This window comes from Corythoichthys intestinalis, chromosome 5 (genome assembly GCF_030265065.1).
Source record: "Corythoichthys intestinalis isolate RoL2023-P3 chromosome 5, ASM3026506v1, whole genome shotgun sequence".
Taxonomy (NCBI): domain Eukaryota; kingdom Metazoa; phylum Chordata; class Actinopteri; order Syngnathiformes; family Syngnathidae; genus Corythoichthys; species Corythoichthys intestinalis.
The window spans coordinates 62,788,802-62,860,890 of NC_080399.1; positions in this window are offsets into that span (position 1 = coordinate 62,788,802).

A 72,089-nucleotide genomic window follows, 5' to 3' on the forward strand; every position below is an offset into this window, starting at 1 on the left:
ATTTTCAAATGTAACTACTAGATTGTGATACAATACACTATTGGGTGAAGTTTGGTTGACTTCTGCGCAGCGGTTTGGGAGTTAACATCAAAATTACATTTCTCGGCCATATCGCATAGATCTCACTGTGAAAAGGCTTAAATGACTTTTTTAATTAAGTTTGATGATTGCGTTCAAACCAAATGTCCTAGAACAAAATTTTCAAATGTAACTACTAGATTGTGATACAATACACTATTGGGTGAAGTTTGGTTGACTTCTGCGCAGCGGTTTGGGAGTTAACATCAAAATTACATTTCTCGGCCATATCGCATAGATCTCACTGTGAAAAGGCTTAAATGGCTTTTTTGACCTAAGTTTGAGGATTGCGCTCAAACAAAATGTCCTAGAACAAAATTTTCAAATGTAACTACTAGATTGTGATACAATACACTATTGGGTGAAGTTTGGTTGACTTCTGCGCAGCGGTTTGGGAGTTAACATCAAAATTACATTTCTCGGCCATATCGCATAGATCTCACTGTGAAAAGGCTTAAATGACTTTTTTAATTAAGTTTGATGATTGCGTTCAAACAAAATGTCCTAGAACAAAATTTTCAAATGTAACTACTAGATTGTGATACAATACACTATTGGGTGAAGTTTGGTTGACTTCTGCGCAGCGGTTTGGGAGTTAACATCAAAATTACATTTCTCGGCCATATCGCATAGATCTCACTGTGAAAAGGCTTAAATGGCTTTTTTGACCTAAGTTTGAGGATTGCGCTCAAACCAAATGTCCTAGAACGAAATTTTCAAATGTAACTACTAGAATGTGATACAATACACTATTGGGTGAATTTTGGTTGACTTCTGCGCAGCGGTTTGGGAGTTAACATCAAAATTACATTTCTCGGCCATATCGCATAGATCTCACTGTGAAAAGGCTTAAATGGCTTTTTTGACCTAAGTTTGAGGATTGCGCTCAAATCAAATGTCCTAGAACCAAATTTCCACATGTAACTACTAGATTGTGATAAAATACACTAATGGGTGAAGTTTGGTTGACTTCTGCGCAGCGGTTTGGGAGTTAACATCAAAATTACATTTCTCGGCCATATCGCATAGATCTCACTGTGAAAAGGCTTAAATGACTTTTTTAATTAAGTTTGATGATTGCGCTCAAACAAAATTTCCTAGAACAAAATTTTCAAATGTAACTACTAGATTTTGATACAATACACTATTGGGTGAAGTTTGGTTGACTTCTGCGCAGCGGTTTGAGAGTGAACATCAAAATTACATTTCTCGGCCATATCGCATAGATCTCACTGTGAAAAGGCTTAAATGGCTTTTTTGACCTAAGTTTGAGGATTGCGCTCAAATCAAATGTCCTAGAACCAAATTTCCACATGTAACTACTAGATTGTGATAAAATACACTAATGGGTGAAGTTTGGTTGACTTCTGCGCAGCGGTTTGGGAGTTAACATCAAAATTACATTTCTCGGCCATATCGCATAGATCTCACTGTGAAAAGGCTTAAATGACTTTTTTAATTAAGTTTGATGATTGCGCTCAAACAAAATTTCCTAGAACAAAATTTTCAAATGTAACTACTAGATTGTGATACAATACACTATTGGGTGAAGTTTGGTTGACTTCTGCGCAGCGGTTTGGGAGTTAACATCAAAATTACATTTCTCGGCCATATCGCATAGATCTCACTGTGAAAAGGCTTAAATGGCTTTTTTGACCTAAGTTTGAGGATTGCGCTCAAATCAAATGTCCTAGAACCAAATTTCCACATGTAACTACTAGATTGTGATACAATACACTAATGGGTGAAGTTTGGTTGACTTCTGCGCAGCGGTTTGGGAGTTAACATCAAAATTACATTTCTCGGCCATATCGCATAGATCTCACTGTGAAAAGGCTTAAATGACTTTTTTAATTAAGTTTGATGATTGCGTTCAAACAAAATGTCCTAGAACAAAATTTTTAAATGTAACTACTAGATTGTCATACAATACACTATTGGGTGAAGTTTGGTTGACTTCTGCGCAGCGGTTTGGGAGTTAACATCAAAATTACATTTCTCGGCCATATCGCATAGATCTCACTGTGAAAAGGCTTAAATGGCTTTTTTGACCTAAGTTTGAGGATTGCGCTCAAATCAAATGTCCTAGAACCAAATTTCCACATGTAACTACTAGATTGTGATAAAATACACTAATGGGTGAAGTTTGGTTGACTTCTGCGCAGCGGTTTGGGAGTTAACATCAAAATTACATTTCTCGGCCATATCGCATAGATCTCACTGTGAAAAGGCTTAAATGACTTTTTTAATTAAGTTTGATGATTGCGCTCAAACAAAATTTCCTAGAACAAAATTTTCAAATGTAACTACTAGATTGTGATACAATACACTATTGGGTGAAGTTTGGTTGACTTCTGCGCAGCGGTTTGGGAGTTAACATCAAAATTACATTTCTCGGCCATATCGCATAGATCTCACTGTGAAAAGGCTTAAATGACTTTTTTAATTAAGTTTGATGATTGCGTTCAAACAAAATGTCCTAGAACAAAATTTTCAAATGTAACTACTAGATTGTGATACAATACACTATTGGGTGAAGTTTGGTTGACTTCTGCGCAGCGGTTTGGGAGTTAACATCAAAATTACATTTCTCGGCCATATCGCATAGATCTCACTGTGAAAAGGCTTAAATGGCTTTTTTGACCTAAGTTTGAGGATTGCGCTCAAATCAAATGTCCTATAACCAAATTTCCACATGTAACTACTAGATTGTGATACAATACACTAATGGGTGAAGTTTGGTTGACTTCTGCGCAGCGGTTTGGGAGTGAACATCAAAATTACATTTCTCGGCCATATCGCATAGATCTCACTGTGAAAAGGCTTAAATGGCTTTTTTGACCTAAGTTTGAGGATTGCGCTCAAATCAAATGTCCTAGAACCAAATTTCCACATGTAACTACTAGATTGTGATAAAATACACTAATGGGTGAAGTTTGGTTGACTTCTGCGCAGCGGTTTGGGAGTTAACATCAAAATTACATTTCTCGGCCATATCGCATAGATCTCACTGTGAAAAGGCTTAAATGGCTTTTTTGACCTAAGTTTGAGGATTGCGCTCAAATCAAATGTCCTAGAACCAAATTTCCACATGTAACTACTAGATTGTGATAAAATACACTAATGGGTGAAGTTTGGTTGACTTCTGCGCAGCGGTTTGGGAGTTAACATCAAAATTACATTTCTCGGCCATATCGCATAGATCTCACTGTGAAAAGGCTTAAATGACTTTTTTAATTAAGTTTGATGATTGCGTTCAAACAAAATGTCCTAGAACAAAATTTTCAAATGTAACTACTAGATTGTGATACAATACACTATTGGGTGAAGTTTGGTTGACTTCTGCGCAGCGGTTTGGGAGTTAACATCAAAATTACATTTCTCGGCCATATCGCATAGATCTCACTGTGAAAAGGCTTAAATGGCTTTTTTGACCTAAGTTTGAGGATTGCGCTCAAACCAAATGTCCTAGAACGAAATTTTCAAATGTAACTACTAGAATGTGATACAATACACTATTGGGTGAAGTTTGGTTGACTTCTGCGCAGCGGTTTGGGAGTTAACATCAAAATTACATTTCTCGGCCATATCGCATAGATCTCACTGTGAAAAGGCTTAAATGGCTTTTTTGACCTAAGTTTGAGGATTGCGCTCAAATCAAATGTCCTAGAACCAAATTTCCACATGTAACTACTAGATTGTGATAAAATACACTAATGGGTGAAGTTTGGTTGACTTCTGCGCAGCGGTTTGGGAGTTAACATCAAAATTACATTTCTCGGCCATATCGCATAGATCTCACTGTGAAAAGGCTTAAATTACTTTTTTAATTAAGTTTGATGATTGCGCTCAAACAAAATTTCCTAGAACAAAATTGTCAAATGTAACTACTAGATTGTGATACAATACACTATTGGGTGAAGTTTGGTTGACTTCTGCGCAGCGGTTTGGGAGTTAACATCAAAATTACATTTCTCGGCCATATCGCATAGATCTCACTGTGAAAAGGCTTAAATGGCTTTTTTGACCTAAGTTTGAGGATTGCGCTCAAACCAAATGTCCTAGAACGAAATTTTCAAATGTAACTACTAGAATGTGATACAATACACTATTGGGTGAAGTTTGGTTGACTTCTGCGCAGCGGTTTGGGAGTTAACATCAAAATTACATTTCTCGGCCATATCGCATAGATCTCACTGTGAATAGGCTTAAATGGCTTTTTTGACCTACGTTTGAGGATTGCGCTCAAATCAAATGTCCTAGAACCAAATTTCCATTTGTAACTACTAGATTGTGATAAAATACACTAATGGGTGAAGTTTGGTTGACTTCTGCGCAGCGGTTTGGGAGTTAACATCAAAATTACATTTCTCGGCCATATCGCATAGATCTCACTGTGAAAAGGCTTAAATGACTTTTTTAATTAAGTTTGATGATTGCGCTCAAACAAAATTTCCTAGAACAAAATTTTCAAATGTAACTACTAGATTGTGATACAATACACTATTGGGTGAAGTTTGGTTGACTTCTGCGCAGCGGTTTGGGAGTGAACATCAAAATTACATTTCTCGGCCATATCGCATAGATCTCACTGTGAAAAGGCTTAAATGGCTTTTTTGACCTACGTTTGAGGATTGCGCTCAAATCAAATGTCCTAGAACCAAATTTCCACATGTAACTACTAGATTGTGATAAAATACACTAATGGGTGAAGTTTGGTTGACTTCTGCGCAGCGGTTTGGGAGTTAACATCAAAATTACATTTCTCGGCCATATCGCATAGATCTCACTGTGAAAAGGCTTAAATGACTTTTTTAATTAAGTTTGATGATTGCGCTCAAACAAAATTTCCTAGAACAAAATTTTCAAATGTAACTACTAGATTGTGATACAATACACTATTGGGTGAAGTTTGGTTGACTTCTGCGCAGCGGTTTGGGAGTTAACATCAAAATTACATTTCTCGGCCATATCGCATAGATCTCACTGTGAAAAGGCTTAAATGACTTTTTTAATTAAGTTTGATGATTGCGTTCAAACAAAATTTCCTAGAACAAAATTTTCAAATGTAACTACTAGATTGTGATACAATACACTATTGGGTGAAGTTTGGTTGACTTCTGCGCAGCGGTTTGGGAGTTAACATCAAAATTACATTTCTCGGCCATATCGCATAGATCTCACTGTGAAAAGGCTTAAATGACTTTTTTAATTAAGTTTGATGATTGCGTTCAAACCAAATGTCCTAGAACAAAATTTTCAAATGTAACTACTAGATTGTGATACAATACACTATTGGGTGAAGTTTGGTTGACTTCTGCGCAGCGGTTTGGGAGTTAACATCAAAATTACATTTCTCGGCCATATCGCATAGATCTCACTGTGAAAAGGCTTAAATGGCTTTTTTGACCTAAGTTTGAGGATTGCGCTCAAACAAAATGTCCTAGAACAAAATTTTCAAATGTAACTACTAGATTGTGATACAATACACTATTGGGTGAAGTTTGGTTGACTTCTGCGCAGCGGTTTGGGAGTTAACATCAAAATTACATTTCTCGGCCATATCGCATAGATCTCACTGTGAAAAGGCTTAAATGACTTTTTTAATTAAGTTTGATGATTGCGTTCAAACAAAATGTCCTAGAACAAAATTTTCAAATGTAACTACTAGATTGTGATACAATACACTATTGGGTGAAGTTTGGTTGACTTCTGCGCAGCGGTTTGGGAGTTAACATCAAAATTACATTTCTCGGCCATATCGCATAGATCTCACTGTGAAAAGGCTTAAATGGCTTTTTTGACCTAAGTTTGAGGATTGCGCTCAAACCAAATGTCCTAGAACGAAATTTTCAAATGTAACTACTAGAATGTGATACAATACACTATTGGGTGAAGTTTGGTTGACTTCTGCGCAGCGGTTTGGGAGTTAACATCAAAATTACATTTCTCGGCCATATCGCATAGATCTCACTGTGAAAAGGCTTAAATGGCTTTTTTGACCTAAGTTTGAGGATTGCGCTCAAATCAAATGTCCTAGAACCAAATTTCCACATGTAACTACTAGATTGTGATAAAATACACTAATGGGTGAAGTTTGGTTGACTTCTGCGCAGCGGTTTGGGAGTTAACATCAAAATTACATTTCTCGGCCATATCGCATAGATCTCACTGTGAAAAGGCTTAAATGGCTTTTTTGACCTAAGTTTGAGGATTGCGCTCAAACCAAATGTCCTAGAACGAAATTTTCAAATGTAACTACTAGAATGTGATACAATACACTATTGGGTGAAGTTTGGTTGACTTCTGCGCAGCGGTTTGGGAGTTAACATCAAAATTACATTTCTCGGCCATATCGCATAGATCTCACTGTGAAAAGGCTTAAATGGCTTTTTTGACCTAAGTTTGAGGATTGCGCTCAAATCAAATGTCCTAGAACCAAATTTCCACATGTAACTACTAGATTGTGATAAAATACACTAATGGGTGAAGTTTGGTTGACTTCTGCGCAGCGGTTTGGGAGTTAACATCAAAATTACATTTCTCGGCCATATCGCATAGATCTCACTGTGAAAAGGCTTAAATGACTTTTTTAATTAAGTTTGATGATTGCGCTCAAACAAAATTTCCTAGAACAAAATTTTCAAATGTAACTACTAGATTTTGATACAATACACTATTGGGTGAAGTTTGGTTGACTTCTGCGCAGCGGTTTGGGAGTGAACATCAAAATTACATTTCTCGGCCATATCGCATAGATCTCACTGTGAAAAGGCTTAAATGGCTTTTTTGACCTAAGTTTGAGGATTGCGCTCAAATCAAATGTCCTAGAACCAAATTTCCACATGTAACTACTAGATTGTGATAAAATACACTAATGGGTGAAGTTTGGTTGACTTCTGCGCAGCGGTTTGGGAGTTAACATCAAAATTACATTTCTCGGCCATATCGCATAGATCTCACTGTGAAAAGGCTTAAATGGCTTTTTTGACCTAAGTTTGAGGATTGCGCTCAAACCAAATGTCCTAGAACGAAATTTTCAAATGTAACTACTAGAATGTGATACAATACACTATTGGGTGAAGTTTGGTTGACTTCTGCGCAGCGGTTTGGGAGTTAACATCAAAATTACATTTCTCGGCCATATCGCATAGATCTCACTGTGAATAGGCTTAAATGGCTTTTTTGACCTACGTTTGAGGATTGCGCTCAAATCAAATGTCCTAGAACCAAATTTCCATTTGTAACTACTAGATTGTGATAAAATACACTAATGGGTGAAGTTTGGTTGACTTCTGCGCAGCGGTTTGGGAGTTAACATCAAAATTACATTTCTCGGCCATATCGCATAGATCTCACTGTGAAAAGGCTTAAATGACTTTTTTAATTAAGTTTGATGATTGCGCTCAAACAAAATTTCCTAGAACAAAATTTTCAAATGTAACTACTAGATTGTGATACAATACACTATTGGGTGAAGTTTGGTTGACTTCTGCGCAGCGGTTTGGGAGTGAACATCAAAATTACATTTCTCGGCCATATCGCATAGATCTCACTGTGAAAAGGCTTAAATGGCTTTTTTGACCTACGTTTGAGGATTGCGCTCAAATCAAATGTCCTAGAACCAAATTTCCACATGTAACTACTAGATTGTGATAAAATACACTAATGGGTGAAGTTTGGTTGACTTCTGCGCAGCGGTTTGGGAGTTAACATCAAAATTACATTTCTCGGCCATATCGCATAGATCTCACTGTGAAAAGGCTTAAATGACTTTTTTAATTAAGTTTGATGATTGCGCTCAAACAAAATTTCCTAGAACAAAATTTTCAAATGTAACTACTAGATTGTGATACAATACACTATTGGGTGAAGTTTGGTTGACTTCTGCGCAGCGGTTTGGGAGTTAACATCAAAATTACATTTCTCGGCCATATCGCATAGATCTCACTGTGAAAAGGCTTAAATGACTTTTTTAATTAAGTTTGATGATTGCGTTCAAACAAAATTTCCTAGAACAAAATTTTCAAATGTAACTACTAGATTGTGATACAATACACTATTGGGTGAAGTTTGGTTGACTTCTGCGCAGCGGTTTGGGAGTTAACATCAAAATTACATTTCTCGGCCATATCGCATAGATCTCACTGTGAAAAGGCTTAAATGACTTTTTTAATTAAGTTTGATGATTGCGTTCAAACCAAATGTCCTAGAACAAAATTTTCAAATGTAACTACTAGATTGTGATACAATACACTATTGGGTGAAGTTTGGTTGACTTCTGCGCAGCGGTTTGGGAGTGAACATCAAAATTACATTTCTCGGCCATATCGCATAGATCTCACTGTGAAAAGGCTTAAATGGCTTTTTTGACCTACGTTTGAGGATTGCGCTCAAATCAAATGTCCTAGAACCAAATTTCCACATGTAACTACTAGATTGTGATAAAATACACTAATGGGTGAAGTTTGGTTGACTTCTGCGCAGCGGTTTGGGAGTTAACATCAAAATTACATTTCTCGGCCATATCGCATAGATCTCACTGTGAAAAGGCTTAAATGACTTTTTTAATTAAGTTTGATGATTGCGCTCAAACAAAATTTCCTAGAACAAAATTTTCAAATGTAACTACTAGATTGTGATACAATACACTATTGGGTGAAGTTTGGTTGACTTCTGCGCAGCGGTTTGGGAGTTAACATCAAAATTACATTTCTCGGCCATATCGCATAGATCTCACTGTGAAAAGGCTTAAATGACTTTTTTAATTAAGTTTGATGATTGCGTTCAAACAAAATTTCCTAGAACAAAATTTTCAAATGTAACTACTAGATTGTGATACAATACACTATTGGGTGAAGTTTGGTTGACTTCTGCGCAGCGGTTTGGGAGTTAACATCAAAATTACATTTCTCGGCCATATCGCATAGATCTCACTGTGAAAAGGCTTAAATGACTTTTTTAATTAAGTTTGATGATTGCGTTCAAACCAAATGTCCTAGAACAAAATTTTCAAATGTAACTACTAGATTGTGATACAATACACTATTGGGTGAAGTTTGGTTGACTTCTGCGCAGCGGTTTGGGAGTTAACATCAAAATTACATTTCTCGGCCATATCGCATAGATCTCACTGTGAAAAGGCTTAAATGGCTTTTTTGACCTAAGTTTGAGGATTGCGCTCAAACAAAATGTCCTAGAACAAAATTTTCAAATGTAACTACTAGATTGTGATACAATACACTATTGGGTGAAGTTTGGTTGACTTCTGCGCAGCGGTTTGGGAGTTAACATCAAAATTACATTTCTCGGCCATATCGCATAGATCTCACTGTGAAAAGGCTTAAATGACTTTTTTAATTAAGTTTGATGATTGCGTTCAAACAAAATGTCCTAGAACAAAATTTTCAAATGTAACTACTAGATTGTGATACAATACACTATTGGGTGAAGTTTGGTTGACTTCTGCGCAGCGGTTTGGGAGTTAACATCAAAATTACATTTCTCGGCCATATCGCATAGATCTCACTGTGAAAAGGCTTAAATGGCTTTTTTGACCTAAGTTTGAGGATTGCGCTCAAACCAAATGTCCTAGAACGAAATTTTCAAATGTAACTACTAGAATGTGATACAATACACTATTGGGTGAAGTTTGGTTGACTTCTGCGCAGCGGTTTGGGAGTTAACATCAAAATTACATTTCTCGGCCATATCGCATAGATCTCACTGTGAAAAGGCTTAAATGGCTTTTTTGACCTAAGTTTGAGGATTGCGCTCAAATCAAATGTCCTAGAACCAAATTTCCACATGTAACTACTAGATTGTGATAAAATACACTAATGGGTGAAGTTTGGTTGACTTCTGCGCAGCGGTTTGGGAGTTAACATCAAAATTACATTTCTCGGCCATATCGCATAGATCTCACTGTGAAAAGGCTTAAATGGCTTTTTTGACCTAAGTTTGAGGATTGCGCTCAAACCAAATGTCCTAGAACGAAATTTTCAAATGTAACTACTAGAATGTGATACAATACACTATTGGGTGAAGTTTGGTTGACTTCTGCGCAGCGGTTTGGGAGTTAACATCAAAATTACATTTCTCGGCCATATCGCATAGATCTCACTGTGAAAAGGCTTAAATGGCTTTTTTGACCTAAGTTTGAGGATTGCGCTCAAATCAAATGTCCTAGAACCAAATTTCCACATGTAACTACTAGATTGTGATAAAATACACTAATGGGTGAAGTTTGGTTGACTTCTGCGCAGCGGTTTGGGAGTTAACATCAAAATTACATTTCTCGGCCATATCGCATAGATCTCACTGTGAAAAGGCTTAAATGACTTTTTTAATTAAGTTTGATGATTGCGCTCAAACAAAATTTCCTAGAACAAAATTTTCAAATGTAACTACTAGATTTTGATACAATACACTATTGGGTGAAGTTTGGTTGACTTCTGCGCAGCGGTTTGGGAGTGAACATCAAAATTACATTTCTCGGCCATATCGCATAGATCTCACTGTGAAAAGGCTTAAATGGCTTTTTTGACCTAAGTTTGAGGATTGCGCTCAAATCAAATGTCCTAGAACCAAATTTCCACATGTAACTACTAGATTGTGATAAAATACACTAATGGGTGAAGTTTGGTTGACTTCTGCGCAGCGGTTTGGGAGTTAACATCAAAATTACATTTCTCGGCCATATCGCATAGATCTCACTGTGAAAAGGCTTAAATGGCTTTTTTGACCTAAGTTTGAGGATTGCGCTCAAACCAAATGTCCTAGAACGAAATTTTCAAATGTAACTACTAGAATGTGATACAATACACTATTGGGTGAAGTTTGGTTGACTTCTGCGCAGCGGTTTGGGAGTTAACATCAAAATTACATTTCTCGGCCATATCGCATAGATCTCACTGTGAATAGGCTTAAATGGCTTTTTTGACCTACGTTTGAGGATTGCGCTCAAATCAAATGTCCTAGAACCAAATTTCCATTTGTAACTACTAGATTGTGATAAAATACACTAATGGGTGAAGTTTGGTTGACTTCTGCGCAGCGGTTTGGGAGTTAACATCAAAATTACATTTCTCGGCCATATCGCATAGATCTCACTGTGAAAAGGCTTAAATGACTTTTTTAATTAAGTTTGATGATTGCGCTCAAACAAAATTTCCTAGAACAAAATTTTCAAATGTAACTACTAGATTGTGATACAATACACTATTGGGTGAAGTTTGGTTGACTTCTGCGCAGCGGTTTGGGAGTGAACATCAAAATTACATTTCTCGGCCATATCGCATAGATCTCACTGTGAAAAGGCTTAAATGGCTTTTTTGACCTACGTTTGAGGATTGCGCTCAAATCAAATGTCCTAGAACCAAATTTCCACATGTAACTACTAGATTGTGATAAAATACACTAATGGGTGAAGTTTGGTTGACTTCTGCGCAGCGGTTTGGGAGTTAACATCAAAATTACATTTCTCGGCCATATCGCATAGATCTCACTGTGAAAAGGCTTAAATGACTTTTTTAATTAAGTTTGATGATTGCGCTCAAACAAAATTTCCTAGAACAAAATTTTCAAATGTAACTACTAGATTGTGATACAATACACTATTGGGTGAAGTTTGGTTGACTTCTGCGCAGCGGTTTGGGAGTTAACATCAAAATTACATTTCTCGGCCATATCGCATAGATCTCACTGTGAAAAGGCTTAAATGACTTTTTTAATTAAGTTTGATGATTGCGTTCAAACAAAATTTCCTAGAACAAAATTTTCAAATGTAACTACTAGATTGTGATACAATACACTATTGGGTGAAGTTTGGTTGACTTCTGCGCAGCGGTTTGGGAGTTAACATCAAAATTACATTTCTCGGCCATATCGCATAGATCTCACTGTGAAAAGGCTTAAATGACTTTTTTAATTAAGTTTGATGATTGCGTTCAAACCAAATGTCCTAGAACAAAATTTTCAAATGTAACTACTAGATTGTGATACAATACACTATTGGGTGAAGTTTGGTTGACTTCTGCGCAGCGGTTTGGGAGTTAACATCAAAATTACATTTCTCGGCCATATCGCATAGATCTCACTGTGAAAAGGCTTAAATGGCTTTTTTGACCTAAGTTTGAGGATTGCGCTCAAACAAAATGTCCTAGAACAAAATTTTCAAATGTAACTACTAGATTGTGATACAATACACTATTGGGTGAAGTTTGGTTGACTTCTGCGCAGCGGTTTGGGAGTTAACATCAAAATTACATTTCTCGGCCATATCGCATAGATCTCACTGTGAAAAGGCTTAAATGACTTTTTTAATTAAGTTTGATGATTGCGTTCAAACAAAATGTCCTAGAACAAAATTTTCAAATGTAACTACTAGATTGTGATACAATACACTATTGGGTGAAGTTTGGTTGACTTCTGCGCAGCGGTTTGGGAGTTAACATCAAAATTACATTTCTCGGCCATATCGCATAGATCTCACTGTGAAAAGGCTTAAATGGCTTTTTTGACCTAAGTTTGAGGATTGCGCTCAAACCAAATGTCCTAGAACGAAATTTTCAAATGTAACTACTAGAATGTGATACAATACACTATTGGGTGAAGTTTGGTTGACTTCTGCGCAGCGGTTTGGGAGTTAACATCAAAATTACATTTCTCGGCCATATCGCATAGATCTCACTGTGAAAAGGCTTAAATGGCTTTTTTGACCTAAGTTTGAGGATTGCGCTCAAATCAAATGTCCTAGAACCAAATTTCCACATGTAACTACTAGATTGTGATAAAATACACTAATGGGTGAAGTTTGGTTGACTTCTGCGCAGCGGTTTGGGAGTTAACATCAAAATTACATTTCTCGGCCATATCGCATAGATCTCACTGTGAAAAGGCTTAAATGGCTTTTTTGACCTAAGTTTGAGGATTGCGCTCAAACCAAATGTCCTAGAACGAAATTTTCAAATGTAACTACTAGAATGTGATACAATACACTATTGGGTGAAGTTTGGTTGACTTCTGCGCAGCGGTTTGGGAGTTAACATCAAAATTACATTTCTCGGCCATATCGCATAGATCTCACTGTGAAAAGGCTTAAATGGCTTTTTTGACCTAAGTTTGAGGATTGCGCTCAAATCAAATGTCCTAGAACCAAATTTCCACATGTAACTACTAGATTGTGATACAATACACTAATGGGTGAAGTTTGGTTTACTTCTGCGCAGCGGTTTGGGAGTTAACATCAAAATTACATTTCTCGGCCATATCGCATAGATCTCACTGTGAAAAGGCTTAAATGGCTTTTTTGACCTAAGTTTAATAATTGCGCTCAAACCAAATGTCCTTGAACGAAATTTTAAAATGTAACTACTAGATTGTGATACAATACACTATTGGGTGAAGTTTGGTTGACTTCTGCGCAGCGGTTTGGGAGTTAACATCAAAATTACATTTCTCGGCCATATCGCATAGATCTCACTGTGAAAAGGCTTAAATGGCTTTTTTGACCTAAGTTTGAGGATTGCGCTCAAACCAAATGTCCTAGAACAAAATTTTCAAATGTAACTACTAGATTGTGATACAATACACTATTGGGTGAAGTTTGGTTGACTTCTGCGCAGCGGTTTGGGAGTTAACATCAAAATTACATTTCTCGGCCATATCGCATAGATCTCACTGTGAAAAGGCTTAAATGGCTTTTTTGACCTAAGTTTGAGGATTGCGCTCAAACCAAATGTCCTAGAACGAAATTTTCAAATGTAACTACTAGAATGTGATACAATACACTATTGGGTGAAGTTTGGTTGACTTCTGCGCAGCGGTTTGGGAGTTAACATCAAAATTACATTTCTCGGCCATATCGCATAGATCTCACTGTGAAAAGGCTTAAATGGCTTTTTTGACCTAAGTTTGAGGATTGCGCTCAAATCAAATGTCCTAGAACCAAATTTCCACATGTAACTACTAGATTGTGATAAAATACACTAATGGGTGAAGTTTGGTTGACTTCTGCGCAGCGGTTTGGGAGTTAACTTAAAAATTACATTTCTCGGCCATATCGCATAGATCTCACTGTGAAAAGGCTTAAATGACTTTTTTAATTAAGTTTGATGATTGCGCTCAAACAAAATTTCCTAGAACAAAATTTTCAAATGTAACTACTAGATTGTGATACAATACACTATTGGGTGAAGTTTGGTTGACTTCTGCGCAGCGGTTTGGGAGTGAACATCAAAATTACATTTCTCGGCCATATCGCATAGATCTCACTGTGAAAAGGCTTAAATGGCTTTTTTGACCTAAGTTTGAGGATTGCGCTCAAATCAAATGTCCTAGAACCAAATTTCCACATGTAACTACTAGATTGTGATAAAATACACTAATGGGTGAAGTTTGGTTGACTTCTGCGCAGCGGTTTGGGAGTTAACATCAAAATTACATTTCTCGGCCATATCGCATAGATCTCACTGTGAAAAGGCTTAAATGACTTTTTTAAATAAGTTTGATGATTGCGCTCAAACAAAATTTCCTAGAACAAAATTTTCAAATGTAACTACTAGATTGTGATACAATACACTATTGGGTGAAGTTTGGTTGACTTCTGCGCAGCGGTTTGGGAGTTAACATCAAAATTACATTTCTCGGCCATATCGCATAGATCTCACTGTGAATAGGCTTAAATGGCTTTTTTGACCTACGTTTGAGGATTGCGCTCAAATCAAATGTCCTAGAACCAAATTTCCATTTGTAACTACTAGATTGTGATAAAATACACTAATGGGTGAAGTTTGGTTGACTTCTGCGCAGCGGTTTGGGAGTTAACATCAAAATTACATTTCTCGGCCATATCGCATAGATCTCACTGTGAAAAGGCTTAAATGACTTTTTTAATTAAGTTTGATGATTGCGCTCAAACAAAATTTCCTAGAACAAAATTTTCAAATGTAACTACTAGATTGTGATACAATACACTATTGGGTGAAGTTTGGTTGACTTCTGCGCAGCGGTTTGGGAGTGAACATCAAAATTACATTTCTCGGCCATATCGCATAGATCTCACTGTGAAAAGGCTTAAATGGCTTTTTTGACCTACGTTTGAGGATTGCGCTCAAATCAAATGTCCTAGAACCAAATTTCCACATGTAACTACTAGATTGTGATAAAATACACTAATGGGTGAAGTTTGGTTGACTTCTGCGCAGCGGTTTGGGAGTTAACATCAAAATTACATTTCTCGGCCATATCGCATAGATCTCACTGTGAAAAGGCTTAAATGACTTTTTTAATTAAGTTTGATGATTGCGCTCAAACAAAATTTCCTAGAACAAAATTTTCAAATGTAACTACTAGATTGTGATACAATACACTATTGGGTGAAGTTTGGTTGACTTCTGCGCAGCGGTTTGGGAGTTAACATCAAAATTACATTTCTCGGCCATATCGCATAGATCTCACTGTGAAAAGGCTTAAATGACTTTTTTAATTAAGTTTGATGATTGCGCTCAAACAAAATTTCCTAGAACAAAATTTTCAAATGTAACTACTAGATTGTGATACAATACACTATTGGGTGAAGTTTGGTTGACTTCTGCGCAGCGGTTTGGGAGTGAACATCAAAATTACATTTCTCGGCCATATCGCATAGATCTCACTGTGAAAAGGCTTAAATGACTTTTTTAATTAAGTTTGATGATTGCGTTCAAACCAAATGTCCTAGAACAAAGTTTTCAAATGTAACTACTAGATTGTGATACAATACACTATTGGGTGAAGTTTGGTTGACTTCTGCGCAGCGGTTTGGGAGTTAACATCAAAATTACATTTCTCGGCCATATCGCATAGATCTCACTGTGAAAAGGCTTAAATGGCTTTTTTGACCTAAGTTTGAGGATTGCGCTCAAACAAAATGTCCTAGAACAAAATTTTCAAATGTAACTACTAGATTGTGAGACAATACACTATTGGGTGAAGTTTGGTTGACTTCTGCGCAGCGGTTTGGGAGTTAACATCAAAATTACATTTCTCGGCCATATCGCATAGATCTCACTGTGAAAAGGCTTAAATGACTTTTTTAATTAAGTTTGATGATTGCGTTCAAACAAAATGTCCTAGAACAAAATTTTCAAATGTAACTACTAGATTGTGATACAATACACTATTGGGTGAAGTTTGGTTGACTTCTGCGCAGCGGTTTGGGAGTTAACATCAAAATTACATTTCTCGGCCATATCGCATAGATCTCACTGTGAAAAGGCTTAAATGGCTTTTTTGACCTAAGTTTGAGGATTGCGCTCAAACCAAATGTCCTAGAACGAAATTTTCAAATGTAACTACTAGAATGTGATACAATACACTATTGGGTGAAGTTTGGTTGACTTCTGCGCAGCGGTTTGGGAGTTAACATCAAAATTACATTTCTCGGCCATATCGCATAGATTTCACTGTGAAAAGGCTTAAATGGCTTTTTTGACCTAAGTTTGAGGATTGCGCTCAAATCAAATGTCCTAGAACCAAATTTCCACATGTAACTACTAGATTGTGATACAATACACTAATGGGTGAAGTTTGGTTGACTTCTGCGCAGCGGTTTGGGAGTTAACATCAAAATTACATTTCTCGGCCATATCGCATAGATCTCACTGTGAAAAGGCTTAAATGACTTTTTTAATTAAGTTTGATGATTGCGTTCAAACAAAATGTCCTAGAACAAAATTTTTAAATGTAACTACTAGATTGTCATACAATACACTATTGGGTGAAGTTTGGTTGACTTCTGCGCAGCGGTTTGGGAGTTAACATCAAAATTACATTTCTCGGCCATATCGCATAGATCTCACTGTGAAAAGGCTTAAATGGCTTTTTTGACCTAAGTTTGAGGATTGCGCTCAAATCAAATGTCCTAGAACCAAATTTCCACATGTAACTACTAGATTGTGATAAAATACACTAATGGGTGAAGTTTGGTTGACTTCTGCGCAGCGGTTTGGGAGTTAACATCAAAATTACATTTCTCGGCCATATCGCATAGATCTCACTGTGAAAAGGCTTAAATGACTTTTTTAATTAAGTTTGATGATTGCGCTCAAACAAAATTTCCTAGAACAAAATTTTCAAATGTAACTACTAGATTGTGATACAATACACTACTGGGTGAAGTTTGGTTGACTTCTGCGCAGCGGTTTGGGAGTTAACATCAAAATTACATTTCTCGGCCATATCGCATAGATCTCACTGTGAAAAGGCTTAAATGACTTTTTTAATTAAGTTTGATGATTGCGTTCAAACAAAATGTCCTAGAACAAAATTTTCAAATGTAACTACTAGATTGTGATACAATACACTATTGGGTGAAGTTTGGTTGACTTCTGCGCAGCGGTTTGGGAGTTAACATCAAAATTACATTTCTCGGCCATATCGCATAGATCTCACTGTGAAAAGGCTTAAATGGCTTTTTTGACCTAAGTTTGAGGATTGCGCTCAAATCAAATGTCCTAGAACCAAATTTCCACATGTAACTACTAGATTGTGATAAAATACACTAATGGGTGAAGTTTGGTTGACTTCTGCGCAGCGGTTTGGGAGTTAACATCAAAATTACATTTCTCGGCCATATCGCATAGATCTCACTGTGAAAAGGCTTAAATGACTTTTTTAATTAAGTTTGATGATTGCGCTCAAACAAAATTTCCTAGAACAAAATTTTCAAATGTAACTACTATATTGTGATACAATACACTATTGGGTGAAGTTTGGTTGACTTCTGCGCAGCGGTTTGGGAGTTAACATCAAAATTACATTTCTCGGCCATATCGCATAGATCTCACTGTGAAAAGGCTTAAATGGCTTTTTTGACCTAAGTTTGAGGATTGCGCTCAAATCAAATGTCCTAGAACCAAATTTCCACATGTAACTACTAGATTGTGATACAATACACTAATGGGTGAAGTTTGGTTGACTTCTGCGCAGCGGTTTGGGAGTTAACATCAAAATTACATTTCTCGGCCATATCGCATAGATCTCACTGTGAAAAGGCTTAAATGACTTTTTTAATTAAGTTTGATGATTGCGCTCAAACAAAATTTCCTAGAACAAAATTTTCAAATGTAACTACTAGATTGTGATACAATACACTATTGGGTGAAGTTTGGTTGACTTCTGCGCAGCGGTTTGGGAGTTAACATCAAAATTACATTTCTCGGCCATATCGCATAGATCTCACTGTGAAAAGGCTTAAATGGCTTTTTTGACCTAAGTTTGAAGGATTGCGCTAAAATCAAATGTCCTAGAACCAAATTTCCACATGTAACTACTAGATTGTGATACAATACACTAATGGGTGAAGTTTGGTTTACTTCTGCGCAGCGGTTTGGGAGTTAACATCAAAATTACATTTCTCGGCCATATCGCATAGATCTCACTGTGAAAAGGCTTAAATGGCTTTTTTGACCTAAGTTTAATAATTGCGCTCAAACCAAATGTCCTAGAACGAAATTTTCAAATGTAACTACTAGAATGTGATACAATACACTATTGGGTGAAGTTTGGTTGACTTCTGCGCAGCGGTTTGGGAGTTAACATCAAAATTACATTTCTCGGCCATATCGCATAGATCTCACTGTGAAAAGGCTTAAATGGCTTTTTTGACCTAAGTTTGAGGATTGCGCTCAAATCAAATGTCCTATAACCAAATTTCCACATGTAACTACTAGATTGTGATACAATACACTAATGGGTGAAGTTTGGTTGACTTCTGCGCAGCGGTTTGGGAGTTAACATCAAAATTACATTTCTCGGCCATATCGCATAGATCTCACTGTGAAAAGGCTTAAATGGCTTTTTTGACCTAAGTTTAATAATTGCGCTCAAACCAAATGTCCTAGAACGAAATTTTCAAATGTAACTACTAGAATGTGATACAATACACTATTGGGTGAAGTTTGGTTGACTTCTGCGCAGCGGTTTGGGAGTTAACATCAAAATTACATTTCTCGGCCATATCGCATAGATCTCACTGTGAAAAGGCTTAAATGGCTTTTTTGACCTAAGTTTGAGGATTGCGCTCAAATCAAATGTCCTATAACCAAATTTCCACATGTAACTACTAGATTGTGATACAATACACTAATGGGTGAAGTTTGGTTGACTTCTGCGCAGCGGTTTGGGAGTGAACATCAAAATTACATTTCTCGGCCATATCGCATAGATCTCACTGTGAAAAGGCTTAAATGGCTTTTTTGACCTAAGTTTGAGGATTGCGCTCAAATCAAATGTCCTAGAACCAAATTTCCACATGTAACTACTAGATTGTGATACAATACACTAATGGGTGAAGTTTGGTTGACTTCTGCGCAGCGGTTTGGGAGTTAACATCAAAATTACATTTCTCGGCCATATCGCATAGATCTCACTGTGAAAAGGCTTAAATGACTTTTTTAATTAAGTTTGATGATTGCGCTCAAACAAAATTTCCTAGAACAAAATTTTCAAATGTAACTACTAGATTGTGATACAATACACTATTGGGTGAAGTTTGGTTGACTTCTGCGCAGCGGTTTGGGAGTTAACATCAAAATTACATTTCTCGGCCATATCGCATAGATCTCACTGTGAAAAGGCTTAAATGGCTTTTTTGACCTAAGTTTGAGGATTGCGCTCAAATCAAATGTCCTAGAACCAAATTTCCACATGTAACTACTAGATTGTGATACAATACACTAATGGGTGAAGTTTGGTTGACTTTTGCGCAGCGGTTTGGGAGTTAACATCAAAATTACATTTCTCGGCCATATCGCATAGATCTCACTGTGAAAAGGCTTAAATGACTTTTTTAATTAAGTTTGATGATTGCGCTCAAACAAAATTTCCTAGAACAAAATTTTCAAATGTAACTACTAGATTGTGATACAATACACTATTGGGTGAAGTTTGGTTGACTTCTGCGCAGCGGTTTGGGAGTTAACATCAAAATTACATTTCTCGGCCATATCGCATAGATCTCACTGTGAAAAGGCTTAAATGGCTTTTTTGACCTAAGTTTGAGGATTGCGCTAAAATCAAATGTCCTAGAACCAAATTTCCACATGTAACTACTAGATTGTGATACAATACACTAATGGGTGAAGTTTGGTTTACTTCTGCGCAGCGGTTTGGGAGTTAACTTCAAAATTACATTTCTCGGCCATATCGCATAGATCTCACTGTGAAAAGGCTTAAATGGCTTTTTTGACCTAAGTTTAATAATTGCGCTCAAACCAAATGTCCTAGAACGAAATTTTTGAAATGTAACTACTAGAATGTGATACAATACACTATTGGGTGAAGTTTGGTTGACGTCTGCGCAGCGGTTTGGGAGTTAACATCAAAATTACATTTCTCGGCCATATCGCATAGATCTCACTGTGAAAAGGCTTAAATGGCTTTTTTGACCTAAGTTTGAGGATTGCGCTCAAATCAAATGTCCTAGAACCAAATTTCCACATGTAACTACTAGATTGTGATACAATACACTAAGTGGTGAAGTTTGGTTTACTGCTGCGCAGCGGTTTGGGAGTTAACATCAAAATTACATTTCTCGGCCATATCGCATAGATCTCACTGTGAAAAGGCTTAAATGGCTTTTTTGACCTAAGTTTAATAATTGCGCTCAAACCAAATGTCCTTGAACGAAATTTTAAAATGTAACTACTAGAATGTGATACAATACACTATTGGGTGAAGTTTGGTTGACTTCTGCGCAGCGGTTTGGGAGTTAACATCAAAATTACATTTCTCGGCCATATCGCATAGATCTCACTGTGAAAAGGCTTAAATGGCTTTTTTGACCTAAGTTTGAGGATTGCGCTCAAATCAAATGTCCTAGAACCAAATTTCCACATGTAACTACTAGATTGTGATACAATACACTATTGGGTGAAGTTTGGTTGACTTCTGCGCAGCGAATTGGGAGTTAACATCAAAATTAAATTTCTCGGCCATATCGCGTAGATCTCACTGTGAAAAGGCTTAAATGACTTTTTTAATTAAGTTTGATGATTGCGCTCAAATCAAATGTCCTAGAACCAAATTTCCACATGTAACTACTAGATTGTGATACAATACACTATTGGGTGAAGTTTGGTTGACTTCTGCGCAGCGGTTTGGGAGTTAACATCAAAATTACATTTCTCGGCCATATCGCATAGATCTCACTGTGAAAAGGCTTAAATGGCTTTTTTGACCTAAGTTTGAGGATTGCGCTCAAATCAAATGTCCTAGAACCAAATTTCCACATGTAACTACTAGATTGTGATACAATACACTATTGGGTGAAGTTTGGTTGACTTCTGCGCAGCGAATTGGGAGTTAACATCAAAATTAAATTTCTCGGCCATATCGCGTAGATCTCACTGTGAAAAGGCTTAAATGACTTTTTTAATTAAGTTTGATGATTGCGCTCAAACAAAATTTCCTAGAACAAAATTTTCAAATGTAACTACTAGATTGTGATACAATACACTATTGGGTGAAGTTTGGTTGACTTCTGCGCAGCGGTTTGGGAGTTAACATCAAAATTACATTTCTCGGCCATATCGCATAGATCTCACTGTGAAAAGGCTTAAATGGCTTTTTTGACCTAAGTTTGAGGATTGCGCTCAAATCAAATGTCCTAGAATCAAATTTCCACATGTAACTACTAGATTGTGATACAATACACTAATGGGTGAAGTTTGGTTGACTTTTGCGCAGCGGTTTGGGAGTTAACATCAAAATTACATTTCTCGGCCATATCGCATAGATCTCACTGTGAAAAGGCTTAAATGACTTTTTTAATTAAGTTTGATGATTGCGCTCAAACAAAATTTCCTAGAACAAAATTTTCAAATGTAACTACTAGATTGTGATACAATACACTATTGGGTGAAGTTTGGTTGACTTCTGCGCAGCGGTTTGGGAGTTAACATCAAAATTACATTTCTCGGCCATATCGCATAGATCTCACTGTGAAAAGGCTTAAATGGCTTTTTTGACCTAAGTTTGAGGATTGCGCTCAAATCAAATGTCCTAGAACCAAATTTCCACATGTAACTACTAGATTGTGATACAATACACTAATGGGTGAAGTTTGGTTTACTTCTGCGCAGCGGTTTGGGAGTTAACATCAAAATTACATTTCTCGGCCATATCGCATAGACCTCACTGTGAAAAGACTTAAATGGCTTTTTTGACCTAAGTTTAATAATTGCGCTCAAACCAAATGTCCTTGAACGAAATTTTAAAATGTAACTACTAGAATGTGATACAATACACTATTGGGTGAAGTTTGGTTGACTTCTGCGCAGCGGTTTGGGAGTTAACATCAAAATTACATTTCTCGGCCATATCGCATAGATCTCACTGTGAAAAGGCTTAAATGGCTTTTTTGACCTAAGTTTGAGGATTGCGCTCAAATCAAATGTCCTAGAACCAAATTTCCACATGTAACTACTAGATTGTGATACAATACACTAATGGGTGAAGTTTGGTTTACTTCTGCGCAGCGGTTTGGGAGTTAACATCAAAATTACATTTCTCGGCCATATCGCATAGATCTCACTGTGAAAAGGCTTAAATGGCTTTTTTGACCTAAGTTTAATAATTGCGCTCAAACCAAATGTCCTTGAACGAAATTTTAAAATGTAACTACTAGATTGTGATACAATACACTATTGGGTGAAGTTTGGTTGACTTCTGCGCAGCGGTTTGGGAGTTAACATCAAAATTACATTTCTCGGCCATATCACATAGATCTCACTGTGAAAAGGCTTAAATGGCTTTTTTGACCTAAGTTTGAGGATTGCGCTCAAACAAAATGTCCTAGAACAAAATTTTCAAATGTAACTACTAGATTGTGATACAATACACTATTGGGTGAAGTTTGGTTGACTTCTGCGCAGCGGTTTGGGAGTTAACATCAAAATTACATTTCTCGGCCATATCGCATAGATCTCACTGTGAAAAGGCTTAAATGGCTTTTTTGACCTAAGTTTGAGGATTGCGCTCAAACCAAATGTCCTAGAACGAAATTTTCAAATGTAACTACTAGAATGTGATACAATACACTATTGGGTGAAGTTTGGTTGACTTCTGCGCAGCGGTTTGGGAGTTAACATCAAAATTACATTTCTCGGCCATATCGCATAGATCTCACTGTGAAAAGGCTTAAATGGCTTTTTTGACCTAAGTTTGAGGATTGCGCTCAAATCAAATGTCCTAGAACCAAATTTCCACATGTAACTACTAGATTGTGATAAAATACACTAATGGGTGAAGTTTGGTTGACTTCTGCGCAGCGGTTTGGGAGTTAACTTAAAAATTACATTTCTCGGCCATATCGCATAGATCTCACTGTGAAAAGGCTTAAATGACTTTTTTAATTAAGTTTGATGATTGCGCTCAAACAAAATTTCCTAGAACAAAATTTTCAAATGTAACTACTAGATTGTGATACAATACACTATTGGGTGAAGTTTGGTTGACTTCTGCGCAGCGGTTTGGGAGTGAACATCAAAATTACATTTCTCGGCCATATCGCATAGATCTCACTGTGAAAAGGCTTAAATGGCTTTTTTGACCTAAGTTTGAGGATTGCGCTCAAATCAAATGTCCTAGAACCAAATTTCCACATGTAACTACTAGATTGTGATAAAATACACTAATGGGTGAAGTTTGGTTGACTTCTGCGCAGCGGTTTGGGAGTTAACATCAAAATTACATTTCTCGGCCATATCGCATAGATCTCACTGTGAAAAGGCTTAAATGACTTTTTTAATTAAGTTTGATGATTGCGCTCAAACAAAATTTCCTAGAACAAAATTTTCAAAAGTAACTACTAGATTGTGATACAATACACTATTGGGTGAAGTTTGGTTGACTTCTGCGCAGCGGTTTGGGAGTTAACATCAAAATTACATTTCTCGGCCATATCGCATAGATCTCACTGTGAAAAGGCTTAAATGACTTTTTTAATTAAGTTTGATGATTGCGTTCAAACAAAATGTCCTAGAACAAAATTTTTAAATGTAACTACTAGATTGTGATACAATACACTATTGGGTGAAGTTTGGTTGACTTCTGCGCAGCGGTTTGGGAGTTAACATCAAAATTACATTTCTCGGCCATATCGCATAGATCTCACTGTGAAAAGGCTTAAATGGCTTTTTTGACCTAAGTTTGAGGATTGCGCTCAAATCAAATGTCCTAGAACCAAATTTCCACATGTAACTACTAGATTGTGATAAAATACACTAATGGGTGAAGTTTGGTTGACTTCTGCGCAGCGGTTTGGGAGTTAACATCAAAATTACATTTCTCGGCCATATCGCATAGATCTCACTGTGAAAAGGCTTAAATGGCTTTTTTGACCTAAGTTTGAGGATTGCGCTCAAACCAAATGTCCTAGAACGAAATTTTCAAATGTAACTACTAGAATGTGATACAATACACTATTGGGTGAAGTTTGGTTGACTTCTGCGCAGCGGTTTGGGAGTTAACATCAAAATTACATTTCTCGGCCATATCGCATAGATCTCACTGTGAAAAGGCTTAAATGGCTTTTTTGACCTAAGTTTGAGGATTGCGCTCAAATCAAATGTCCTAGAACCAAATTTCCACATGTAACTACTAGATTGTGATAAAATACACTAATGGGTGAAGTTTGGTTGACTTCTGCGCAGCGGTTTGGGAGTTAACATCAAAATTACATTTCTCGGCCATATCGCATAGATCTCACTGTGAAAAGGCTTAAATGGCTTTTTTGACCTAAGTTTGAGGATTGCGCTCAAACCAAATGTCCTAGAACAAAATTTTCAAATGTAACTACTAGAATGTGATACAATACACTATTGGGTGAAGTTTGGTTGACTTCTGCGCAGCGGTTTGGGAGTTAACATCAAAATTACATTTCTCGGCCATATCGCATAGATCTCACTGTGAAAAGGCTTAAATGGCTTTTTTGACCTAAGTTTGAGGATTGCGCTCAAATCAAATGTCCTAGAACCAAATTTCCACATGTAACTACTAGATTGTGATATAATACACTAATGGGTGAAGTTTGGTTGACTTCTGCGCAGCGGTTTGGGAGTTAACATCAAAATTACATTTCTCGGCCATATCGCATAGATCTCACTGTGAAAAGGCTTAAATGACTTTTTTAATTAAGTTTGATGATTGCGTTCAAACAAAATGTCCTAGAACAAAATTTTTAAATGTAACTACTAGATTGTCATACAATACACTATTGGGTGAAGTTTGGTTGACTTCTGCGCAGCGGTTTGGGAGTTAACATCAAAATTACATTTCTCGGCCATATCGCATAGATCTCACTGTGAAAAGGCTTAAATGGCTTTTTTGACCTAAGTTTGAGGATTGCGCTCAAATCAAATGTCCTAGAACCAAATTTCCACATGTAACTACTAGATTGTGATAAAATACACTAATGGGTGAAGTTTGGTTGACTTCTGCGCAGCGGTTTGGGAGTTAACATCAAAATTACATTTCTCGGCCATATCGCATAGATCTCACTGTGAAAAGGCTTAAATGACTTTTTTAATTAAGTCTGAGGATTGCGCTCAAACAAAATTTCCTAGAACAAAATTTTCAAATGTAACTACTAGATTGTGATACAATACACTATTGGGTGAAGTTTGGTTGACTTCTGCGCAGCGGTTTGGGAGTTAACATCAAAATTACATTTCTCGGCCATATCGCATAGATCTCACTGTGAAAAGGCTTAAATGACTTTTTTAATTAAGTTTGATGATTGCGTTCAAACAAAATGTCCTAGAACAAAATTTTCAAATGTAACTACTAGATTGTGATACAATACACTATTGGGTGAAGTTTGGTTGACTTCTGCGCAGCGGTTTGGGAGTTAACATCAAAATTACATTTCTCGGCCATATCGCATAGATCTCACTGTGAAAAGGCTTAAATGGCTTTTTTGACCTAAGTTTGAGGATTGCGCTCAAATCAAATGTCCTATAACCAAATTTCCACATGTAACTACTAGATTGTGATACAATACACTAATGGGTGAAGTTTGGTTGACTTCTGCGCAGCGGTTTGGGAGTGAACATCAAAATTACATTTCTCGGCCATATCGCATAGATCTCACTGTGAAAAGGCTTAAATGGCTTTTTTGACCTAAGTTTGAGGATTGCGCTCAAATCAAATGTCCTAGAACCAAATTTCCACATGTAACTACTAGATTGTGATAAAATACACTAATGGGTGAAGTTTGGTTGACTTCTGCGCAGCGGTTTGGGAGTTAACATCAAAATTACATTTCTCGGCCATATCGCATAGATCTCACTGTGAAAAGGCTTAAATGACTTTTTTAATTAAGTTTGATGATTGCGCTCAAACAAAATTTCCTAGAACAAAATTTTCAAATGTAACTACTAGATTGTGATACAATACACTATTGGGTGAAGTTTGGTTGACTTCTGCGCAGCGGTTTGGGAGTTAACATCAAAATTACATTTCTCGGCCATATCGCATAGATCTCACTGTGAAAAGGCTTAAATGGCTTTTTTGACCTAAGTTTGAGGATTGCGCTCAAATCAAATGTCCTAGAACCAAATTTCTACATGTAACTACTAGATTGTGATACAATACACTAATGGGTGAAGTTTGGTTGACTTTTGCGCAGCGGTTTGGGAGTTAACATCAAAATTACATTTCTCGGCCATATCGCATAGATCTCACTGTGAAAAGGCTTAAATGACTTTTTTAATTAAGTTTGATGATTGCGCTCAAACAAAATTTCCTAGAACAAAATTTTCAAATGTAACTACTAGATTGTGATACAATACACTATTGGGTGAAGTTTGGTTGACTTCTGCGCAGCGGTTTGGGAGTTAACATCAAAATTACATTTCTCGGCCATATCGCATAGATCTCACTGTGAAAAGGCTTAAATGGCTTATTTGACCTAAGTTTGAGGATTGCGCTAAAATCAAATGTCCTAGAACCAAATTTCCACATGTAACTACTAGATTGTGATACAATACACTAATGGGTGAAGTTTGGTTTACTTCTGCGCAGCGGTTTGGGAGTTAACATCAAAATTACATTTCTCGGCCATATCGCATAGATCTCACTGTGAAAAGGCTTAAATGGCTTTTTTGACCTAAGTTTAATAATTGCGCTCAAACCAAATGTCCTAGAACGAAATTTTCAAATGTAACTACTAGAATGTGATACAATACACTATTGGGTGAAGTTTGGTTGACTTCTGCGCAGCGGTTTGGGAGTTAACATCAAAATTACATTTCTCGGCCATATCGCATAGATCTCACTGTGAAAAGGCTTAAATGGCTTTTTTGACCTAAGTTTGAGGATTGCGCTCAAATCAAATGTCCTATAACCAAATTTCCACATGTAACTACTAGATTGTGATACAATACACTAATGGGTGAAGTTTGGTTGACTTCTGCGCAGCGGTTTGGGAGTGAACATCAAAATTACATTTCTCGGCCATATCGCATAGATCTCACTGTGAAAAGGCTTAAATGGCTTTTTTGACCTAAGTTTGAGGATTGCGCTCAAATCAAATGTCCTAGAACCAAATTTCCACATGTAACTACTAGATTGTGATACAATACACTAATGGGTGAAGTTTGGTTGACTTCTGCGCAGCGGTTTGGGAGTTAACATCAAAATTACATTTCTCGGCCATATCGCATAGATCTCACTGTGAAAAGGCTTAAATGGCTTTTTTGACCTAAGTTTAATAATTGCGCTCAAACCAAATGTCCTAGAACGAAATTTTCAAATGTAACTACTAGAATGTGATACAATACACTATTGGGTGAAGTTTGGTTGACTTCTGCGCAGCGGTTTGGGAGTTAACATCAAAATTACATTTCTCGGCCATATCGCATAGATCTCACTGTGAAAAGGCTTAAATGGCTTTTTTGACCTAAGTTTGAGGATTGCGCTCAAATCAAATGTCCTATAACCAAATTTCCACATGTAACTACTAGATTGTGATACAATACACTAATGGGTGAAGTTTGGTTGACTTCTGCGCAGCGGTTTGGGAGTGAACATCAAAATTACATTTCTCGGCCATATCGCATAGATCTCACTGTGAAAAGGCTTAAATGGCTTTTTTGACCTAAGTTTGAGGATTGCGCTCAAATCAAATGTCCTAGAACCAAATTTCCACATGTAACTACTAGATTGTGATACAATACACTAATGGGTGAAGTTTGGTTTACTTCTGCGCAGCGGTTTGGGAGTTAACATCAAAATTACATTTCTCGGCCATATCGCATAGATCTCACTGTGAAAAGGCTTAAATGGCTTTTTTGACCTAAGTTTAATAATTGCGCTCAAACCAAATGTCCTTGAACGAAATTTTAAAATGTAACTACTAGATTGTGATACAATACACTATTGGGTGAAGTTTGGTTGACTTCTGCGCAGCGGTTTGGGAGTTAACATCAAAATTACATTTCTCGGCCATATCGCATAGATCTCACTGTGAAAAGGCTTAAATGGCTTTTTTGACCTAAGTTTGAGGATTGCGCTCAAACAAAATGTCCTAGAACAAAATTTTCAAATGTAACTACTAGATTGTGATACAATACACTATTGGGTGAAGTTTGGTTGACTTCTGCGCAGCGGTTTGGGAGTTAACATCAAAATTACATTTCTCGGCCATATCGCATAGATCTCACTGTGAAAAGGCTTAAATGGCTTTTTTGACCTAAGTTTGAGGATTGCGCTCAAATCAAATGTCCTAGAACCAAATTTCCACATGTAACTACTAGATTGTGATACAATACACTATTGGGTGAAGTTTGGTTGACTTCTGCGCAGCGAATTGGGAGTTAACATCAAAATTAAATTTCTCGGCCATATCGCGTAGATCTCACTGTGAAAAGGCTTAAATGACTTTTTTAATTAAGTTTGATGATTGCGCTCAAATCAAATGTCCTAGAACCAAATTTCCACATGTAACTACTAGATTGTGATACAATACACTATTGGGTGAAGTTTGGTTGACTTCTGCGCAGCGGTTTGGGAGTTAACATCAAAATTACATTTCTCGGCCATATCGCATAGATCTCACTGTGAAAAGGCTTAAATGGCTTTTTTGACCTAAGTTTGAGGATTGCGCTCAAATCAAATGTCCTAGAACCAAATTTCCACATGTAACTACTAGATTGTGATACAATACACTATTGGGTGGTTTGGTTGACTTCTGCGCAGCGAATTGGGAGTTAACATCAAAATTAAATTTCTCGGCCATATCGCGTAGATCTCACTGTGAAAAGGCTTAAATGACTTTTTTAATTAAGTTTGATGATTGCGCTCAAACAAAATTTCCTAGAACAAAATTTTCAAATGTAACTACTAGATTGTGATACAATACACTATTGGGTGAAGTTTGGTTGACTTCTGCGCAGCGGTTTGGGAGTTAACATCAAAATTACATTTCTCGGCCATATCGCATAGATCTCACTGTGAAAAGGCTTAAATGGCTTTTTTGACCTAAGTTTGAGGATTGCGCTCAAATCAAATGTCCTAGAATCAAATTTCCACATGTAACTACTAGATTGTGATACAATACACTAATGGGTGAAGTTTGGTTGACTTTTGCGCAGCGGTTTGGGAGTTAACATCAAAATTACATTTCTCGGCCATATCGCATAGATCTCACTGTGAAAAGGCTTAAATGACTTTTTTAATTAAGTTTGATGATTGCGCTCAAACAAAATTTCCTAGAACAAAATTTTCAAATGTAACTACTAGATTGTGATACAATACACTATTGGGTGAAGTTTGGTTGACTTCTGCGCAGCGGTTTGGGAGTTAACATCAAAATTACATTTCTCGGCCATATCGCATAGATCTCACTGTGAAAAGGCTTAAATGGCTTTTTTGACCTAAGTTTGAGGATTGCGCTAAAATCAAATGTCCTAGAACCAAATTTCCACATGTAACTACTAGATTGTGATACAATACACTAATGGGTGAAGTTTGGTTTACTTCTGCGCAGCGGTTTGGGAGTTAATATCAAAATTACATTTCTCGGCCATATCGCATAGATCTCACTGTGAAAAGGCTTAAATGGCTTGTTTGACCTAAGTTTAATAATTGCGCTCAAACCAAATGTCCTAGAACGAAATTTTCAAATGTAACTACTAGAATGTGATACAATACACTATTGGGTGAAGTTTGGTTGACTTCTGCGCAGCGGTTTGGGAGTTAACATCAAAATTACATTTCTCGGCCATATCGCATAGATCTCACTGTGAAAAGGCTTAAATGGCTTTTTTGACCTAAGTTTGAGGATTGCGCTCAAATCAAATGTCCTATAACCAAATTTCCACATGTAACTACTAGATTGTGATACAATACACTAATGGGTGAAGTTTGGTTGACTTCTGCGCAGCGGTTTGGGAGTGAACATCAAAATTACATTTCTCGGCCATATCGCATAGATCTCACTGTGAAAAGGCTTAAATGGCTTTTTTGACCTAAGTTTGAGGATTGCGCTCAAATCAAATGTCCTAGAACCAAATTTCCACATGTAACTACTAGATTGTGATACAATACACTAATGGGTGAAGTTTGGTTGACTTCTGCGCAGCGGTTTGGGAGTTAACATCAAAATTACATTTCTCGGCCATATCGCATAGATCTCACTGTGAAAAGGCTTAAATGGCTTTTTTGACCTAAGTTTAATAATTGCGCTCAAACCAAATGTCCTAGAACGAAATTTTCAAATGTAACTACTAGAATGTGATACAATACACTATTGGGTGAAGTTTGGTTGACTTCTGCGCAGCGGTTTGGGAGTTAACATCAAAATTACATTTCTCGGCCATATCGCATAGATCTCACTGTGAAAAGGCTTAAATGGCTTTTTTGACCTAAGTTTGAGGATTGCGCTCAAATCAAATGTCCTATAACCAAATTTCCACATGTAACTACTAGATTGTGATACAATACACTAATGGGTGAAGTTTGGTTGACTTCTGCGCAGCGGTTTGGGAGTGAACATCAAAATTACATTTCTCGGCCATATCGCATAGATCTCACTGTGAAAAGGCTTAAATGGCTTTTTTGACCTAAGTTTGAGGATTGCGCTCAAATCAAATGTCCTAGAACCAAATTTCCACATGTAACTACTAGATTGTGATACAATACACTAATGGGTGAAGTTTGGTTGACTTCTGCGCAGCGGTTTGGGAGTTAACATCAAAATTACATTTCTCGGCCATATCGCATAGATCTCACTGTGAAAAGGCTTAAATGACTTTTTTAATTAAGTTTGATGATTGCGCTCAAACAAAATTTCCTAGAACAAAATTTTCAAATGTAACTACTAGATTGTGATACAATACACTATTGGGTGAAGTTTGGTTGACTTCTGCGCAGCGGTTTGGGAGTTAACATCAAAATTACATTTCTCGGCCATATCGCATAGATCTCACTGTGAAAAGGCTTAAATGGCTTTTTTGACCTAAGTTTGAGGATTGCGCTCAAATCAAATGTCCTAGAACCAAATTTCCACATGTAACTACTAGATTGTGATACAATACACTAATGGGTGAAGTTTGGTTGACTTTTGCTTAGCGGTTTGGGAGTTAACATCAAAATTACATTTCTCGGCCATATCGCATAGATCTCACTGTGAAAAGGCTTAAATGACTTTTTTAATTAAGTTTGATGATTGCGCTCAAACAAAATTTCCTAGAACAAAATTTTCAAATGTAACTACTAGATTGTGATACAATACACTATTGGGTGAAGTTTGGTTGACTTCTGCGCAGCGGTTTGGGAGTTAACATCAAAATTACATTTCTCGGCCATATCGCATAGATCTCACTGTGAAAAGGCTTAAATGGCTTTTTTGACCTAAGTTTGAGGATTGCGCTAAAATCAAATGTCCTAGAACCAAATTTCCACATGTAACTACTAGATTGTGATACAATACACTAATGGGTGAAGTTTGGTTTACTTCTGCGCAGCGGTTTGGGAGTTAACATCAAAATTACATTTCTCGGCCATATCGCATAGATCTCACTGTGAAAAGGCTTAAATGGCTTTTTTGACCTAAGTTTAATAATTGCGCTCAAACCAAATGTCCTAGAACGAAATTTTCAAATGTAACTACTAGAATGTGATACAATACACTATTGGGTGAAGTTTGGTTGACTTCTGCGCAGCGGTTTGGGAGTTAACATCAAAATTACATTTCTCGGCCATATCGCATAGATCTCACTGTGAAAAGGCTTAAATGGCTTTTTTGACCTAAGTTTGAGGATTGCGCTCAAATCAAATGTCCTAGAACCAAATTTCCACATGTAACTACTAGATTGTGATACAATACACTAAGTGGTGAAGTTTGGTTTACTGCTGCGCAGCGGTTTGGGAGTTATCAAAATTACATTTCTCGGCCATATCGCATAGATCTCACTGTGAAAAGGCTTAAATGGCTTTTTTGACCTAAGTTTAATAATTGCGCTCAAACCAAATGTCCTTGAACGAAATTTTAAAATGTAACTACTAGAATGTGATACAATACACTATTGGGTGAAGTTTGGTTGACTTCTGCGCAGCGGTTTGGGAGTTAACATCAAAATTACATTTCTCGGCCATATCGCATAGATCTCACTGTGAAAAGGCTTAAATGGCTTTTTTGACCTAAGTTTGAGGATTGCGCTCAAATCAAATGTCCTAGAACCAAATTTCCACATGTAACTACTAGATTGTGATACAATACACTAATGGGTGAAGTTTGGTTTACTTCTGCGCAGCGGTTTGGGAGTTAACATCAAAATTACATTTCTCGGCCATATCGCATAGATCTCACTGTGAAAAGGCTTAAATGGCTTTTTTGACCTAAGTTTAATAATTGCGCTCAAACCAAATGTCCTTGAACGAAATTTTAAAATGTAACTACTAGATTGTGATACAATACACTATTGGGTGAAGTTTGGTTGACTTCTGCGCAGCGGTTTGGGAGTTAACATCAAAATTACATTTCTCGGCCATATCGCATAGATCTCACTGTGAAAAGGCTTAAATGGCTTTTTTGACCTAAGTTTGAGGATTGCGCTCAAACAAAATGTCCTAGAACAAAATTTTCAAATGTAACTACTAGATTGTGATACAATACACTATTGGGTGAAGTTTGGTTGACTTCTGCGCAGCGGTTTGGGAGTTAACATCAAAATTACATTTCTCGGCCATATCGCATAGATCTCACTGTGAAAAGGCTTAAATGGCTTTTTTGACCTAAGTTTGAGGATTGCGCTCAAATCAAATGTCCTAGAACCAAATTTCCACATGTAACTACTAGATTGTGATACAATACACTATTGGGTGAAGTTTGGTTGACTTCTGCGCAGCGAATTGGGAGTTAACATCAAAATTAAATTTCTCGGCCATATCGCGTAGATCTCACTGTGAAAAGGCTTAAATGACTTTTTTAATTAAGTTTGATGATTGCGCTCAAATCAAATGTCCTAGAACCAAATTTCCACATGTAACTACTAGATTGTGATACAATACACTATTGGGTGAAGTTTGGTTGACTTCTGCGCAGCGGTTTGGGAGTTAACATCAAAATTACATTTCTCGGCCATATCGCATAGATCTCACTGTGAAAAGGCTTAAATGGCTTTTTTGACCTAAGTTTGAGGATTGCGCTCAAACAAAATGTCCTAGAACAAAATTTTCAAATGTAACTACTAGATTGTGATACAATACACTATTGGGTGAAGTTTGGTTGACTTCTGCGCAGCGGTTTGGGAGTTAACATCAAAATTACATTTCTCGGCCATATCGCATAGATCTCACTGTGAAAAGGCTTAAATGGCTTTTTTGACCTAAGTTTGAGGATTGCGCTCAAATCAAATGTCCTAGAACCAAATTTCCACATGTAACTACTAGATTGTGATACAATACACTATTGGGTGAAGTTTGGTTGACTTCTGCGCAGCGAATTGGGAGTTAACATCAAAATTAAATTTCTCGGCCATATCGCGTAGATCTCACTGTGAAAAGGCTTAAATGACTTTTTTAATTAAGTTTGATGATTGCGCTCAAACAAAATTTCCTAGAACAAAATTTTCAAATGTAACTAGATTGTGATACAATACACTATTGGGTGAAGTTTGGTTGACTTCTGCGCAGCGGTTTGGGAGTTAACATCAAAATTACATTTCTCGGCCATATCGCATAGATCTCACTGTGAAAAGGCTTAAATGGCTTTTTTGACCTAAGTTTGAGGATTGCGCTCAAATCAAATGTCCTAGAATCAAATTTCCACATGTAACTACTAGATTGTGATACAATACACTAATGGGTGAAGTTTGGTTGACTTTTGCGCAGCGGTTTGGGAGTTAACATCAAAATTACATTTCTCGGCCATATCGCATAGATCTCACTGTGAAAAGGCTTAAATGACTTTTTTAATTAAGTTTGATGATTGCGCTCAAACAAAATTTCCTAGAACAAAATTTTCAAATGTAACTACTAGATTGTGATACAATACACTATTGGGTGAAGTTTGGTTGACTTCTGCGCAGCGGTTTGGGAGTTAACATCAAAATTACATTTCTCGGCCATATCGCATAGATCTCACTGTGAAAAGGCTTAAATGGCTTTTTTGACCTAAGTTTGAGGATTGCGCTAAAATCAAATGTCCTAGAACCAAATTTCCACATGTAACTACTAGATTGTGATACAATACACTAATGGGTGAAGTTTGGTTTACTTCTGCGCAGCGGTTTGGGAGTTAACATCAAAATTACATTTCTCGGCCATATCGCATAGATCTCACTGTGAAAAGGCTTAAATGGCTTTTTTGACCTAAGTTTAATAATTGCGCTCAAACCAAATGTCCTAGAACGAAATTTTCAAATGTAACTACTAGAATGTGATACAATACACTATTGGGTGAAGTTTGGTTGACTTCTGCGCAGCGGTTTGGGAGTTAACATCAAAATTACATTTCTCGGCCATATCGCATAGATCTCACTGTGAAAAGGCTTAAATGGCTTTTTTGACCTAAGTTTGAGGATTGCGCTCAAATCAAATGTCCTAGAACCAAATTTCCACATGTAACTACTAGATTGTGATACAATACACTAATGGGTGAAGTTTGGTTTACTTCTGCGCAGCGGTTTGGGAGTTAACATCAAAATTACATTTCTCGGCCATATCGCATAGATCTCACTGTGAAAAGACTTAAATGGCTTTTTTGACCTAAGTTTAATAATTGCGCTCAAACCAAATGTCCTTGAACGAAATTTTAAAATGTAACTACTAGAATGTGATACAATACACTATTGGGTGAAGTTTGGTTGACTTCTGCGCAGCGGTTTGGGAGTTAACATCAAAATTACATTTCTCGGCCATATCGCATAGATCTCACTGTGAAAAGGCTTAAATGGCTTTTTTGACCTAAGTTTGAGGATTGCGCTCAAATCAAATGTCCTAGAACCAAATTTCCACATGTAACTACTAGATTGTGATACAATACACTAATGGGTGAAGTTTGGTTTACTTCTGCGCAGCGGTTTGGGAGTTAACATCAAAATTACATTTCTCGGCCATATCGCATAGATCTCACTGTGAAAAGGCTTAAATGGCTTTTTTGACCTAAGTTTAATAATTGCGCTCAAACCAAATGTCCTTGAACGAAATTTTAAAATGTAACTACTAGATTGTGATACAATACACTATTGGGTGAAGTTTGGTTGACTTCTGCGCAGCGGTTTGGGAGTTAACATCAAAATTACATTTCTCGGCCATATCGCATAGATCTCACTGTGAAAAGGCTTAAATGGCTTTTTTGACCTAAGTTTGAGGATTGCGCTCAAACAAAATGTCCTAGAACAAAATTTTCAAATGTAACTACTAGATTGTGATACAATACACTATTGGGTGAAGTTTGGTTGACTTCTGCGCAGCGGTTTGGGAGTTAACATCAAAATTACATTTCTCGGCCATATCGCATAGATCTCACTGTGAAAAGGCTTAAATGGCTTTTTTGACCTAAGTTTGAGGATTGCGCTCAAACCAAATGTCCTAGAACGAAATTTTCAAATGTAACTACTAGAATGTGATACAATACACTATTGGGTGAAGTTTGGTTGACTTCTGCGCAGCGGTTTGGGAGTTAACATCAAAATTACATTTCTCGGCCATATCGCATAGATCTCACTGTGAAAAGGCTTAAATGGCTTTTTTGACCTAAGTTTGAGGATTGCGCTCAAATCAAATGTCCTAGAACCAAATTTCCACATGTAACTACTAGATTGTGATAAAATACACTAATGGGTGAAGTTTGGTTGACTTCTGCGCAGCGGTTTGGGAGTTAACTTAAAAATTACATTTCTCGGCCATATCGCATAGATCTCACTGTGAAAAGGCTTAAATGGCTTTTTTGACCTAAGTTTGAGGATTGCGCTCAAATCAAATGTCCTAGAACCAAATTTCCACATGTAACTACTAGATTGTGATACAATACACTAAGTGGTGAAGTTTGGTTTACTGCTGCGCAGCGGTTTGGGAGTTATCAAAATTACATTTCTCGGCCATATCGCATAGATCTCACTGTGAAAAGGCTTAAATGGCTTTTTTGACCTAAGTTTAATAATTGCGCTCAAACCAAATGTCCTTGAACGAAATTTTAAAATGTAACTACTAGAATGTGATACAATACACTATTGGGTGAAGTTTGGTTGACTTCTGCGCAGCGGTTTGGGAGTTAACATCAAAATTACATTTCTCGGCCATATCGCATAGATCTCACTGTGAAAAGGCTTAAATGGCTTTTTTGACCTAAGTTTGAGGATTGCGCTCAAATCAAATGTCCTAGAACCAAATTTCCACATGTAACTACTAGATTGTGATACAATACACTAATGGGTGAAGTTTGGTTTACTTCTGCGCAGCGGTTTGGGAGTTAACATCAAAATTACATTTCTCGGCCATATCGCATAGATCTCACTGTGAAAAGGCTTAAATGGCTTTTTTGACCTAAGTTTAATAATTGCGCTCAAACCAAATGTCCTTGAACGAAATTTTAAAATGTAACTACTAGATTGTGATACAATACACTATTGGGTGAAGTTTGGTTGACTTCTGCGCAGCGGTTTGGGAGTTAACATCAAAATTACATTTCTCGGCCATATCGCATAGATCTCACTGTGAAAAGGCTTAAATGGCTTTTTTGACCTAAGTTTGAGGATTGCGCTCAAACAAAATGTCCTAGAACAAAATTTTCAAATGTAACTACTAGATTGTGATACAATACACTATTGGGTGAAGTTTGGTTGACTTCTGCGCAGCGGTTTGGGAGTTAACATCAAAATTACATTTCTCGGCCATATCGCATAGATCTCACTGTGAAAAGGCTTAAATGGCTTTTTTGACCTAAGTTTGAGGATTGCGCTCAAATCAAATGTCCTAGAACCAAATTTCCACATGTAACTACTAGATTGTGATACAATACACTATTGGGTGAAGTTTGGTTGACTTCTGCGCAGCGAATTGGGAGTTAACATCAAAATTAAATTTCTCGGCCATATCGCGTAGATCTCACTGTGAAAAGGCTTAAATGACTTTTTTAATTAAGTTTGATGATTGCGCTCAAATCAAATGTCCTAGAACCAAATTTCCACATGTAACTACTAGATTGTGATACAATACACTATTGGGTGAAGTTTGGTTGACTTCTGCGCAGCGGTTTGGGAGTTAACATCAAAATTACATTTCTCGGCCATATCGCATAGATCTCACTGTGAAAAGGCTTAAATGGCTTTTTTGACCTAAGTTTGAGGATTGCGCTCAAATCAAATGTCCTAGAACCAAATTTCCACATGTAACTACTAGATTGTGATACAATACACTATTGGGTGAAGTTTGGTTGACTTCTGCGCAGCGAATTGGGAGTTAACATCAAAATTAAATTTCTCGGCCATATCGCGTAGATCTCACTGTGAAAAGGCTTAAATGACTTTTTTAATTAAGTTTGATGATTGCGCTCAAACAAAATTTCCTAGAACAAAATTTTCAAATGTAACTACTAGATTGTGATACAATACACTATTGGGTGAAGTTTGGTTGACTTCTGCGCAGCGGTTTGGGAGTTAACATCAAAATTACATTTCTCGGCCATATCGCATAGATCTCACTGTGAAAAGGCTTAAATGGCTTTTTTGACCTAAGTTTGAGGATTGCGCTCAAATCAAATGTCCTAGAATCAAATTTCCACATGTAACTACTAGATTGTGATACAATACACTAATGGGTGAAGTTTGGTTGACTTTTGCGCAGCGGTATGGGAGTTAACATCAAAATTACATTTCTCGGCCATATCGCATAGATCTCACTGTGAAAAGGCTTAAATGACTTTTTTAATTAAGTTTGATGATTGCGCTCAAACAAAATTTCCTAGAACAAAATTTTCAAATGTAACTACTAGATTGTGATACAATACACTATTGGGTGAAGTTTGGTTGACTTCTGCGCAGCGGTTTGGGAGTTAACATCAAAATTACATTTCTCGGCCATATCGCATAGATCTCACTGTGAAAAGGCTTAAATGGCTTTTTTGACCTAAGTTTGAGGATTGCGCTAAAATCAAATGTCCTAGAACCAAATTTCCACATGTAACTACTAGATTGTGATACAATACACTAATGGGTGAAGTTTGGTTGACTTCTGCGCAGCGGTTTGGGAGTTAACATCAAAATTACATTTCTCGGCCATATCGCATAGATCTCACTGTGAAAAGGCTTAAATGGCTTTTTTGACCTAAGTTTAATAATTGCGCTCAAACCAAATGTCCTAGAACGAAATTTTCAAATGTAACTACTAGAATGTGATACAATACACTATTGGGTGAAGTTTGGTTGACTTCTGCGCAGCGGTTTGGGAGTTAACATCAAAATTACATTTCTCGGCCATATCGCATAGATCTCACTGTGAAAAGGCTTAAATGGCTTTTTTGACCTAAGTTTGAGGATTGCGCTCAAATCAAATGTCCTAGAACCAAATTTCCACATGTAACTACTAGATTGTGATACAATACACTAATGGGTGAAGTTTGGTTTACTTCTGCGCAGCGGTTTGGGAGTTAACATCAAAATTACATTTCTCGGCCATATCGCATAGATCTCACTGGGAAAAGACTTAAATGGCTCTTTTGACCTAAGTTTAATAATTGCGCTCAAACCAAATGTCCTTGAACGAAATTTTAAAATGTAACTACTAGAATGTGATACAATACACTATTGGGTGAAGTTTGGTTGACTTCTGCGCAGCGGTTTGGGAGTTAACATCAAAATTACATTTCTCGGCCATATCGCATAGATCTCACTGTGAAAAGGCTTAAATGGCTTTTTTGACCTAAGTTTGAGGATTGCGCTCAAATCAAATGTCCTAGAACCAAATTTCCACATGTAACTACTAGATTGTGATACAATACACTAATGGGTGAAGTTTGGTTTACTTCTGCGCAGCGGTTTGGGAGTTAACATCAAAATTACATTTCTCGGCCATATCGCATAGATCTCACTGTGAAAAGGCTTAAATGGCTTTTTTGACCTAAGTTTAATAATTGCGCTCAAACCAAATGTCCTTGAACGAAATTTTAAAATGTAACTACTAGATTGTGATACAATACACTATTGGGTGAAGTTTGGTTGACTTCTGCGCAGCGGTTTGGGAGTTAACATCAAAATTACATTTCTCGGCCATATCGCATAGATCTCACTGTGAAAAGGCTTAAATGGCTTTTTTGACCTAAGTTTGAGGATTGCGCTCAAACAAAATGTCCTAGAACAAAATTTTCAAATGTAACTACTAGATTGTGATACAATACACTATTGGGTGAAGTTTGGTTGACTTCTGCGCAGCGGTTTGGGAGTTAACATCAAAATTACATTTCTCGGCCATATCGCATAGATCTCACTGTGAAAAGGCTTAAATGGCTTTTTTGACCTAAGTTTGAGGATTGCGCTCAAACCAAATGTCCTAGAACGAAATTTTCAAATGTAACTACTAGAATGTGATACAATACACTATTGGGTGAAGTTTGGTTGACTTCTGCGCAGCGGTTTGGGAGTTAACATCAAAATTACATTTCTCGGCCATATCGCATAGATCTCACTGTGAAAAGGCTTAAATGGCTTTTTTGACCTAAGTTTGAGGATTGCGCTCAAATCAAATGTCCTAGAACCAAATTTCCACATGTAACTACTAGATTGTGATAAAATACACTAATGGGTGAAGTTTGGTTGACTTCTGCGCAGCGGTTTGGGAGTTAACTTAAAAATTACATTTCTCGGCCATATCGCATAGATCTCACTGTGAAAAGGCTTAAATGACTTTTTTAATTAAGTTTGATGATTGCGCTCAAACAAAATTTCCTAGAACAAAATTTTCAAATGTAACTACTAGATTGTGATACAATACACTATTGGGTGAAGTTTGGTTGACTTCTGCGCAGCGGTTTGGGAGTGAACATCAAAATTACATTTCTCGGCCATATCGCATAGATCTCACTGTGAAAAGGCTTAAATGGCTTTTTTGACCTAAGTTTGAGGATTGCGCTCAAATCAAATGTCCTAGAACCAAATTTCCACATGTAACTACTAGATTGTGATAAAATACACTAATGGGTGAAGTTTGGTTGACTTCTGCGCAGCGGTTTGGGAGTTAACATCAAAATTACATTTCTCGGCCATATCGCATAGATCTCACTGTGAAAAGGCTTAAATGACTTTTTTAATTAAGTTTGATGATTGCGCTCAAACAAAATTTCCTAGAACAAAATTTTCAAATGTAACTACTAGAATGTGATACAATACACTATTGGGTGAAGTTTGGTTTTATTTCTGCGCAGCGGTTTGGGAGTTAACATCAAAATTACATTTCTCGGCCATATCGCATAGATCTCACTGTGAAAAGGCTTAAATGGCTTTTTTGACCTAAGTTTGAGGATTGCGCTGAAATCAAATGTCCTAGAACCAAATTTCCACATGTAACTACTAGATTGTGATACAATACACTAATGGGTGAAGTTTGGTTTACTTCTGCGCAGCGGTTTGGGAGTTAACATCAAAATTACATTTCTCGGCCATATCGCATAGATCTCACTGTGAAAAGGCTTAAATGGCTTTTTTGACCTAAGTTTAATAATTGCGCTCAAACCAAATGTCCTTGAACGAAATTTTAAAATGTAACTACTAGAATGTGATACAATACACTATTGGGTGAAGTTTGGTTTACTTCTGCGCAGCGGTTTGGGAGTTAACATCAAAATTACATTTCTCGGCCATATCGCATAGATCTCACTGTGAAAAGGCTTAAATGACTTTTTTAATTAAGTTTGATGATTGCATTCAAACAAAATGTCCTAGAACAAAATTTTCAAATGTAACTACTAGATTGTGATACAATACACTATTGGGTGAAGTTTGGTTGACTTCTGCGCAGCGGTTTGGGAGTTAACATCAAAATTACATTTCTCGGCCATATCGCATAGATCTCACTGTGAAAAGGCTTAAATGGCTTTTTTGACCTAAGTTTAATAATTGCGCTCAAACCAAATGTCCTAGAACAAAATTTTAAAATGTAACTACTAGAATGTGATACAATACACTATTGGGTGAAGTTTGGTTTTATTTCTGCGCAGCGGTTTGGGAGTTAACATCAAAATTACATTTCTCGGCCATATCGCATAGATCTCACTGTGAAAAGGCTTAAATGGCTTTTTTGACCTAAGTTTGAGGATTGCGCTCAAATCAAATGTCCTAGAACCAAATTTCCACATGTAACTACTAGATTGTGATACAATACACTAATGGGTGAAGTTTGGTTGACTTTTGCGCAGCGGTTTGGGAGTTAACATCAAAATTACATTTCTCGGCCATATCGCATAGATCTCACTGTGAAAAGGCTTAAATGACTTTTTTAATTAAGTTTGATGATTGCGCTCAAACAAAATTTCCTAGAACAAAATTTTCAAATGTAACTACTAGATTGTGATACAATACACTATTGGGTGAAGTTTGGTTGACTTCTGCGCAGCGGTTTGGGAGTTAACATCAAAATTACATTTCTCGGCCATATCGCATAGATCTCACTGTGAAAAGGCTTAAATGGCTTTTTTGACCTAAGTTTGAGGATTGCGCTCAAACCAAATGTCCTAGAACGAAATTTTCAAATGTAACTACTAGAATGTGATACAATACACTATTGGGTGAAGTTTGGTTGACTTCTGCGCAGCGGTTTGGGAGTTAACATCAAAATTACATTTCTCGGCCATATCGCATAGATCTCACTGTGAAAAGGCTTAAATGGCTTTTTTGACCTAAGTTTGAGGATTGCGCTCAAATCAAATGTCCTAGAACCAAATTTCCACATGTAACTACTAGATTGTGATAAAATACACTAATGGGTGAAGTTTGGTTGACTTCTGCGCAGCGGTTTGGGAGTTAACTTAAAAATTACATTTCTCGGCCATATCGCATAGATCTCACTGTGAAAAGGCTTAAATGACTTTTTTAATTAAGTTTGATGATTGCGCTCAAACAAAATTTCCTAGAACAAAATTTTCAAATGTAACTACTAGATTGTGATACAATACACTATTGGGTGAAGTTTGGTTGACTTCTGCGCAGCGGTTTGGGAGTGAACATCAAAATTACATTTCTCGGCCATATCGCATAGATCTCACTGTGAAAAGGCTTAAATGGCTTTTTTGACCTAAGTTTGAGGATTGCGCTCAAATCAAATGTCCTAGAACCAAATTTCCACATGTAACTACTAGATTGTGATAAAATACACTAATGGGTGAAGTTTGGTTGACTTCTGCGCAGCGGTTTGGGAGTTAACATCAAAATTACATTTCTCGGCCATATCGCATAGATCTCACTGTGAAAAGGCTTAAATGACTTTTTTAATTAAGTTTGATGATTGCGCTCAAACAAAATTTCCTAGAACAAAATTTTCAAATGTAACTACTAGATTGTGATACAATACACTATTGGGTGAAGTTTGGTTGACTTCTGCGCAGCGGTTTGGGAGTTAACATCAAAATTACATTTCTCGGCCATATCGCATAGATCTCACTGTGAAAAGGCTTAAATGACTTTTTTAATTAAGTTTGATGATTGCGTTCAAACAAAATGTCCTAGAACAAAATTTTTAATGTAACTACTAGATTGTGATACAATACACTATTGGGTGAAGTTTGGTTGACTTCTGCGCAGCGGTTTGGGAGTTAACATCAAAATTACATTTCTCGGCCATATCGCATAGATCTCACTGTGAAAAGGCTTAAATGGCTTTTTTGACCTAAGTTTGAGGATTGCGCTCAAATCAAATGTCCTAGAACCAAATTTCCACATGTAACTACTAGATTGTGATAAAATACACTAATGGGTGAAGTTTGGTTGACTTCTGCGCAGCGGTTTGGGAGTTAACATCAAAATTACATTTCTCGGCCATATCGCATAGATCTCACTGTGAAAAGGCTTAAATGACTTTTTTAATTAAGTTTGATGATTGCGTTCAAACAAAATGTCCTAGAACAAAATTTTCAAATGTAACTACTAGATTGTGATACAATACACTATTGGGTGAAGTTTGGTTGACTTCTGCGCAGCGGTTTGGGAGTTAACATCAAAATTACATTTCTCGGCCATATCGCATAGATCTCACTGTGAAAAGGCTTAAATGGCTTTTTTGACCTAAGTTTGAGGATTGCGCTCAAACCAAATGTCCTAGAACGAAATTTTCAAATGTAACTACTAGAATGTGATACAATACACTATTGGGTGAAGTTTGGTTGACTTCTGCGCAGCGGTTTGGGAGTTAACATCAAAATTACATTTCTCGGCCATATCGCATAGATCTCACTGTGAAAAGGCTTAAATGGCTTTTTTGACCTAAGTTTGAGGATTGCGCTCAAATCAAATGTCCTAGAACCAAATTTCCACATGTAACTACTAGATTGTGATAAAATACACTAATGGTTGAAGTTTGGTTGACTTCTGCGCAGCGGTTTGGGAGTTAACATCAAAATTACATTTCTCGGCCATATCGCATAGATCTCACTGTGAAAAGGCTTAAATGACTTTTTTAATTAAGTTTGATGATTGCGCTCAAACAAAATTTCCTAGAACAAAATTTTCAAATGTAACTACTAGATTGTGATACAATACACTATTGGGTGAAGTTTGGTTGACTTCTGCGCAGCGGTTTGGGAGTTAACATCAAAATTACATTTCTCGGCCATATCGCATAGATCTCACTGTGAAAAGGCTTAAATGACTTTTTTAATTAAGTTTGATGATTGCGCTCAAACAAAATTTCCTAAAACAAAATTTTCAAATGTAACTACTAGATTGTGATACAATACACTATTGGGTGAAGTTTGGTTGACTTCTGCGCAGCGGTTTGGGAGTTAACATCAAAATTACATTTCTCGGCCATATCGCATAGATCTCACTGTGAAAAGGCTTAAATGGCTTTTTTGACCTAAGTTTGAGGATTGCGCTAAAATCAAATGTCCTAGAACCAAATTTCCACATGTAACTACTAGATTGTGATACAATACACTAATGGGTGAAGTTTGGTTTACTTCTGCGCAGCGGTTTGGGAGTTAACATCAAAATTACATTTCTCGGCCATATCGCATAGATCTCACTGTGAAAAGGCTTAAATGGCTTTTTTGACCTAAGTTTAATAATTGCGCTCAAACCAAATGTCCTAGAACGAAATTTTCAAATGTAACTACTAGAATGTGATACAATACACTATTGGGTGAAATTTGGTTGACTTCTGCGCAGCGGTTTGGGAGTTAACATCAAAATTACATTTCTCGGCCATATCGCATAGATCTCACTGTGAAAAGGCTTAAATGGCTTTTTTGACCTAAGTTTGAGGATTGCGCTGAAATCAAATGTCCTAGAACCAAATTTCCACATGTAACTACTAGATTGTGATACAATACACTAATGGGTGAAGTTTGGTTTACTTCTGCGCAGCGGTTTGGGAGTTAACATCAAAATTACATTTCTCGGCCATATCGCATAGATCTCACTGTGAAAAGGCTTAAATGGCTTTTTTGACCTAAGTTTAATAATTGCGCTCAAACCAAATGTCCTTGAACGAAATTTTAAAATGTAACTACTAGAATGTGATACAATACACTATTGGGTGAAGTTTGGTTGACTTCTGCGCAGCGGTTTGGGAGTTAACATCAAAATTACATTTCTCGGCCATATCGCATAGATCTCACTGTGAAAAGGCTTAAATGACTTTTTTAATTAAGTTTGATGATTGCATTCAAACAAAATGTCCTAGAACAAAATTTTCAAATGTAACTACTAGATTGTGATACAATACACTATTGGGTGAAGTTTGGTTGACTTCTGCGCAGCGGTTTGGGAGTTAACATCAAAATTACATTTCTCGGCCATATCGCATAGATCTCACTGTGAAAAGGCTTAAATGGCTTTTTTGACCTAAGTTTAATAATTGCGCTCAAACCAAATGTCCTAGAACGAAATTTTAAAATGTAACTACTAGAATGTGATACAATACACTATTGGGTGAAGTTTGGTTTTATTTCTGCGCAGCGGTTTGGGAGTTAACATCAAAATTACATTTCTCGGCCATATCGCATAGATCTCACTGTGAAAAGGCTTAAATGGCTTTTTTGACCTAAGTTTGAGGATTGCGCTCAAATCAAATGTCCTAGAACCAAATTTCCACATGTAACTACTAGATTGTGATACAATACACTAATGGGTGAAGTTTGGTTGACTTTTGCGCAGCGGTTTGGGAGTTAACATCAAAATTACATTTCTCGGCCATATCGCATAGATCTCACTGTGAAAAGGCTTAAATGACTTTTTTAATTAAGTTTGATGATTGCGCTCAAACAAAATTTCCTAGAACAAAATTTTCAAATGTAACTACTAGATTGTGATACAATACACTATTGGGTGAAGTTTGGTTGACTTCTGCGCAGCGGTTTGGGAGTTAACATCAAAATTACATTTCTCGGCCATATCGCATAGATCTCACTGTGAAAAGGCTTAAATGGCTTTTTTGACCTAAGTTTGAGGATTGCGCTAAAATCAAATGTCCTAGAACCAAATTTCCACATGTAACTACTAGATTGTGATACAATACACTAATGGGTGAAGTTTGGTTTACTTCTGCGCAGCGGTTTGGGAGTTAACATCAAAATTACATTTCTCGGCCATATCGCATAGATCTCACTGTGAAAAGGCTTAAATGGCTTTTTTGACCTAAGTTTAATAATTGCGCTCAAACCAAATGTCCTTGAACGAAATTTTAAAATGTAACTACTAGAATGTGATACAATACACTATTGGGTGAAGTTTGGTTGACTTCTGCGCAGCGGTTTGGGAGTTAACATCAAAATTACATTTCTCGGCCATATCGCATAGATCTCACTGTGAAAAGGCTTAAATGGCTTTTTTGACCTAAGTTTGAGGATTGCGCTCAAATCAAATGTCCTAGAACCAAATTTCCACATGTAACTACTAGATTGTGATACAATACACTAATGGGTGAAGTTTGGTTGACTTCTGCGCAGCGGTTTGGGAGTTAACATCAAAATTACATTTCTCGGCCATATCGCATAGATCTCACTGTGAAAAGGCTTAAATGGCTTTTTTGACCTAAGTTTGAGGATTGCGCTCAAACAAAATGTCCTAGAACAAAATTTTCAAATGTAACTACTAGATTGTGATACAATACACTATTGGGTGAAGTTTGGTTGACTTCTGCGCAGCGGTTTGGGAGTTAACATCAAAATTACATTTCTCGGCCATATCGCATAGATCTCACTGTGAAAAGGCTTAAATGACTTTTTTAATTAAGTTTGATGATTGCGTTCAAACAAAATGTCCTAGAACAAAATTTTCAAATGTAACTACTAGATTGTGATACAATACACTATTGGGTGAAGTTTGGTTGACTTCTGCGCAGCGGTTTGGGAGTTAACATCAAAATTACATTTCTCGGCCATATCGCATAGATCTCACTGTGAAAAGGCTTAAATGGCTTTTTTGACCTAAGTTTGAGGATTGCGCTCAAACCAAATGTCCTAGAACGAAATTTTCAAATGTAACTACTAGAATGTGATACAATACACTATTGGGTGAAGTTTGGTTGACTTCTGCGCAGCGGTTTGGGAGTTAACATCAAAATTACATTTCTCGGCCATATCGCATAGATCTCACTGTGAAAAGGCTTAAATGGCTTTTTTGACCTAAGTTTGAGGATTGCGCTCAAATCAAATGTCCTAGAACCAAATTTCCACATGTAACTACTAGATTGTGATAAAATACACTAATGGGTGAAGTTTGGTTGACTTCTGCGCAGCGGTTCGGGAGTTAACATCAAAATTACATTTCTCGGCCATATCGCATAGATCTCACTGTGAAAAGGCTTAAATGACTTTTTTAATTAAGTTTGATGATTGCGCTCAAACAAAATTTCCTAGAACAAAATTTTCAAATGTAACTACTAGATTGTGATACAATACACTATTGGGTGAAGTTTGGTTGACTTCTGCGCAGCGGTTTGGGAGTGAACATCAAAATTACATTTCTCGGCCATATCGCATAGATCTCACTGTGAAAAGGCTTAAATGGCTTTTTTGACCTAAGTTTGAGGATTGCGCTCAAATCAAATGTCCTAGAACCAAATTTCCACATGTAACTACTAGATTGTGATAAAATACACTAATGGGTGAAGTTTGGTTGACTTCTGCGCAGCGGTTTGGGAGTTAACATCAAAATTACATTTCTCGGCCATATCGCATAGATCTCACTGTTAAAAGGCTTAAATGACTTTTTTAATTAAGTTTGATGATTGCGCTCAAACAAAATTTCCTAGAACAAAATTTTCAAATGTAACTACTAGATTGTGATACAATACACTATTGGGTGAAGTTTGGTTGACTTCTGCGCAGCGGTTTGGGAGTTAACATCAATATTACATTTCTCAGCCATATCGCATAGATCTCACTGTGAAAAGGCTTAAATGACTTTTTTAATTAAGTTTGATGATTGCGTTCAAACAAAATGTCCTAGAACAAAATTTTTAAATGTAACTACTAGATTGTGATACAATACACTATTGGGTGAAGTTTGGTTGACTTCTGCGCAGCGGTTTGGGAGTTAACATCAAAATTACATTTCTCGGCCATATCGCATAGATCTCACTGTGAAAAGGCTTAAATGGCTTTTTTGACCTAAGTTTGAGGATTGCGCTCAAATCAAATGTCCTAGAACCAAATTTCCACATGTAACTACTAGATTGTGATAAAATACACTAATGGGTGAAGTTTGGTTGACTTCTGCGCAGCGGTTTGGGAGTTAACATCAAAATTACATTTCTCGGCCATATCGCATAGATCTCACTGTGAAAAGGCTTAAATGACTTTTTTAATTAAGTTTGATGATTGCGTTCAAACAAAATGTCCTAGAACAAAATTTTCAAATGTAACTACTAGATTGTGATACAATACACTATTGGGTGAAGTTTGGTTGACTTCTGCGCAGCGGTTTGGGAGTTAACATCAAAATTACATTTCTCGGCCATATCGCATAGATCTCACTGTGAAAAGGCTTAAATGGCTTTTTTGACCTAAGTTTGAGGATTGCGCTCAAACCAAATGTCCTAGAACGAAATTTTCAAATGTAACTACTAGAATGTGATACAATACACTATTGGGTGAAGTTTGGTTGACTTCTGCGCAGCGGTTTGGGAGTTAACATCAAAATTACATTTCTCGGCCATATCGCATAGATCTCACTGTGAAAAGGCTTAAATGGCTTTTTTGACCTAAGTTTGAGGATTGCGCTCAAATCAAATGTCCTAGAACCAAATTTCCACATGTAACTACTAGATTGTGATAAAATACACTAATGGGTGAAGTTTGGTTGACTTCTGCGCAGCGGTTTGGGAGTTAACATCAAAATTACATTTCTCGGCCATATCGCATAGATCTCACTGTGAAAAGGCTTAAATGACTTTTTTAATTAAGTTTGATGATTGCGCTCAAACAAAATTTCCTAGAACAAAATTTTCAAATGTAACTACTAGATTGTGATACAATACACTATTGGGTGAAGTTTGGTTGACTTCTGCGCAGCGGTTTGGGAGTTAACATCAAAATTACATTTCTCGGCCATATCGCATAGATCTCACTGTGAAAAGGCTTAAATGGCTTTTTTGACCTAAGTTTGAGGATTGCGCTCAAACCAAATGTCCTAGAACGAAATTTTCAAATGTAACTACTAGAATGTGATACAATACACTATTGGGTGAAGTTTGGTTGACTTCTGCGCAGCGGTTTGGGAGTTAACATCAAAATTACATTTCTCGGCCATATCGCATAGATCTCACTGTGAATAGGCTTAAATGGCTTTTTTGACCTACGTTTGAGGATTGCGCTCAAATCAAATGTCCTAGAACCAAATTTCCATTTGTAACTACTAGATTGTGATAAAATACACTAATGGGTGAAGTTTGGTTGACTTCTGCGCAGCGGTTTGGGAGTTAACATCAAAATTACATTTCTCGGCCATATCGCATAGATCTCACTGTGAAAAGGCTTAAATGACTTTTTTAATTAAGTTTGATGATTGCGCTCAAACAAAATTTCCTAGAACAAAATTTTCAAATGTAACTACTAGATTGTGATACAATACACTATTGGGTGAAGTTTGGTTGACTTCTGCGCAGCGGTTTGGGAGTGAACATCAAAATTACATTTCTCGGCCATATCGCATAGATCTCACTGTGAAAAGGCTTAAATGGCTTTTTTGACCTACGTTTGAGGATTGCGCTCAAATCAAATGTCCTAGAACCAAATTTCCACATGTAACTACTAGATTGTGATACAATACACTAATGGGTGAAGTTTGGTTGACTTCTGCGCAGCGGTTTGGGAGTTAACATCAAAATTACATTTCTCGGCCATATCGCATAGATCTCACTGTGAAAAGGCTTAAATGACTTTTTTAATTAAGTTTGATGATTGCGCTCAAACAAAATTTCCTAGAACAAAATTTTCAAATGTAACTACTAGATTGTGATACAATACACTATTGGGTGAAGTTTGGTTGACTTCTGCGCAGCGGTTTGGGAGTTAACATCAAAATTACATTTCTCGGCCATATCGCATAGATCTCACTGTGAAAAGGCTTAAATGACTTTTTTAATTAAGTTTGATGATTGCGCTCAAACAAAATTTCCTAGAACAAAATTTTCAAATGTAACTACTAGATTGTGATACAATACACTATTGGGTGAAGTTTGGTTGACTTCTGCGCAGCGGTTTGGGAGTTAACATCAAAATTACATTTCTCGGCCATATCGCATAGATCTCACTGTGAAAAGGCTTAAATGACTTTTTTAATTAAGTTTGATGATTGCGTTCAAACCAAATGTCCTAGAACAAAATTTTCAAATGTAACTACTAGATTGTGATACAATACACTATTGGGTGAAGTTTGGTTGACTTCTGCGCAGCGGTTTGGGAGTTAACATCAAAATTACATTTCTCGGCCATATCGCATAGATCTCACTGTGAAAAGGCTTAAATGGCTTTTTTGACCTAAGTTTGAGGATTGCGCTCAAACAAAATGTCCTAGAACAAAATTTTCAAATGTAACTACTAGATTGTGATACAATACACTATTGGGTGAAGTTTGGTTGACTTCTGCGCAGCGGTTTGGGAGTTAACATCAAAATTACATTTCTCGGCCATATCGCATAGATCTCACTGTGAAAAGGCTTAAATGACTTTTTTAATTAAGTTTGATGATTGCGTTCAAACAAAATGTCCTAGAACAAAATTTTCAAATGTAACTACTAGATTGTGATACAATACACTACTGGGTGAAGTTTGGTTGACTTCTGCGCAGCGGTTTGGGAGTTAACATCAAAATTACATTTCTCGGCCATATCGCATAGATCTCACTGTGAAAAGGCTTAAATGGCTTTTTTGACCTAAGTTTGAGGATTGCGCTCAAACCAAATGTCCTAGAACGAAATTTTCAAATGTAACTACTAGAATGTGATACAATACACTATTGGGTGAAGTTTGGTTGACTTCTGCGCAGCGGTTTGGGAGTTAACATCAAAATTACATTTCTCGGCCATATCGCATAGATCTCACTGTGAAAAGGCTTAAATGGCTTTTTTGACCTAAGTTTGAGGATTGCGCTCAAATCAAATGTCCTAGAACCAAATTTCCACATGTAACTACTAGATTGTGATAAAATACACTAATGGGTGAAGTTTGGTTGACTTCTGCGCAGCGGTTTGGGAGTTAACATCAAAATTACATTTCTCGGCCATATCGCATAGATCTCACTGTGAAAAGGCTTAAATGGCTTTTTTGACCTAAGTTTGAGGATTGCGCTCAAACCAAATGTCCTAGAACGAAATTTTCAAATGTAACTACTAGAATGTGATACAATACACTAATGGGTGAAGTTTGGTTGACTTCTGCGCAGCGGTTTGGGAGTTAACATCAAAATTACATTTCTCGGCCATATCGCATAGATCTCACTGTGAAAAGGCTTAAATGGCTTTTTTGACCTAAGTTTGAGGATTGCGCTCAAATCAAATGTCCTAGAACCAAATTTCCACATGTAACTACTAGATTGTGATACAATACACTAATGGGTGAAGTTTGGTTGACTTCTGCGCAGCGGTTTGGGAGTTAACATCAAAATTACATTTCTCGGCCATATCGCATAGATCTCACTGTGAAAAGGCTTAAATGACTTTTTTAATTAAGTTTGATGATTGCGTTCAAACAAAATGTCCTAGAACAAAATTTTTAAATGTAACTACTAGATTGTCATACAATACACTATTGGGTGAAGTTTGGTTGACTTCTGCGCAGCGGTTTGGGAGTTAACATCAAAATTACATTTCTCGGCCATATCGCATAGATCTCACTGTGAAAAGGCTTAAATGGCTTTTTTGACCTAAGTTTGAGGATTGCGCTCAAATCAAATGTCCTAGAACCAAATTTCCACATGTAACTACTAGATTGTGATAAAATACACTAATGGGTGAAGTTTGGTTGACTTCTGCGCAGCGGTTTGGGAGTTAACATCAAAATTACATTTCTCGGCCATATCGCATAGATCTCACTGTGAAAAGGCTTAAATGACTTTTTTAATTAAGTTTGATGATTGCGCTCAAACAAAATTTCCTAGAACAAAATTTTCAAATGTAACTACTAGATTGTGATACAATACACTATTGGGTGAAGTTTGGTTGACTTCTGCGCAGCGGTTTGGGAGTTAACATCAAAATTACATTTCTCGGCCATATCGCATAGATCTCACTGTGAAAAGGCTTAAATGACTTTTTTAATTAAGTTTGATGATTGCGTTCAAACAAAATGTCCTAGAACAAAATTTTCAAATGTAACTACTAGATTGTGATACAATACACTATTGGGTGAAGTTTGGTTGACTTCTGCGCAGCGGTTTGGGAGTTAACATCAAAATTACATTTCTCGGCCATATCGCATAGATCTCACTGTGAAAAGGCTTAAATGGCTTTTTTGACCTAAGTTTGAGGATTGCGCTCAAATCAAATGTCCTATAACCAAATTTCCACATGTAACTACTAGATTGTGATACAATACACTAATGGGTGAAGTTTGGTTGACTTCTGCGCAGCGGTTTGGGAGTGAACATCAAAATTACATTTCTCGGCCATATCGCATAGATCTCACTGTGAAAAGGCTTAAATGGCTTTTTTGACCTAAGTTTGAGGATTGCGCTCAAATAAAATGTCCTAGAACCAAATTTCCACATGTAACTACTAGATTGTGATAAAATACACTAATGGGTGAAGTTTGGTTGACTTCTGCGCAGCGGTTTGGGAGTTAACATCAAAATTACATTTCTCGGCCATATCGCATAGATCTCACTGTGAAAAGGCTTAAATGGCTTTTTTGACCTAAGTTTGAGGATTGCGCTCAAATCAAATGTCCTAGAACCAAATTTCCACATGTAACTACTAGATTGTGATAAAATACACTATTGGGTGAAGTTTGGTTGACTTCTGCGCAGCGGTTTGGGAGTTAACATCAAAATTACATTTCTCGGCCATATCGCATAGATCTCACTGTGAAAAGGCTTAAATGGCTTTTTTGACCTAAGTTTGAGGATTGCGCTAAAATCAAATGTCCTAGAACCAAATTTCCACATGTAACTACTAGATTGTGATACAATACACTAATGGGTGAAGTTTGGTTTACTTCTGCGCAGCGGTTTGGGAGTTAACATCAAAATTACATTTCTCGGCCATATCGCATAGATCTCACTGTGAAAAGGCTTAAATGGCTTTTTTGACCTAAGTTTAATAATTGCGCTCAAACCAAATGTCCTAGAACGAAATTTTCAAATGTAACTACTAGAATGTGATACAATACACTATTGGGTGAAATTTGGTTGACTTCTGCGCAGCGGTTTGGGAGTTAACATCAAAATTACATTTCTCGGCCATATCGCATAGATCTCACTGTGAAAAGGCTTAAATGGCTTTTTTGACCTAAGTTTGAGGATTGCGCTGAAATCAAATGTCCTAGAACCAAATTTCCACATGTAACTACTAGATTGTGATACAATACACTAATGGGTGAAGTTTGGTTTACTTCTGCGCAGCGGTTTGGGAGTTAACATCAAAATTACATTTCTCGGCCATATCGCATAGATCTCACTGTGAAAAGGCTTAAATGGCTTTTATGACCTAAGTTTAATAATTGCGCTCAAACCAAATGTCCTTGAACGAAATTTTAAAATGTAACTACTAGAATGTGATACAATACACTATTGGGTGAAGTTTGGTTGACTTCTGCGCAGCGGTTTGGGAGTTAACATCAAAATTACATTTCTCGGCCATATCGCATAGATCTCACTGTGAAAAGGCTTAAATGACTTTTTTAATTAAGTTTGATGATTGCATTCAAACAAAATGTCCTAGAACAAAATTTTCAAATGTAACTACTAGATTGTGATACAATACACTATTGGGTGAAGTTTGGTTGACTTCTGCGCAGCGGTTTGGGAGTTAACATCAAAATTACATTTCTCGGCCATATCGCATAGATCTCACTGTGAAAAGGCTTAAATGGCTTTTTTGACCTAAGTTTAATAATTGCGCTCAAACCAAATGTCCTAGAACGAAATTTTAAAATGTAACTACTAGAATGTGATACAATACACTATTGGGTGAAGTTTGGTTTTATTTCTGCGCAGCGGTTTGGGAGTTAACATCAAAATTACATTTCTCGGCCATATCGCATAGATCTCACTGTGAAAAGGCTTAAATGGCTTTTTTGACCTAAGTTTGAGGATTGCGCTCAAATCAAATGTCCTAGAACCAAATTTCCACATGTAACTACTAGATTGTGATACAATACACTAATGGGTGAAGTTTGGTTGACTTTTGCGCAGCGGTTTGGGAGTTAACATCAAAATTACATTTCTCGGCCATATCGCATAGATCTCACTGTGAAAAGGCTTAAATGACTTTTTTAATTAAGTTTGATGATTGCGCTCAAACAAAATTTCCTAGAACAAAATTTTCAAATGTAACTACTAGATTGTGATACAATACACTATTGGGTGAAGTTTGGTTGACTTCTGCGCAGCGGTTTGGGAGTTAACATCAAAATTACATTTCTCGGCCATATCGCATAGATCTCACTGTGAAAAGGCTTAAATGGCTTTTTTGACCTAAGTTTGAGGATTGCGCTAAAATCAAATGTCCTAGAACCAAATTTCCACATGTAACTACTAGATTGTGATACAATACACTAATGGGTGAAGTTTGGTTTACTTCTGCGCAGCGGTTTGGGAGTTAACATCAAAATTACATTTCTCGGCCATATCGCATAGATCTCACTGTGAAAAGGCTTAAATGGCTTTTTTGACCTAAGTTTAATAATTGCGCTCAAACCAAATGTCCTTGAACGAAATTTTAAAATGTAACTACTAGAATGTGATACAATACACTATTGGGTGAAGTTTGGTTGACTTCTGCGCAGCGGTTTGGGAGTTAACATCAAAATTACATTTCTCGGCCATATCGCATAGATCTCACTGTGAAAAGGCTTAAATGGCTTTTTTGACCTAAGTTTGAGGATTGCGCTCAAATCAAATGTCCTAGAACCAAATTTCCACATGTAACTACTAGATTGTGATACAATACACTAATGGGTGAAGTTTGGTTGACTTCTGCGCAGCGGTTTGGGAGTTAACATCAAAATTACATTTCTCGGCCATATCGCATAGATCTCACTGTGAAAAGGCTTAAATGGCTTTTTTGACCTAAGTTTGAGGATTGCGCTCAAACAAAATGTCCTAGAACAAAATTTTCAAATGTAACTACTAGATTGTGATACAATACACTATTGGGTGAAGTTTGGTTGACTTCTGCGCAGCGGTTTGGGAGTTAACATCAAAATTACATTTCTCGGCCATATCGCATAGATCTCACTGTGAAAAGGCTTAAATGACTTTTTTAATTAAGTTTGATGATTGCGCTCAAACAAAATTTCCTAGAACAAAATTTTCAAATGTAACTACTAGATTGTGATACAATACACTATTGGGTGAAGTTTGGTTGACTTCTGCGCAGCGGTTTGGGAGTTAACATCAAAATTACATTTCTCGGCCATATCGCATAGATCTCACTGTGAAAAGGCTTAAATGACTTTTTTAATTAAGTTTGATGATTGCGTTCAAACAAAATGTCCTAGAACAAAATTTTCAAATGTAACTACTAGATTGTGATACAATACACTATTGGGTGAAGTTTGGTTGACTTCTGCGCAGCGGTTTGGGAGTTAACATCAAAATTACATTTCTCGGCCATATCGCATAGATCTCACTGTGAAAAGGCTTAAATGGCTTTTTTGACCTAAGTTTGAGGATTGCGCTCAAATCAAATGTCCTATAACCAAATTTCCACATGTAACTACTAGATTGTGATACAATACACTAATGGGTGAAGTTTGGTTGACTTCTGCGCAGCGGTTTGGGAGTGAACATCAAAATTACATTTCTCGGCCATATCGCATAGATCTCACTGTGAAAAGGCTTAAATGGCTTTTTTGACCTAAGTTTGAGGATTGCGCTCAAATCAAATGTCCTAGAACCAAATTTCCACATGTAACTACTAGATTGTGATAAAATACACTAATGGGTGAAGTTTGGTTGACTTCTGCGCAGCGGTTTGGGAGTTAACATCAAAATTACATTTCTCGGCCATATCGCATAGATCTCACTGTGAAAAGGCTTAAATGGCTTTTTTGACCTAAGTTTGAGGATTGCGCTCAAATCAAATGTCCTAGAACCAAATTTCCACATGTAACTACTAGATTGTGATAAAATACACTATTGGGTGAAGTTTGGTTGACTTCTGCGCAGCGGTTTGGGAGTTAACATCAAAATTACATTTCTCGGCCATATCGCATAGATCTCACTGTGAAAAGGCTTAAATGGCTTTTTTGACCTAAGTTTGAGGATTGCGCTAAAATCAAATGTCCTAGAACCAAATTTCCACATGTAACTACTAGATTGTGATACAATACACTAATGGGTGAAGTTTGGTTTACTTCTGCGCAGCGGTTTGGGAGTTAACATCAAAATTACATTTCTCGGCCATATCGCATAGATCTCACTGTGAAAAGGCTTAAATGGCTTTTTTGACCTAAGTTTAATAATTGCGCTCAAACCAAATGTCCTAGAACGAAATTTTCAAATGTAACTACTAGAATGTGATACAATACACTATTGGGTGAAATTTGGTTGACTTCTGCGCAGCGGTTTGGGAGTTAACATCAAAATTACATTTCTCGGCCATATCGCATAGATCTCACTGTGAAAAGGCTTAAATGGCTTTTTTGACCTAAGTTTGAGGATTGCGCTGAAATCAAATGTCCTAGAACCAAATTTCCACATGTAACTACTAGATTGTGATACAATACACTAATGGGTGAAGTTTGGTTGACTTTTGCGCAGCGGTTTGGGAGTTAACATCAAAATTACATTTCTCGGCCATATCGCATAGATCTCACTGTGAAAAGGCTTAAATGACTTTTTTAATTAAGTTTGATGATTGCGCTCAAACAAAATTTCCTAGAACAAAATTTTCAAATGTAACTACTAGATTGTGATACAATACACTATTGGGTAAAGTTTGGTTGACTTCTGCGCAGCGGTTTGGGAGTTAACATCAAAATTACATTTCTCGGCCATATCGCATAGATCTCACTGTGAAAAGGCTTAAATGGCTTTTTTGACCTAAGTTTGAGGATTGCGCTAAAATCAAATGTCCTAGAACCAAATTTCCACATGTAACTACTAGATTGTGATACAATACACTAATGGGTGAAGTTTGGTTTACTTCTGCGCAGCGGTTTGGGAGTTAACATCAAAATTACATTTCTCGGCCATATCGCATAGATCTCACTGTGAAAAGGCTTAAATGGCTTTTTTGACCTAAGTTTAATAATTGCGCTCAAACCAAATGTCCTTGAACGAAATTTTAAAATGTAACTACTAGAATGTGATACAATACACTATTGGGTGAAGTTTGGTTGACTTCTGCGCAGCGGTTTGGGAGTTAACATCAAAATTACATTTCTCGGCCATATCGCATAGATCTCACTGTGAAAAGGCTTAAATGGCTTTTTTGACCTAAGTTTGAGGATTGCGCTCAAATCAAATGTCCTAGAACCAAATTTCCACATGTAACTACTAGATTGTGATACAATACACTAATGGGTGAAGTTTGGTTGACTTCTGCGCAGCGGTTTGGGAGTTAACATCAAAATTACATTTCTCGGCCATATCGCATAGATCTCACTGTGAAAAGGCTTAAATGGCTTTTTTGACCTAAGTTTGAGGATTGCGCTCAAACAAAATGTCCTAGAACAAAATTTTCAAATGTAACTACTAGATTGTGATACAATACACTATTGGGTGAAGTTTGGTTGACTTCTGCGCAGCGGTTTGGGAGTTAACATCAAAATTACATTTCTCGGCCATATCGCATAGATCTCACTGTGAAAAGGCTTAAATGACTTTTTTAATTAAGTTTGATGATTGCGCTCAAACAAAATTTCCTAGAACAAAATTTTCAAATGTAACTACTAGATTGTGATACAATACACTATTGGGTGAAGTTTGGTTGACTTCTGCGCAGCGGTTTGGGAGTTAACATCAAAATTACATTTCTCGGCCATATCGCATAGATCTCACTGTGAAAAGGCTTAAATGACTTTTTTAATTAAGTTTGATGATTGCGTTCAAACAAAATGTCCTAGAACAAAATTTTCAAATGTAACTACTAGATTGTGATACAATACACTATTGGGTGAAGTTTGGTTGACTTCTGCGCAGCGGTTTGGGAGTTAACATCAAAATTACATTTCTCGGCCATATCGCATAGATCTCACTGTGAAAAGGCTTAAATGGCTTTTTTGACCTAAGTTTGAGGATTGCGCTCAAACCAAATGTCCTAGAACGAAATTTTCAAATGTAACTACTAGAATGTGATACAATACACTATTGGGTGAAGTTTGGTTGACTTCTGCGCAGCGGTTTGGGAGTTAACATCAAAATTACATTTCTCGGCCATATCGCATAGATCTCACTGTGAAAAGGCTTAAATGGCTTTTTTGACCTAAGTTTGAGGATTGCGCTCAAATCAAATGTCCTAGAACCAAATTTCCACATGTAACTACTAGATTGTGATAAAATACACTAATGGGTGAAGTTTGGTTGACTTCTGCGCAGCGGTTTGGGAGTTAACATCAAAATTACATTTCTCGGCCATATCGCATAGATCTCACTGTGAAAAGGCTTAAATGACTTTTTTAATTAAGTTTGATGATTGCGCTCAAACAAAATTTCCTAGAACAAAATTTTCAAATGTAACTACTAGATTGTGATACAATACACTATTGGGTGAAGTTTGGTTGACTTCTGCGCAGCGGTTTGGGAGTTAACATCAAAATTACATTTCTCGGCCATATCGCATAGATCTCACTGTGAAAAGGCTTAAATGGCTTTTTTGACCTAAGTTTGAGGATTGCGCTCAAACCAAATGTCCTAGAACGAAATTTTCAAATGTAACTACTAGAATGTGATACAATACACTATTGGGTGAAGTTTGGTTGACTTCTGCGCAGCGGTTTGGGAGTTAACATCAAAATTACATTTCTCGGCCATATCGCATAGATCTCACTGTGAATAGGCTTAAATGGCTTTTTTGACCTACGTTTGAGGATTGCGCTCAAATCAAATGTCCTAGAACCAAATTTCCATTTGTAACTACTAGATTGTGATAAAATACACTAATGGGTGAAGTTTGGTTGACTTCTGCGCAGCGGTTTGGGAGTTAACATCAAAATTACATTTCTCGGCCATATCGCATAGATCTCACTGTGAAAAGGCTTAAATGACTTTTTTAATTAAGTTTGATGATTGCGCTCAAACAAAATTTCCTAGAACAAAATTTTCAAATGTAACTACTAGATTGTGATACAATACACTATTGGGTGAAGTTTGGTTGACTTCTGCGCAGCGGTTTGGGAGTGAACATCAAAATTACATTTCTCGGCCATATCGCATAGATCTCACTGTGAAAAGGCTTAAATGGCTTTTTTGACCTACGTTTGAGGATTGCGCTCAAATCAAATGTCCTAGAACCAAATTTCCACATGTAACTACTAGATTGTGATAAAATACACTAATGGGTGAAGTTTGGTTGACTTCTGCGCAGCGGTTTGGGAGTTAACATCAAAATTACATTTCTCGGCCATATCGCATAGATCTCACTGTGAAAAGGCTTAAATGACTTTTTTAATTAAGTTTGATGATTGCGCTCAAACAAAATTTCCTAGAACAAAATTTTCAAATGTAACTACTAGATTGTGATACAATACACTATTGGGTGAAGTTTGGTTGACTTCTGCGCAGCGGTTTGGGAGTTAACATCAAAATTACATTTCTCGGCCATATCGCATAGATCTCACTGTGAAAAGGCTTAAATGACTTTTTTAATTAAGTTTGATGATTGCGCTCAAACAAAATTTCCTAGAACAAAATTTTCAAATGTAACTACTAGATTGTGATACAATACACTATTGGGTGAAGTTTGGTTGACTTCTGCGCAGCGGTTTGGGAGTTAACATCAAAATTACATTTCTCGGCCATATCGCATAGATCTCACTGTGAAAAGGCTTAAATGACTTTTTTAATTAAGTTTGATGATTGCGTTCAAACCAAATGTCCTAGAACAAAATTTTCAAATGTAACTACTAGATTGTGATACAATACACTATTGGGTGAAGTTTGGTTGACTTCTGCGCAGCGGTTTGGGAGTTAACATCAAAATTACATTTCTCGGCCATATCGCATAGATCTCACTGTGAAAAGGCTTAAATGGCTTTTTTGACCTAAGTTTGAGGATTGCGCTCAAACAAAATGTCCTAGAACAAAATTTTCAAATGTAACTACTAGATTGTGATACAATACACTATTGGGTGAAGTTTGGTTGACTTCTGCGCAGCGGTTTGGGAGTGAACATCAAAATTACATTTCTCGGCCATATCGCATAGATCTCACTGTGAAAAGGCTTAAATGGCTTTTTTGACCTAAGTTTGAGGATTGCGCTCAAATCAAATGTCCTAGAACCAAATTTCCACATGTAACTACTAGATTGTGATAAAATACACTAATGGGTGAAGTTTGGTTGACTTCTGCGCAGCGGTTTGGGAGTTAACATCAAAATTACATTTCTCGGCCATATCGCATAGATCTCACTGTGAAAAGGCTTAAATGGCTTTTTTGACCTAAGTTTGAGGATTGCGCTCAAATCAAATGTCCTAGAACCAAATTTCCACATGTAACTACTAGATTGTGATAAAATACACTATTGGGTGAAGTTTGGTTGACTTCTGCGCAGCGGTTTGGGAGTTAACATCAAAATTACATTTCTCGGCCATATCGCATAGATCTCACTGTGAAAAGGCTTAAATGGCTTTTTTGACCTAAGTTTGAGGATTGCGCTAAAATCAAATGTCCTAGAACCAAATTTCCACATGTAACTACTAGATTGTGATACAATACACTAATGGGTGAAGTTTGGTTTACTTCTGCGCAGCGGTTTGGGAGTTAACATCAAAATTACATTTCTCGGCCATATCGCATAGATCTCACTGTGAAAAGGCTTAAATGGCTTTTTTGACCTAAGTTTAATAATTGCGCTCAAACCAAATGTCCTAGAACGAAATTTTCAAATGTAACTACTAGAATGTGATACAATACACTATTGGGTGAAATTTGGTTGACTTCTGCGCAGCGGTTTGGGAGTTAACATCAAAATTACATTTCTCGGCCATATCGCATAGATCTCACTGTGAAAAGGCTTAAATGGCTTTTTTGACCTAAGTTTGAGGATTGCGCTGAAATCAAATGTCCTAGAACCAAATTTCCACATGTAACTACTAGATTGTGATACAATACACTAATGGGTGAAGTTTGGTTGACTTTTGCGCAGCGGTTTGGGAGTTAACATCAAAATTACATTTCTCGGCCATATCGCATAGATCTCACTGTGAAAAGGCTTAAATGACTTTTTTAATTAAGTTTGATGATTGCGCTCAAACAAAATTTCCTAGAACAAAATTTTCAAATGTAACTACTAGATTGTGATACAATACACTATTGGGTAAAGTTTGGTTGACTTCTGCGCAGCGGTTTGGGAGTTAACATCAAAATTACATTTCTCGGCCATATCGCATAGATCTCACTGTGAAAAGGCTTAAATGGCTTTTTTGACCTAAGTTTGAGGATTGCGCTAAAATCAAATGTCCTAGAACCAAATTTCCACATGTAACTACTAGATTGTGATACAATACACTAATGGGTGAAGTTTGGTTTACTTCTGCGCAGCGGTTTGGGAGTTAACATCAAAATTACATTTCTCGGCCATATCGCATAGATCTCACTGTGAAAAGGCTTAAATGGCTTTTTTGACCTAAGTTTAATAATTGCGCTCAAACCAAATGTCCTTGAACGAAATTTTAAAATGTAACTACTAGAATGTGATACAATACACTATTGGGTGAAGTTTGGTTGACTTCTGCGCAGCGGTTTGGGAGTTAACATCAAAATTACATTTCTCGGCCATATCGCATAGATCTCACTGTGAAAAGGCTTAAATGGCTTTTTTGACCTAAGTTTGAGGATTGCGCTCAAATCAAATGTCCTAGAACCAAATTTCCACATGTAACTACTAGATTGTGATACAATACACTAATGGGTGAAGTTTGGTTGACTTCTGCGCAGCGGTTTGGGAGTTAACATCAAAATTACATTTCTCGGCCATATCGCATAGATCTCACTGTGAAAAGGCTTAAATGGCTTTTTTGACCTAAGTTTGAGGATTGCGCTCAAACAAAATGTCCTAGAACAAAATTTTCAAATGTAACTACTAGATTGTGATACAATACACTATTGGGTGAAGTTTGGTTGACTTCTGCGCAGCGGTTTGGGAGTTAACATCAAAATTACATTTCTCGGCCATATCGCATAGATCTCACTGTGAAAAGGCTTAAATGACTTTTTTAATTAAGTTTGATGATTGCGCTCAAACAAAATTTCCTAGAACAAAATTTTCAAATGTAACTACTAGATTGTGATACAATACACTATTGGGTGAAGTTTGGTTGACTTCTGCGCAGCGGTTTGGGAGTTAACATCAAAATTACATTTCTCGGCCATATCGCATAGATCTCACTGTGAAAAGGCTTAAATGACTTTTTTAATTAAGTTTGATGATTGCGTTCAAACAAAATGTCCTAGAACAAAATTTTCAAATGTAACTACTAGATTGTGATACAATACACTATTGGGTGAAGTTTGGTTGACTTCTGCGCAGCGGTTTGGGAGTTAACATCAAAATTACATTTCTCGGCCATATCGCATAGATCTCACTGTGAAAAGGCTTAAATGGCTTTTTTGACCTAAGTTTGAGGATTGCGCTCAAATCAAATGTCCTATAACCAAATTTCCACATGTAACTACTAGATTGTGATACAATACACTAATGGGTGAAGTTTGGTTGACTTCTGCGCAGCGGTTTGGGAGTGAACATCAAAATTACATTTCTCGGCCATATCGCATAGATCTCACTGTGAAAAGGCTTAAATGGCTTTTTTGACCTAAGTTTGAGGATTGCGCTCAAATCAAATGTCCTAGAACCAAATTTCCACATGTAACTACTAGATTGTGATAAAATACACTAATGGGTGAAGTTTGGTTGACTTCTGCGCAGCGGTTTGGGAGTTAACATCAAAATTACATTTCTCGGCCATATCGCATAGATCTCACTGTGAAAAGGCTTAAATGGCTTTTTTGACCTAAGTTTGAGGATTGCGCTCAAATCAAATGTCCTAGAACCAAATTTCCACATGTAACTACTAGATTGTGATAAAATACACTATTGGGTGAAGTTTGGTTGACTTCTGCGCAGCGGTTTGGGAGTTAACATCAAAATTACATTTCTCGGCCATATCGCATAGATCTCACTGTGAAAAGGCTTAAATGGCTTTTTTGACCTAAGTTTGAGGATTGCGCTAAAATCAAATGTCCTAGAACCAAATTTCCACATGTAACTACTAGATTGTGATACAATACACTAATGGGTGAAGTTTGGTTTACTTCTGCGCAGCGGTTTGGGAGTTAACATCAAAATTACATTTCTCGGCCATATCGCATAGATCTCACTGTGAAAAGGCTTAAATGACTTTTTTAATTAAGTTTGATGATTGCGTTCAAACAAAATGTCCTAGAACAAAATTTTCAAATGTAACTACTAGATTGTGATACAATACACTATTGGGTGAAGTTTGGTTGACTTCTGCGCAGCGGTTTGGGAGTTAACATCAAAATTACATTTCTCGGCCATATCGCATAGATCTCACTGTGAAAAGGCTTAAATGGCTTTTTTGACCTAAGTTTGAGGATTGCGCTCAAATCAAATGTCCTATAACCAAATTTCCACATGTAACTACTAGATTGTGATACAATACACTAATGGGTGAAGTTTGGTTGACTTCTGCGCAGCGGTTTGGGAGTTAACATCAAAATTACATTTCTCGGCCATATCGCATAGATCTCACTGTGAAAAGGCTTAAATGACTTTTTTAATTAAGTTTGATGATTGCGTTCAAACAAAATGTCCTAGAACAAAATTTTTAATGTAACTACTAGATTGTGATACAATACACTATTGGGTGAAGTTTGGTTGACTTCTGCGCAGCGGTTTGGGAGTTAACATCAAAATTACATTTCTCGGCCATATCGCATAGATCTCACTGTGAAAAGGCTTAAATGGCTTTTTTGACCTAAGTTTGAGGATTGCGCTCAAATCAAATGTCCTAGAACCAAATTTCCACATGTAACTACTAGATTGTGATAAAATACACTAATGGGTGAAGTTTGGTTGACTTCTGCGCAGCGGTTTGGGAGTTAACATCAAAATTACATTTCTCGGCCATATCGCATAGATCTCACTGTGAAAAGGCTTAAATGGCTTTTTTGACCTAAGTTTGAGGATTGCGCTCAAATCAAATGTCCTATAACCAAATTTCCACATGTAACTACTAGATTGTGATACAATACACTAATGGGTGAAGTTTGGTTGACTTCTGCGCAGCGGTTTGGGAGTTAACATCAAAATTACATTTCTCGGCCATATCGCATAGATCTCACTGTGAAAAGGCTTAAATGACTTTTTTAATTAAGTTTGATGATTGCGTTCAAACAAAATGTCCTAGAACAAAATTTTCAAATGTAACTACTAGATTGTGATACAATACACTATTGGGTGAAGTTTGGTTGACTTCTGCGCAGCGGTTTGGGAGTTAACATCAAAATTACATTTCTCGGCCATATCGCATAGATCTCACTGTGAAAAGGCTTAAATGGCTTTTTTGACCTAAGTTTGAGGATTGCGCTCAAACCAAATGTCCTAGAACGAAATTTTCAAATGTAACTACTAGAATGTGATACAATACACTATTGGGTGAAGTTTGGTTGACTTCTGCGCAGCGGTTTGGGAGTTAACATCAAAATTACATTTCTCGGCCATATCGCATAGATCTCACTGTGAAAAGGCTTAAATGGCTTTTTTGACCTAAGTTTGAGGATTGCGCTCAAATCAAATGTCCTAGAACCAAATTTCCACATGTAACTACTAGATTGTGATAAAATACACTAATGGTTGAAGTTTGGTTGACTTCTGCGCAGCGGTTTGGGAGTTAACATCAAAATTACATTTCTCGGCCATATCGCATAGATCTCACTGTGAAAAGGCTTAAATGACTTTTTTAATTAAGTTTGATGATTGCGCTCAAACAAAATTTCCTAGAACAAAATTTTCAAATGTAACTACTAGATTGTGATACAATACACTATTGGGTGAAGTTTGGTTGACTTCTGCGCAGCGGTTTGGGAGTTAACATCAAAATTACATTTCTCGGCCATATCGCATAGATCTCACTGTGAAAAGGCTTAAATGACTTTTTTAATTAAGTTTGATGATTGCGCTCAAACAAAATTTCCTAAAACAAAATTTTCAAATGTAACTACTAGATTGTGATACAATACACTATTGGGTGAAGTTTGGTTGACTTCTGCGCAGCGGTTTGGGAGTTAACATCAAAATTACATTTCTCGGCCATATCGCATAGATCTCACTGTGAAAAGGCTTAAATGGCTTTTTTGACCTAAGTTTGAGGATTGCGCTAAAATCAAATGTCCTAGAACCAAATTTCCACATGTAACTACTAGATTGTGATACAATACACTAATGGGTGAAGTTTGGTTTACTTCTGCGCAGCGGTTTGGGAGTTAACATCAAAATTACATTTCTCGGCCATATCGCATAGATCTCACTGTGAAAAGGCTTAAATGGCTTTTTTGACCTAAGTTTAATAATTGCGCTCAAACCAAATGTCCTAGAACGAAATTTTCAAATGTAACTACTAGAATGTGATACAATACACTATTGGGTGAAATTTGGTTGACTTCTGCGCAGCGGTTTGGGAGTTAACATCAAAATTACATTTCTCGGCCATATCGCATAGATCTCACTGTGAAAAGGCTTAAATGGCTTTTTTGACCTAAGTTTGAGGATTGCGCTGAAATCAAATGTCCTAGAACCAAATTTCCACATGTAACTACTAGATTGTGATACAATACACTAATGGGTGAAGTTTGGTTTACTTCTGCGCAGCGGTTTGGGAGTTAACATCAAAATTACATTTCTCGGCCATATCGCATAGATCTCACTGTGAAAAGGCTTAAATGGCTTTTTTGACCTAAGTTTAATAATTGCGCTCAAACCAAATGTCCTTGAACGAAATTTTAAAATGTAACTACTAGAATGTGATACAATACACTATTGGGTGAAGTTTGGTTGACTTCTGCGCAGCGGTTTGGGAGTTAACATCAAAATTACATTTCTCGGCCATATCGCATAGATCTCACTGTGAAAAGGCTTAAATGACTTTTTTAATTAAGTTTGATGATTGCATTCAAACAAAATGTCCTAGAACAAAATTTTCAAATGTAACTACTAGATTGTGATACAATACACTATTGGGTGAAGTTTGGTTGACTTCTGCGCAGCGGTTTGGGAGTTAACATCAAAATTACATTTCTCGGCCATATCGCATAGATCTCACTGTGAAAAGGCTTAAATGGCTTTTTTGACCTAAGTTTAATAATTGCGCTCAAACCAAATGTCCTAGAACGAAATTTTAAAATGTAACTACTAGAATGTGATACAATACACTATTGGGTGAAGTTTGGTTTTATTTCTGCGCAGCGGTTTGGGAGTTAACATCAAAATTACATTTCTCGGCCATATCGCATAGATCTCACTGTGAAAAGGCTTAAATGGCTTTTTTGACCTAAGTTTGAGGATTGCGCTCAAATCAAATGTCCTAGAACCAAATTTCCACATGTAACTACTAGATTGTGATACAATACACTAATGGGTGAAGTTTGGTTGACTTTTGCGCAGCGGTTTGGGAGTTAACATCAAAATTACATTTCTCGGCCATATCGCATAGATCTCACTGTGAAAAGGCTTAAATGACTTTTTTAATTAAGTTTGATGATTGCGCTCAAACAAAATTTCCTAGAACAAAATTTTCAAATGTAACTACTAGATTGTGATACAATACACTATTGGGTGAAGTTTGGTTGACTTCTGCGCAGCGGTTTGGGAGTTAACATCAAAATTACATTTCTCGGCCATATCGCATAGATCTCACTGTGAAAAGGCTTAAATGGCTTTTTTGACCTAAGTTTGAGGATTGCGCTAAAATCAAATGTCCTAGAACCAAATTTCCACATGTAACTACTAGATTGTGATACAATACACTAATGGGTGAAGTTTGGTTTACTTCTGCGCAGCGGTTTGGGAGTTAACATCAAAATTACATTTCTCGGCCATATCGCATAGATCTCACTGTGAAAAGGCTTAAATGGCTTTTTTGACCTAAGTTTAATAATTGCGCTCAAACCAAATGTCCTTGAACGAAATTTTAAAATGTAACTACTAGAATGTGATACAATACACTATTGGGTGAAGTTTGGTTGACTTCTGCGCAGCGGTTTGGGAGTTAACATCAAAATTACATTTCTCGGCCATATCGCATAGATCTCACTGTGAAAAGGCTTAAATGGCTTTTTTGACCTAAGTTTGAGGATTGCGCTCAAATCAAATGTCCTAGAACCAAATTTCCACATGTAACTACTAGATTGTGATACAATACACTAATGGGTGAAGTTTGGTTGACTTCTGCGCAGCGGTTTGGGAGTTAACATCAAAATTACATTTCTCGGCCATATCGCATAGATCTCACTGTGAAAAGGCTTAAATGGCTTTTTTGACCTAAGTTTGAGGATTGCGCTCAAACAAAATGTCCTAGAACAAAATTTTCAAATGTAACTACTAGATTGTGATACAATACACTATTGGGTGAAGTTTGGTTGACTTCTGCGCAGCGGTTTGGGAGTTAACATCAAAATTACATTTCTCGGCCATATCGCATAGATCTCACTGTGAAAAGGCTTAAATGACTTTTTTAATTAAGTTTGATGATTGCGTTCAAACAAAATGTCCTAGAACAAAATTTTCAAATGTAACTACTAGATTGTGATACAATACACTATTGGGTGAAGTTTGGTTGACTTCTGCGCAGCGGTTTGGGAGTTAACATCAAAATTACATTTCTCGGCCATATCGCATAGATCTCACTGTGAAAAGGCTTAAATGGCTTTTTTGACCTAAGTTTGAGGATTGCGCTCAAACCAAATGTCCTAGAACGAAATTTTCAAATGTAACTACTAGAATGTGATACAATACACTATTGGGTGAAGTTTGGTTGACTTCTGCGCAGCGGTTTGGGAGTTAACATCAAAATTACATTTCTCGGCCATATCGCATAGATCTCACTGTGAAAAGGCTTAAATGGCTTTTTTGACCTAAGTTTGAGGATTGCGCTCAAATCAAATGTCCTAGAACCAAATTTCCACATGTAACTACTAGATTGTGATAAAATACACTAATGGGTGAAGTTTGGTTGACTTCTGCGCAGCGGTTCGGGAGTTAACATCAAAATTACATTTCTCGGCCATATCGCATAGATCTCACTGTGAAAAGGCTTAAATGACTTTTTTAATTAAGTTTGATGATTGCGCTCAAACAAAATTTCCTAGAACAAAATTTTCAAATGTAACTACTAGATTGTGATACAATACACTATTGGGTGAAGTTTGGTTGACTTCTGCGCAGCGGTTTGGGAGTGAACATCAAAATTACATTTCTCGGCCATATCGCATAGATCTCACTGTGAAAAGGCTTAAATGGCTTTTTTGACCTAAGTTTGAGGATTGCGCTCAAATCAAATGTCCTAGAACCAAATTTCCACATGTAACTACTAGATTGTGATAAAATACACTAATGGGTGAAGTTTGGTTGACTTCTGCGCAGCGGTTTGGGAGTTAACATCAAAATTACATTTCTCGGCCATATCGCATAGATCTCACTGTGAAAAGGCTTAAATGACTTTTTTAATTAAGTTTGATGATTGCGTTCAAACAAAATGTCCTAGAACAAAATTTTCAAATGTAACTACTAGATTGTGATACAATACACTATTGGGTGAAGTTTGGTTGACTTCTGCGCAGCGGTTTGGGAGTTAACATCAAAATTACATTTCTCGGCCATATCGCATAGATCTCACTGTGAAAAGGCTTAAATGGCTTTTTTGACCTAAGTTTGAGGATTGCGCTCAAACCAAATGTCCTAGAACGAAATTTTCAAATGTAACTACTAGAATGTGATACAATACACTATTGGGTGAAGTTTGGTTGACTTCTGCGCAGCGGTTTGGGAGTTAACATCAAAATTACATTTCTCGGCCATATCGCATAGATCTCACTGTGAAAAGGCTTAAATGGCTTTTTTGACCTAAGTTTGAGGATTGCGCTCAAATCAAATGTCCTAGAACCAAATTTCCACATGTAACTACTAGATTGTGATAAAATACACTAATGGGTGAAGTTTGGTTGACTTCTGCGCAGCGGTTTGGGAGTTAACATCAAAATTACATTTCTCGGCCATATCGCATAGATCTCACTGTGAAAAGGCTTAAATGACTTTTTTAATTAAGTTTGATGATTGCGCTCAAACAAAATTTCCTAGAACAAAATTGTCAAATGTAACTACTAGATTGTGATACAATACACTATTGGGTGAAGTTTGGTTGACTTCTGCGCAGCGGTTTGGGAGTTAACATCAAAATTACATTTCTCGGCCATATCGCATAGATCTCACTGTGAAAAGGCTTAAATGGCTTTTTTGACCTAAGTTTGAGGATTGCGCTCAAACCAAATGTCCTAGAACGAAATTTTCAAATGTAACTACTAGAATGTGATACAATACACTATTGGGTGAAGTTTGGTTGACTTCTGCGCAGCGGTTTGGGAGTTAACATCAAAATTACATTTCTCGGCCATATCGCATAGATCTCACTGTGAATAGGCTTAAATGGCTTTTTTGACCTACGTTTGAGGATTGCGCTCAAATCAAATGTCCTAGAACCAAATTTCCATTTGTAACTACTAGATTGTGATAAAATACACTAATGGGTGAAGTTTGGTTAACTTCTGCGCAGCGGTTTGGGAGTTAACATCAAAATTACATTTCTCGGCCATATCGCATAGATCTCACTGTGAAAAGGCTTAAATGACTTTTTTAATTAAGTTTGATGATTGCGCTCAAACAAAATTTCCTAGAACAAAATTTTCAAATGTAACTACTAGATTGTGATACAATACACTATTGGGTGAAGTTTGGTTGACTTCTGCGCAGCGGTTTGGGAGTGAACATCAAAATTACATTTCTCGGCCATATCGCATAGATCTCACTGTGAAAAGGCTTAAATGGCTTTTTTGACCTACGTTTGAGGATTGCGCTCAAATCAAATGTCCTAGAACCAAATTTCCACATGTAACTACTAGATTGTGATAAAATACACTAATGGGTGAAGTTTGGTTGACTTCTGCGCAGCGGTTTGGGAGTTAACATCAAAATTACATTTCTCGGCCATATCGCATAGATCTCACTGTGAAAAGGCTTAAATGACTTTTTTAATTAAGTTTGATGATTGCGCTCAAACAAAATTTCCTAGAACAAAATTTTCAAATGTAACTACTAGATTGTGATACAATACACTATTGGGTGAAGTTTGGTTGACTTCTGCGCAGCGGTTTGGGAGTTAACATCAAAATTACATTTCTCGGCCATATCGCATAGATCTCACTGTGAAAAGGCTTAAATGACTTTTTTAATTAAGTTTGATGATTGCGCTCAAACAAAATTTCCTAGAACAAAATTTTCAAATGTAACTACTAGATTGTGATACAATACACTATTGGGTGAAGTTTGGTTGACTTCTGCGCAGCGGTTTGGGAGTTAACATCAAAATTACATTTCTCGGCCATATCGCATAGATCTCACTGTGAAAAGGCTTAAATGACTTTTTTAATTAAGTTTGATGATTGCGTTCAAACAAAATGTCCTAGAACAAAATTTTCAAATGTAACTACTAGATTGTGATACAATACACTATTGGGTGAAGTTTGGTTGACTTCTGCGCAGCGGTTTGGGAGTTAACATCAAAATTACATTTCTCGGCCATATCGCATAGATCTCACTGTGAAAAGGCTTAAATGGCTTTTTTGACCTAAGTTTGAGGATTGCGCTCAAACCAAATGTCCTAGAACGAAATTTTCAAATGTAACTACTAGAATGTGATACAATACACTATTGGGTGAAGTTTGGTTGACTTCTGCGCAGCGGTTTGGGAGTTAACATCAAAATTACATTTCTCGGCCATATCGCATAGATCTCACTGTGAAAAGGCTTAAATGGCTTTTTTGACCTAAGTTTGAGGATTGCGCTCAAATCAAATGTCCTAGAACCAAATTTCCACATGTAACTACTAGATTGTGATAAAATACACTAATGGGTGAAGTTTGGTTGACTTCTGCGCAGCGGTTTGGGAGTTAACATCAAAATTACATTTCTCGGCCATATCGCATAGATCTCACTGTGAAAAGGCTTAAATGGCTTTTTTGACCTAAGTTTGAGGATTGCGCTCAAACCAAATGTCCTAGAACGAAATTTTCAAATGTAACTACAAGAATGTGATACAATACACTATTGGGTGAAGTTTGGTTGACTTCTGCGCAGCGGTTTGGGAGTTAACATCAAAATTACATTTCTCGGCCATATCGCATAGATCTCACTGTGAAAAGGCTTAAATG